The 60948-nt window shown below is 47.6% G+C and overlaps 10 non-coding genes across 10 annotated transcripts; 9 read left to right on the top strand and 1 right to left on the bottom strand.

Moving 5' to 3' along the window:
* The first annotated feature begins 2114 nt into the window (after window positions 1-2114).
* Window positions 2115-2186, top strand: trnaq-uug (transfer RNA glutamine (anticodon UUG)). The gene has a single exon. It is a non-coding gene; the product is annotated as a tRNA-Gln (tRNA).
* A 1961-nt stretch (window positions 2187-4147) lies between these two features.
* trnaq-cug (transfer RNA glutamine (anticodon CUG)) lies at window positions 4148-4219 on the top strand. The gene has a single exon. It is a non-coding gene; the product is annotated as a tRNA-Gln (tRNA).
* A 606-nt stretch (window positions 4220-4825) lies between these two features.
* Window positions 4826-4897, top strand: trnaq-uug (transfer RNA glutamine (anticodon UUG)). Its single transcript has one exon. It is a non-coding gene; the product is annotated as a tRNA-Gln (tRNA).
* A 6030-nt stretch (window positions 4898-10927) lies between these two features.
* trnaq-cug (transfer RNA glutamine (anticodon CUG)) lies at window positions 10928-10999 on the top strand. Its single transcript has one exon. It is a non-coding gene; the product is annotated as a tRNA-Gln (tRNA).
* A 606-nt stretch (window positions 11000-11605) lies between these two features.
* trnaq-uug (transfer RNA glutamine (anticodon UUG)) lies at window positions 11606-11677 on the top strand. Its single transcript has one exon. It is a non-coding gene; the product is annotated as a tRNA-Gln (tRNA).
* Window positions 11678-12283: 606 nt separating this feature from the next.
* On the top strand, window positions 12284-12355 carry trnaq-cug (transfer RNA glutamine (anticodon CUG)). Its single transcript has one exon. It is a non-coding gene; the product is annotated as a tRNA-Gln (tRNA).
* Window positions 12356-12961: 606 nt separating this feature from the next.
* On the top strand, window positions 12962-13033 carry trnaq-uug (transfer RNA glutamine (anticodon UUG)). The gene has a single exon. It is a non-coding gene; the product is annotated as a tRNA-Gln (tRNA).
* A 606-nt stretch (window positions 13034-13639) lies between these two features.
* trnaq-uug (transfer RNA glutamine (anticodon UUG)) lies at window positions 13640-13711 on the top strand. Its single transcript has one exon. It is a non-coding gene; the product is annotated as a tRNA-Gln (tRNA).
* Window positions 13712-15625: 1914 nt separating this feature from the next.
* Window positions 15626-15697, top strand: trnaq-cug (transfer RNA glutamine (anticodon CUG)). The gene has a single exon. It is a non-coding gene; the product is annotated as a tRNA-Gln (tRNA).
* A 39945-nt stretch (window positions 15698-55642) lies between these two features.
* On the bottom strand, window positions 55643-55716 carry trnan-guu (transfer RNA asparagine (anticodon GUU)). The gene has a single exon. It is a non-coding gene; the product is annotated as a tRNA-Asn (tRNA).
* Window positions 55717-60948: the final 5232 nt, after the last annotated feature.

Raw genomic sequence — 60948 nt, 5'->3', positions numbered from 1 at the left:
CAGACCGAGACAAAGTATAATGGTGGAGATGGTAATGTTGTTGATTTTGCGAAAAGAATCGAGGGAATTGCTCAGCAATGGTTCCATGGTGTAATGGTAAGCACTCTGGGCTCTGTAATCCAGTGATCCGAGTTCAAATCTCGGTGGAGCCAGAATTCTTGTTGTCCCAGCTGCTGGAAATTTGGGACATACAAGCTTGGCATCTGCATACCAACCACGGTTCCGGGACCGTTTCCTGCCTGGATCGATGACGGTTGATTTATTGTTCTCGACATCAGATGATTGGCTCAACCTCTCATTCCCAGTTCCAAACAAGCGGGGGAGAAAGATGTGTATTGTCCAGTGCTTCGTTTCACTGCACAGCAGATTTCTCAGCATTTTCTTTGCAATCTGCATTCGGCTGGCATATTTGTTGAAATTGAAAGCAGTGCTTCTTGAAACGTAGTCATTGCACTTCATATTCTCGAAAAAAGTTAACAATTGCTCATCTTTCGTGCAGCAGTGCCTTGCAAAGATTATACTCATTTTACCTGGCAGGACTGTAATACAAGCTGCTATGAGCAGTGTGAAAAAGAAGCTGAGATTTGTGAATCGATAGCCATCAAGGCAGCTATGTGATTTGCTCAGAACCGAAGCTTAGCAGAGGGGCAAGTGGGCAAGCTGAAGTTAAGGATGAGACCAGGCCGAGACAAAGTATAATGGTGGAGATGGTAATGTTGTTGATTTTGAGAAAAGAATCGAGGGAACTGCTCAGCAAAGGTTCCATGATGTAATGGTAAGCACTCTGGGCTCTGAATCCAGCGAGCCGAGTTCAAATCTCGGTGGAACCTGAATTCTTTTTGTCCCAGCTGCTGGAAATTTGGGACATACAAACTTGGCATCTGCATACCAACCACAGTTACGGGACCGTTTGCTGCCTGAATCAATGACGGTTGATTTATTGTTTTCGACATCAGATGATAGGCTCAACCTCTTCTTCCCAGTTCCAAATAAGAGGGGGAGAAAGATGTGTGTTGTCCAGTGCTTCGTTTGACTGCACAGCAGAATGCTCAACATTTTCTTTGCAAGCTGCATTCGGCTGGCCTACTTGCTGAAATTGAAAGCAGTGCTCCTTGAAACGTAGGCATTGCACTTCATATTCTCGAAAAAAGTTAACAATTGCTCATCTTTCGTGCAGCAGCGCCTTGCAAAGATTATACTCATTTTACCTGGCAGGACTGCAATACAAGCTGCTATGAGCAGTGTGAAAAAGAAGCTGAGATTTGTGAACCGATAGCCATCAAGGCAGCTGTGTGATTTGCTCAGAACCGAAGCTTAGCAGAGGGGCAAGTGGGCAAGCTGAAGTTAAGGATGAGACCAGGCCGAGACAAAGTATAATGGTGGAGATGGTAATGTTGTTGATTTTGAGAAAAGAATCGAGGGAACTGCTCAGCAAAGGTTCCACGGTGTAATGGTAAGCATTCTGGGCTCTGAATCCAGCGATCTGAGTTCAAATTTCAGTGGAACCTGAATTCTTGTTGTCCCAGCTGCTGGAAATTTGGGACATACAAACTTGGCATCTGCATACCAACCACGGTTCCGGGACCATTTGCTGCCTGGATCGATGACGGTTGATTTATTGTTCTCGACATCAGATGATAGGCTCAACCTCTCATTTCCAGTTCCAAATAAGAGGGGGAGAAAGATGTGCATTGTCCAGTGCTTCGTTTCACTGCACAGCAGATTGCTCAACATTTTCTTTGCAAGCTGCATTCGGCTGGCATATTTGTTGAAATTGAAAGCAGTGCTTCTTGAAACGTAGACATTGCACTTCGTATTCTCGAAAAAAGTTGACAATTGCTTATCTATCGTGCAGCAGTGCCTTGCAAAGATTATTCACATTTTACCTGGCAGGACTGCAATACAAGCTGTTATGAGCAGTATGAAAAAGAAACAGAGATTTGTGAACCGATAGCCATCAAGGCAGCTGCGTGATTTACTCAGAACCGAGGCTTAGCAGAGGGGCAAGTGGGCAAGCTGAAGTTAAGGATGAGACCTGGCCGAGACAAAGTATAATGGTGGAGACGGTAATGTTGTTGATTTTAAGAAAAGATCCAAATGAATTTACCAGCAAATGTTCCATGGTGTAATGGTGAGCACTCTGGACTTTGAATCCAGCGATCCGAGTTTAAATCTCGGTGGAACCTGAATTCTTGTTGTCCCAGCTGCTGGAAATTTGGGACATACAAACTTGGCATCTGCATACCATCCACGGTTACGGGACCGTTTGCTGCCTGGATCGATGACGGTTGATTTATTGTCTCGACATCAGATGATTGGCTCAACCTCTCATTCCCAGTTCCAAATAAGCGGGGGAGAAAGATATGTATTGTCCAGTGCTTCGTTTCACTGCACAGCAGATTTCTCAACATTTTCTTTGCAAGCTGCATTCGGCTGGCATATTTGTTGAAATTGAAATCAGTGCTTCTTGAAACGTAGTCATTGCACTTCATATTCTCGAAAAAAGTTAACAATTGCTCATCTTTCGTGCAGCAGTGCCTTGCAAAGATTATACTCATTTTACCTGGCATGACTGTAATACAAGCTGCTATGAGCAGTGTGAAATAGAAGCTGAGATTTGTGAACCGATAGCCATCAAGGCAGCTATGTGATTTGCTCAGAACCGAAGCTTAGCAGAGGGGCAATTGGGCAAGCTGAAGTTAAGGATGAGACCAGGCCGAGACAAAGTATAATGGTGGAGATGGTAATGTTGTTGATTTTGAGAAAAGAATCGAGGGAACTGCTCAGCAAAGGTTCCATGGTGTAATGGTAAGCACTCTGGGCTCTGAATCCAGCGATCCGAGTTTAAATCTCGGTGGAACCTGAATTCTTGTTGTCCCAGCTGCTGGAAATTTGGGACATACAAACTTGGCATCTGCATACCAACCACGGTTACGGGACCGTTTGCTGCCTGGATCGATGACGGTTGATATATTGTTCTCGACATCAGATGATAGGCTCCACCTCTCATTCCCAGTTCCAAATAAGCGGGGGAGAAAGATGTGTATTGTCCAGTGCTTCGTTTCACTGCACAGCAGATTGCTCAACATTTTCTTTGCAAGCTGCATTCGGCTGGCATATTTGTTGAAATTGAAAGCAGTGCTTCTTGAAACGTAGACATTGCACTTCGTATTCTCGAAAAAAGTTGACAATTGCTTATCTATCGTGCAGCAGTGCCTTGCAAAGATTATTCACATTTTACCTGGCAGGACTGCAATACAAGCTGTTATGAGCAGTATGAAAAAGAAACAGAGATTTGTGAACCGATAGCCATCAAGGCAGCTGTGTGATTTACTCAGAACCGAGGCTTAACAGAGGGGCAAGTGGGCAAGCTGAAGTTAAGGATGAGACCTGGCCAAGACAAAGTATAATGGTGGAGACGGTAATGTTGTTGATTTTAAGAAAAGATACAAATGAATTTACCAGCAAAGGTTCCATGGTGTAATGGTGAGCACTCTGGACTTTGAATCCACCGATCCGAGTTTAAATCTCGGTGGAACCTGAATTCTTGTTGTCCCAGCTGCTGGAAATTTGGGACATACAAACTTGGCATCTGCATACCAACCACGGTTACGGGACCGTTTGCTGCCTGGATCGATGACGGTTGATTTATTGTTCTCGACATCAGCTGATTGGCTCAACCTCTCATTCCCAGTTCCAAATAAGCGGGGGAGAAAGATGTGTATTGTCCAGTGCTTCGTTTCACTGCACAGCAGATTTCTCAACATTTTCTTTGCAAGCTGCATTCGGCTGGCATATTTGTTGAAATTGAAAGCAGTGCTTCTTGAAACGTAGTCATTGCACTTCATATTCTCGAAAAAAGTTAACAATTGCTCATCTTTCGTGCAGCAGTGCCTTGCAAAGATTATACTCATTTTACCTGGCAGGACTGTAATACAAGCTGCTATGAGCAGTGTGAAAAAGAAGCTGAGATTTGTGAACCGATAGCCATCAAGGCAGCGATGTGATTTGCTCAGAACCGAAGCTTAGCAGAGGGGCAAGTGGGCAAGCTGAAGTTAAGGATGAGACCAGGCCGAGACAAAGTATAATGGTGGAGATGGTAATGTTGTTGATTTTGAGAAAAGAATCGAGGGAACTGCTCAGCAAAGGTTCCATGGTGTAATGGTAAGCACTCTGGGCTCTGAATCCAGCGATCCGAGTTCAAATCTCGGTGGAACCTGAATTCTTGTTGTCCCAGCTGCTGGAAATTTGGGACATACAAACTTGGCATCTGCATACCAACCACGGTTACGGGACCATTTGCTGCCTGGATCGATGACGGTTGATTTATTGTGCTCGACATCAGATGATAGGCTCAACCTCTCATTCCCAGTTCCAAATAAGCGGGGGAGAAAGATGTGTATTGTCCAGTGCTTCGTTTCACTGCACAGCAGATTGCTCAACATTTTCTTTGCAAGCTGCATTCGGCTGGCATATTTGTTGAAATTGAAAGCAGTGCTTCTTGAAACGTAGACATTGCACTTCGTATTCTCGAAAAAAGTTGACAATTGCTTATCTATCGTGCAGCAGTGCCTTGCAAAGATTATTCACATTTTACCTGGCAGGACTGCAATACAAGCTGTTATGAGCAGTATGAAAAAGAAACAGAGATTTGTGAACCGATAGCCATCAAGGCAGCTGTGTGATTTACACAGAACCGAGGCTTAGCAGAGGGGCAAGTGGGCAAGCTGAAGTTAAGGATGAGAACTGGCCGAGACAAAGTATAATGGTGGAGACGGTAATGTTGTTGATTTTAAGAAAAGATTCAAATGAATTTATCAGCAAAGGTTCCATGGTGTAATGGTGAGCACTCTGGGCTTTGAATCCAGCGATCCGAGTTTAAACCTCGGTGGAACCAGAATTCTTGTTGTCCCAGCTGCTGGAAATTTGGGACATACAAGCTTGGCATCTGCAAACCAACCACGGTTACGGGACCGTTTGCTGCCTGAATCAATGACGGTTGATTTATTGTTCTCGACATCAGATGATAGGCTCAACCTCTTCTTCCCAGTTCCAAATAAGAGGGGGAGAAAGATGTGTATTTTCCAGTGCTTCGTTTCACTGCACAGCAGATTGCTCAACATTTTCTTTGCAAGCTGCATTCGGCTGGCATATTTGTTGAATATTGAAAGCAGTGCTTCTTGAAACGTAGTCATTGCACTTCATATTCTCGAAAAAATTTAACAATTGCTCATCTTTCGTGCAGCAGTGCCTTGCAAAGATTATACTCATTTTACCTGGCAGGACTGCAATACAAGCTGCTATGAGCAGTGTGAAAAAGAAGCTGAGATTTGTGAACCGATAGCCATCAAGGCAGCTGTGTGATTTGATCAGAACCGAAGCTTAGCAGAGGGGCAAGTGGGCAAGCTGAAGTTAAGGATGAGACCAGGCCGAGACAAAGTATAATGGTGGAGATGGTAATGTTGTTGATTTTGAGAAAAGAATCGAGGGAACTGCTCAGCAAAGGTTCCATGGTGTAATGGTAAGCATTCTGGGCTCTGAATCCACCGATCCGAATTCAAATCTCGGTAGAACCTGAATTCTTGTTGTCCCAGCTGCTGGAAATTTGGGACATACAAACTTGGCATCCGCATACCAACCACGGTTACGGGACCGTTTGCTGCCTGGATCGATGACGGTTGATTTATTGTTCTCGACATCAGATGATAGGCTCAACCTCTCATTCCCAGTTCCAAATAAGCGGGGGAGAGAGATGTGTATTGACCAGTGCTTCGTTTCACTGCACAGCAGACTGCTCAACATTTTCTTTGCAAGCTGCATTCGGCTGGCATATTTGTTGAAATTGAAAGCAGTGCTTCTTGAAACGTAGACATTGCACTTCGTATTCTCGAAAAAAGTTGACAATTGCTTATCTATCGTGCAGCAGTGCCTTGCAAAGATTATTCACATTTTACCTGGCAGGACTGCAATACAAGCTGTTATGAGCAGTATGAAAAAGAAACAGAGATTTGTGAACCGATAGCCATCAAGGCAGCTGTGTGATTTACTCAGAACCGAGGCTTAGCAGAGGGGCAAGTGGGCAAGCTGAAGTTAAGGATGAGACCTGGCCGAGACAAATTATAATGGTGGAGATGGTAATGTTGTTGATTTTAAGAAAAGATACAAATGAATTTACCAGCAAAGGTTCCATTGTGTAATGGTGAGCACTCTGGACTTTGAATCCACCGATCCGAGTTTAAATCTCGGTGGAACCTGAATTCTTGTTGTCCCAGCTGCTGGAAATTTGGGACATACAAACTTGGCATCTGCATACCAACTACGGTAACGGGACCGTTTGCTGCCTGGATCGATGACGGTTGATTTATTGTTCTCGACATCAGATGATAGGCTCAACCTCTCATTCCCAGTTCCAAATAAGCGGGGGAGAGAGATGTGTATTGTCCAGTGCTTCGTTTCACTGCACAGCAGATTGCTCAACATTTTCTTTGCAAGCTGCATTCGGCTGGCATATTTGTTGAAATTGAAAGCAGTGCTTCTTGAAACGTAGTCATTGCACTTCATATTCTCGAAAAAAGTTAACAATTGCTCATCTTTCGTGCAGCAGTGCCTTGCAAAGATTATACTCATTTTACCTGGCAGGACTGTAATACAAGCTGCTATGAGCTGTGTGAAAAAGAAGCTGAGATTTGTGAACCGATAGCCATCAAGGCAGCTATGTGATTTGCTCAGAACCGAAGCTGAGCAGAGGGGCAAGTGGGCAAGCTGAAGTTAAGGATGAGACCAGGCCGAGACAAAGTATAATGGTGGAGATGGTAATGTTGTTGATTTTGAGAAAAGAATCGAGGGAATTGCTCAGCAAAGGTTCCATGGTGTAATGGTAAGCACTCTGGGCTCTGAATCCTGCGATCCGAGTTCAAATCTCGGTGGAACCTGGATTCTTGTTGTCCCAACTGCTGGAAATTTGGGACATACAAACTTGGCATCTGCATACCAACCACGGTTACGGGACCGTTTGCTGCCTGGATCGATGACGGTTGATTTATTGTTCTCGACATCAGATGATAGGCTCAACCTCTCATTCCCAGTTCCAAATAAGCGGGGGAGAAAGATGTGTATTGTCCAGTGCTTCGTTTCACTGCACAGCAGATTGCTCAACATTTTCTTTGCAAGCTGCATTCGGCTGGCATATTTGTTGAAATTGAAAGCAGTGCTTCTTGAAACGTAGACATTGCACTTCGTATTCACGAAAAAAGTTGACAATTGCTTATCTATCGTGCAGCAGTGCCTTGCAAAGATTATTCACATTTTACCTGGCAGGACTGCAATACAAGCTGTTATGAGCAGTATGAAAAAGAAACAGAGATTTGTGAACCGATAACCATCAAGGCAGCTGTGTGATTTACTCAGAACCGAGGCTTTGCAGAGGGGCAAGTGGGCAAGCTGAAGTTAAGGATGAGACCTGGCCGAGACAAAGTATAATGGTGGAGACGGTAATGTTGTTGATTTTAAGAAAAGATACAAATGAATTTACCAGCAAAGGTTCCATTGTGTAATGGTGAGCACTCTGGACTTTGAATCCACCGATCCGAGTTTAAATCTCGGTGGAACCTGAATTCTTGTTGTCCCAGCTGCTGGAAATTTGGGACATACAAACTTGGCATCTGCATACCAACCACGGTTACGGGACCGTTTCCTGCCTGGATCGATGACGGTTGATTTATTGTTCTCGACATCAGATGATTGGCTCAACCTCTCATTCCCAGTTCCAAACAAGCGGGGGAGAAAGATGTGTATTGCCCAGTGCTTCGTTTCACTGCACAGCAGATTTCTCAGCATTTTCTTTGCAATCTGCATTCGGCTGGCATATTTGTTGAAATTGAAAGCAGTGCTTCTTGAAACGTAGTCATTGCACTTCATATTCTCGAAAAAAGTTAACAATTGCTCATCTTTCGTGCAGCAGTGCCTTGCAAAGATTATACTCATTTTACCTGGCAGGACTGTAATACAAGCTGCTATGAGCAGTGTGAAAAAGAAGCTGAGATTTGTGAATCGATAGCCATCAAGGCAGCTATGTGATTTGCTCAGAACCGAAGCTTAGCAGAGGGGCAAGTGGGCAAGCTGAAGTTAAGGATGAGACCAGGCCGAGACAAAGTATAATGGTGGAGATGGTAATGTTGTTGATTTTGAGAAAAGAATCGAGGGAACTGCTCAGCAAAGGTTCCATGATGTAATGGTAAGCACTCTGGGCTCTGAATCCAGCGAGCCGAGTTCAAATCTCGGTGGAACCTGAATTCTTGTTGTCCCAGCTGCTGGAAATTTGGGACATACAAACTTGGCATCTGCATACCAACCACGGTTACGGGACCGTTTCCTGCCTGGATCGATGACGGTTGATTTATTGTTCTCGACATCAGATGATTGGCTCAACCTCTCATTCCCAGTTCCAAACAAGCGGGGGAGAAAGATGTGTATTGTCCAGTGCTTCGTTTCACTGCACAGCAGATTTCTCAGCATTTTCTTTGCAATCTGCATTCGGCTGGCATATTTGTTGAAATTGAAAGCAGTGCTTCTTGAAACGTAGTCATTGCACTTCATATTCTCGAAAAAAGTTAACAATTGCTCATCTTTCGTGCAGCAGTGCCTTGCAAAGATTATACTCATTTTACCTGGCAGGACTGTAATACAAGCTGCTATGAGCAGTGTGAAAAAGAAGCTGAGATTTGTGAATCGATAGCCATCAAGGCAGCTATGTGATTTGCTCAGAACCGAAGCTTAGCAGAGGGGCAAGTGGGCAAGCTGAAGTTAAGGATGAGACCAGGCCGAGACAAAGTATAATGGTGGAGATGGTAATGTTGTTGATTTTGAGAAAAGAATCGAGGGAACTGCTCAGCAAAGGTTCCATGATGTAATGGTAAGCACTCTGGGCTCTGAATCCAGCGAGCCGAGTTCAAATCTCGGTGGAACCTGAATTCTTTTTGTCCCAGCTGCTGGAAATTTGGGACATACAAACTTGGCATCTGCATACCAACCACGGTTCCGGGACCGTTTGCTGCCTGGATCGATGACGGTTGATTTATTGTCTCGACATCAGATGATTGGCTCAACCTCTCATTCCCAGTTCCAAATAAGCGGGGGAGAAAGATGTGTATTGTCCAGTGCTTCGTTTCACTGCACAGCAGATTTCTCAACATTTTCTTTGCAAGCTGCATTCGGCTGGCATATTTGTTGAAATTGAAATCAGTGCTTCTTGAAACGTAGTCATTGCACTTCATATTCTCGAAAAAAGTTAACAATTGCTCATCTTTCGTGCAGCAGTGCCTTGCAAAGATTATACTCATTTTACCTGGCATGACTGTAATACAAGCTGCTATGAGCAGTGTGAAATAGAAGCTGAGATTTGTGAACCGATAGCCATCAAGGCAGCTATGTGATTTGCTCAGAACCGAAGCTTAGCAGAGGGGCAATTGGGCAAGCTGAAGTTAAGGATGAGACCAGGCCGAGACAAAGTATAATGGTGGAGATGGTAATGTTGTTGATTTTGAGAAAAGAATCGAGGGAACTGCTCAGCAAAGGTTCCATGGTGTAATGGTAAGCACTCTGGGCTCTGAATCCAGCGATCCGAGTTTAAATCTCGGTGGAACCTGAATTCTTGTTGTCCCAGCTGCTGGAAATTTGGGACATACAAACTTGGCATCTGCATACCAACCACGGTTACGGGACCGTTTGCTGCCTGGATCGATGACGGTTGATTTATTGTTCTCGACATCAGATGATAGGCTCCACCTCTCATTCCCAGTTCCAAATAAGCGGGGGAGAAAGATGTGTATTGTCCAGTGCTTCGTTTCACTGCACAGCAGATTGCTCAACATTTTCTTTGCAAGCTGCATTCGGCTGGCATATTTGTTGAAATTGAAAGCAGTGCTTCTTGAAACGTAGACATTGCACTTCGTATTCTCGAAAAAAGTTGACAATTGCTTATCTATCGTGCAGCAGTGCCTTGCAAAGATTATTCACATTTTACCTGGCAGGACTGCAATACAAGCTGTTATGAGCAGTATGAAAAAGAAACAGAGATTTGTGAACCGATAGCCATCAAGGCAGCTGTGTGATTTACTCAGAACCGAGGCTTAACAGAGGGGCAAGTGGGCAAGCTGAAGTTAAGGATGAGACCTGGCCAAGACAAAGTATAATGGTGGAGACGGTAATGTTGTTGATTTTAAGAAAAGATACAAATGAATTTACCAGCAAAGGTTCCATGGTGTAATGGTGAGCACTCTGGACTTTGAATCCACCGATCCGAGTTTAAATCTCGGTGGAACCTGAATTCTTGTTGTCCCAGCTGCTGGAAATTTGGGACATACAAACTTGGCATCTGCATACCAACCACGGTTACGGGACCGTTTGCTGCCTGGATCGATGACGGTTGATTTATTGTTCTCGACATCAGCTGATTGGCTCAACCTCTCATTCCCAGTTCCAAATAAGCGGGGGAGAAAGATGTGTATTGTCCAGTGCTTCGTTTCACTGCACAGCAGATTTCTCAACATTTTCTTTGCAAGCTGCATTCGGCTGGCATATTTGTTGAAATTGAAAGCAGTGCTTCTTGAAACGTAGTCATTGCACTTCATATTCTCGAAAAAAGTTAACATTTGCTCATCTTTCGTGCAGCAGTGCCTTGCAAAGATTATGCTCATTTTACCTGGCAGGACTGCAATACAAGCTGCTATGAGCAGTGTGAAAAAGAAGCTGAGATTTGTGAACCGATAGCCATCAAGGCAGCTGTGTGATTTGATCAGAACCGAAGCTTAGCAGAGGGGCAAGTGGGCAAGCTGAAGTTAAGGATGAGACCAGGCCGAGACAAAGTATAATGGTGGAGATGGTAATGTTGTTGATTTTGAGAAAAGAATCGAGGGAACTGCTCAGCAAAGGTTCCATGGTGTAATGGTAAGCACTCTGGGCTCTGAATCCAGCGATCCGAGTTCAAATCTCGGTGGAACCTGAATTCTTGTTGTCCCAGCTGCTGGAAATTTGGGACATACAAACTTGGCATCTGCATACCAACCACGGTTACAGGACCGTTTGCTGCCTGGATCGATGACGGTTGATTTATTGTGCTCGACATCAGATGATAGGCTCAACCTCTCATTCCCAGTTCCAAATAAGCGGGGGATAAAGATGTGTATTGTCCAGTGCTTCGTTTCACTGCACAGCAGATTGCTCAACATTTTCTTTGCAAGCTGCATTCGGCTGGCATATTTGTTGAAATTGAAAGCAGTGCTTCTTGAAACGTAGACATTGCACTTCGTATTCTCGATAAAAGTTGACAATTGCTTATCTATCGTGCAGCAGTGCCTTGCAAAGATTATTCACATTTTACCTGGCAGGACTGCAATACAAGCTGTTATGAGCAGTATGAAAAAGAAACAGAGAGTTGTGAACCGATAGCCATCAAGGCAGCTGTGTGATTTACTCAGAACCGAGGCTTAGCAGAGGGGCAAGTGGGCAAGCTGAAGTTAAGGATGAGACCTGGCCGAGACAAAGTATAATGGTGGAGATGGTAATGTTGTTGATTTTAAGAAAAGATTCAAATGAATTTATCAGCAAAGGTTCCATGGTGTAATGGTGAGCACTCTGGGCTTTGAATCCAGCGATCCGAGTTTAAATCTCGGTGGAACCTGAATTCTTGTTGTCCCAGCTGCTGGAAATTTGGGACATACAAGCTTGGCATCTGCAAACCAACCACGGTTACGGGACCGTTTCCTGCCTGAATCAATGACGGTTGATTTATTGTTCTCGACATCAGATGATAGGCTCAACCTCTCATTCCCAGTTCCAAATAAGCGGGGGAGAAAGATGTGTATTGTCCAGTGCTTCGTTTCACTGCACAGCAGATTGCTCAACATTTTCTTTGCAAGCTGCATTCGGCTGGCAAATTTGTTGAAATTGAAAGCAGTGCTTCTTGAAACGTAGTCATTGCACTTCATATTCTCGAAAAAAGTTAACAATTGCTCATCTTTCGTGCAGCAGTGCCTTGCAAAGATTATACTCATTTTACCTGGCAGGACTGTAATACAAGCTGCTATGAGCAGTGTGAAAAAGAAGCTGAGATTTGTGAACCGATAGCCATCAAGGCAGCTATGTGATTTGCTCAGAACCGAAGCTTAGCAGAGGGGCAAGTGGGCAAGCTGAAGTTAAGGATGAGACCAGGCCGAGACAAAGTATAATGGTGGAGATGGTAATGTTGTTGATTTTGAGAAAAGAATCGAGGGAACTGCTCAGCAAAGGTTCCATGGTGTAATGGTAAGCACTCTGGGCTCTGAATCCAGCGATCCGAGTTCAAATCTCGGTGGAACCTGAATTCTTGTTGTCCCAGCTGCTGGAAATTTGGGACATACAAACTTGGCATCTGCATACCAACCACGGTTACGGGACCATTTGCTGCCTGGATCGATGACGGTTGATTTATTGTGCTCGACATCAGATGATAGGCTCAACCTCTCATTCCCAGTTCCAAATAAGCGGGGGAGAAAGATGTGTATTGTCCAGTGCTTCGTTTCACTGCACAGCAGATTGCTCAACATTTTCTTTGCAAGCTGCATTCGGCTGGCATATTTGTTGAAATTGAAAGCAGTGCTTCTTGAAACGTAGACATTGCACTTCGTATTCTCGAAAAAAGTTGACAATTGCTTATCTATCGTGCAGCAGTGCCTTGCAAAGATTATTCACATTTTACCTGGCAGGACTGCAATACAAGCTGTTATGAGCAGTATGAAAAAGAAACAGAGATTTGTGAACCGATAGCCATCAAGGCAGCTGTGTGATTTACACAGAACCGAGGCTTAGCAGAGGGGCAAGTGGGCAAGCTGAAGTTAAGGATGAGAACTGGCCGAGACAAAGTATAATGGTGGAGACGGTAATGTTGTTGATTTTAAGAAAAGATTCAAATGAATTTATCAGCAAAGGTTCCATGGTGTAATGGTGAGCACTCTGGGCTTTGAATCCAGCGATCCGAGTTTAAACCTCGGTGGAACCAGAATTCTTGTTGTCCCAGCTGCTGGAAATTTGGGACATACAAGCTTGGCATCTGCAAACCAACCACGGTTACGGGACCGTTTGCTGCCTGAATCAATGACGGTTGATTTATTGTTCTCGACATCAGATGATAGGCTCAACCTCTTCTTCCCAGTTCCAAATAAGAGGGGGAGAAAGATGTGTGTTGTCCAGTGCTTCGTTTGACTGCACAGCAGAATGCTCAACATTTCCTTTGCAAGCTGCATTCGGCTGGCCTACTTGCTGAAATTGAAAGCAGTGCTCCTTGAAACGTAGGCATTGCACTTCATATTCTCGAAAAAAGTTAACAATTGCTCATCTTTCGTGCAGCAGCGCCTTGCAAAGATTATACTCATTTTACCTGGCAGGACTGCAATACAAGCTGCTATGAGCAGTGTGAAAAAGATGCTGAGATTTGTGAACCGATAGCCATCAAGGCAGCTGTGTGATTTACTCAGAACCGAGGCTTCGCAGAGGGGCAAGTGGGCAAGCTGAAGTTAAGGATGAGACCTGGCCGAGACAAAGTATCATGGTGGAGACGGTAATGTTGTTGATTTTAAGAAACGATTCAAATGAATTTATCAGCAAAGGTTCCATGGTGTAATGGTGAGCACTCTGGACTTTGAATCCAGCGATCTGAGTTTAAATCTCGGTGGAACCTGAATTCTTGTTGTCCCAGCTGCTGGAAATTTGGGACATACAAGCTTGGCATCTTCATACCAACCACAGTTACGGGACCTTTTGCTGCCTGAATCAATGACGGTTGATTTATTGTTCTCGACATCAGATGATAGGCTCAACCTCTCATTCCCAGTTCCAAATAAGCGGGGGAGAAAGATGTGTATTGTCCAGTGCTTCGTTTCACTGCACAGCAGATTGCTCAACATTTTCTTTGCAAGCTGCATTCGGCTGGCATACTTGTTGAAATTGAAAGCAGTGCTTCTTGAAACGTAGACATTGCACTTCGTATTCTCGAAAAAAGTTAACAATTGCTTATCTATCGTGCAGCAGTGCCTTGCAAAGATTATACACATTTTACCTGGCAGGACTGCAATGCAAGCTGCCATGAGCAGTGTGAAAAAGAAGGTCAGATTTGTGAACCGATAGCCATCAAGGCAGCTGTGTGATTTGCTCAGAACCGAAGCTTAGCAGAGGGGCAAGTGGGCAAGCTGAAGTTAAGGATGAGACCAGGCCGAGACAAAGTATAATGGTGGAGATGGTAATGTTGTTGATTTTGAGAAAAGAATCGAGGGAATTGCTCAGCAAAGGTTCCATGGTGTAATGGTAAGCACTCTGGGCTCTGAATCCAGCAATCCGAGTTCAAATCTCGGTGGAACCTGAATTCTTGTTGTCCCAGCTGCTGGAAATTTGGGACATACAAACTTGGCATCTGCATACCAACCACGGTAACGGGACCATTTGCTACCTGGATCGATGACGGTTGATTTATTGTTCTCGACATCAGATGATAGGCTCAACCTCTCATTCCCAGTTCCAAATAAGCTGGGGAGAAAGATGTGTATTGTCCAGTGCTTCGTTTCACTGCACAGAAATTGCTCAACATTTTCTTTGCAAGCTGCATTCGGCTGGCATATTTGTTGAAATTGAAAGCAGTGCTTCTTGAAACGTAGACATTGCACTTCGTATTCTCGAAAAAAGTTGACAATTGCTTATCTATCGTGCAGCAGTGCCTTGCAAAGATTATTCACATTTTACCTGGCAGGACTGCAATACAAGCTGTTATGAGCAGTATGAAAAAGAAACAGAGATTTGTGAACCGATAGCCATCAAGGCAGCTGTGTGATTTACACAGAACCGAAGCTTAGCAGAGGGGCAAGTGGGCAAGCTGAAGTTAAGGATGAGACCAGGCCAAGACAAAGTATAATGGTGGAGATGGTAATGTTAAATAACAACAGAAAATGCTGGAAAAACTTAGCAGGTCAGGCAACATCCGTGGAGAGAAATTTGAGTTGACGTTTCGGGTTTGACCCTTCTTCAAAACTGGAGAGAAAAGGAACTAGATCGAAGGCAGGGCTGCGATCGGACAAAAGAATAAAAGAACCAAAAGAACCAAAAGGAGGAACAGCACCTCTTCTTCCGATTAGGCACTCTGCAGCCTTCCGGTCTCAATATCGAGTTCAACAATTTCAGATCATAACCTCGGCCCCTATTTCATTTTTACTTATATTTTTCCACTCCTTTCCTCCCCCCCCCTTTCCTTTTGTTTCTCTCTCACACCTGGCAGCTATCTTTTGCCCTGCCAGTACACTTTACACCTAATCCCAGCCTATTACCATCTCGTCTAGCTTCTAATCTCTTTTACTTCTTTTGGTTCTTTTATTCTTTTGTCCGATCGCAGCCCTGCCTTCGATCTAGTTCCTTTTCTCTCCAGTTTTGAAGAAGGGTCAAACCCGAAACGTCAACTCAAATTTCTCTCCACGGATGTTGCCTGACCTGCTGAGTTTTTCCAGCATTTTCTGTTGCTATTTCGGATTTCCAACATCTGCAGTATTTTGCTATCGAGATGGTAATGTTGTTGATTTTGAGAAAAGAATCGAGGGAACTACTCAGCAAAGGTTCCATGGTGTAATGGTAAGCACTCTGGGCTCTGAATCCAGCGATCCGAGTTCAAATCTCGGTGGAACCTGAATTCTTGTTGTCCCAGCTGCTGGAAATTTGTGACATACAAACTTGGCATCTGCATACCAACCACGGTTACGGGACCGTTTGCTGCCTGAATCAATGACGGTTGATTTATTGTTCTCGACATCAGATGATAGGCTCAACCTCTTATTCCCAGTTCCAAATAAGAGGGGGAGAAAGATGTGTGCTGTCCAGTGCTTCGTTTGACTGCACAGCAGAATGCTCAACATTTTCTTTGCAAGCTGCATTCGGCTGGCATACTTGCTGAAATTGAAAGCAGTGCTTCTTGAAACGTAGGCATTGCACTTCATATTCTCGAAAAAAGTTAACAATTGCTCATCTTTCGTGCAGCAGTGCCTTGCAAAGATTATACTCATTTTACCTGGCAGGACTGCAATACAAGATGCTATGAGCAGTGTGAAAAAGAAACAGAGATTTGTGAACCGATAGCCATCAAGGCAGCTGTGTGATTTACTCAGAACCGAAGCTTAGCAGAGGGGCAAGTGGGCAAGCTGAAGTTAAGGATGAGACCAGGCGGAGACAAAGTATAATGGTGGAGATGGTAATGTTGTTGATTTCGAGCAAAGAATCTAATGAACATTTCAGCAACGGTTACATGGTGTAATGGTGAGCACTCTGGACTTTAAATCCAGTGATCCGTGTTCAAATCTCGGTGGGATCTGAATTCTTGTTGTCCCAGCTGCTGGAAATTTAGGGCATACATGCTTGGCATCTGCATACCAACCACGGTTACTGGGCTTTTGCTGCCTTAATCAATGACGGTTGATTTATTGTTCTCGACATCAGATGATAGGCTGAACCTCTCATTCCCAGTTCCAAATGATTGGAGCAGAAAGATGTGTGTTTTTCAGTGCTTCATTTGATTCCACAGCAGATTGCTCAACATTTTCTTTGCAAGCTGCATTCGGCTGGCATACTTGTTGTAATTGAAAGCAGTGCTTCTTGAAACGTAGACATTGCACTTCGTATTCTCGAAAAAAGTTAACAATTGCTTTTCTTTAGTGCAGCAGTGCCTTGCAAGGTTTATACACATTTTATCAGGCAGGACTGTAATACAAGCTGCTCTGAGCAGTGTGAGAAAGAAGCAGCGTTTTGAGAACCAAGATCCATCAAGGCGGCTGTGTGATTTGCTCAGAACCGAGGCTTAGCAGAGGGGCAAGTGGGCAAGCTGAAGTTAAGGATGAGACCAGGCCGAGACAAAGTTGAATGGTGGAGACGTTAATGTTGTTGATTTTGAGAAAAGAGCTAAGGAAATCTTCAGCAACGGTTCCATGGTGTAATGGTTAGCACTCTGGACTCTGAATCCAGCAATCAGAGTTCAAATCTCGGTGGAACCTGAATTCTTGTTGTCCCAGTTGCTGGAAATTTCGGACATACAGGGTGAAGGCATCTGTGTACCAACCACGGTTGCTGGACCGTTTGCTGCCTGAATCAATGACAGTTGATTTATTGTTCTCTGTTGTGTATGTACCTTTAAGGGAATAACTGGTCTTAGACTGCAGTACTGGCAGTGACCACCCCTGTATAAAAGGCCCTAGCAGGCTTCTGTAGTTTCAGTTTCAAGCTGCCTCTTGTTCAGTAAAGTACCTGTTAAACTGTTCTCCCGAAGTGCGTGTATTATTGAGGTGCAGACTTTACAGTGGCGACGAGTAAGTTCGAACTCACCTGCAGTGTGGCATCATCTCACGGGGATCTCACCTGAAAGGAAGGTCCTGAAAGGTCGTAGTCTGAGCAACGGGCGCCGACCGAGGGCAACCGCCCAAAGAATCCATCGGTGTTTGGAGAATTGCGGGAGAGACTGTGGTTCCAGCGAATCGTGCTGGAAGCAGGTAGCGCGCTGACCCTTCCGGCCTGTGGTGGGCTCAAGCTCGATTGAGAGGCTCGACAAATCGGGCAATTCAAACAGCCCCAAAACGCACTGTTCCCTGACTGGGATTCGAACCCGGGCTGCGGCGATGAGAGCGCCGAATCCTAACCAGTAGAACACCAGGGAAGCTCCAGCAAGCACAGCAATGCAGTTGTTCCTGCCTGCTCCTTTGCAATTCAGATCCTTTCGCGACAGGCAAACTGTTCGGACAAAATGACATTTTTTAGACGAGCACACAAAAGACGTGTTTGCGAAAGCACGGCACCAAGTGCGGGTAGGCATCCACTTGAAATCGATTTCCTCCTGTGTTTTTCTCTGGATGTTGTCTCTCTCGGTGCTGGGCGAACAATTCATTGATGCATTTCTCCTGAACTGAAGCCTTTTGCCCATCTCGCGGGGTCAGAGCCGCTCTGTCTGTCTCTTACCTGCTTGTGACCATTATCGGGAACAGGCCTCCTGTTCAACTTTCATCAGCAAACCCAGAAAGACAAATAAACAGAAAGATGTGTCTCTCAGCCCCGGTGGCAAAGGTGCAGTGGATGTTAATCCAAATAAATCCCCCGTGAGATTCTGTCTGCATTAGCTTCCTTCTGAAGTTTGTATTTTATATTTTCGGAAAGACCATAAAATTAGGCTGTTGGCCCGTACGGGGATCGGACCCGCGCCCTTGGCGTTATTCACCCCCCCGTGCTCAGTGCTCAGCAGAGTCGGCAGCACGAAGTTGGCAAACTGCCTGCAGTCCTCCGAACGGGCCTGTGTTGCGAGCCCATTCCGATCCCCGCACCCATTCTCGGGGAAAGGAATTTCTCGGCCTATCTCCTATTGATAAACTCACGGTCTGCTCGAGCACAGAGCTCTCAGCCTTTACTCACTGATCTTCACAAGAGTTGATTGTGTTTTGTAAATCTCTCACTTGCGCTCCTCGCGGTCAAACACAAAGTTTACCTGCTGTGTTTTCCAGCAGCCAGTAAGTTGATTTGAAAAGGCCATTGTGACAGGGTTTGGGCTCTGAATCCAGTCATAGATCGGGTTGTGATGCCTTGTGGCTCAAGCGGTCACCTGACCTGTCAGCTGATGACCTCACTGCTGATGATGACTGATGTGCCTGAATAATCCCGAGACTCGATGTTATCGAAACAAAACAAGGCTTTTATTAACTTAGAAGATAACACGCAGTGGAGAGAGGTATCTTCCCTGGAGGTCTGCAGTACTGGCTGTGAGGCCAGACTGAGCTGGCTTACATAGAGGCCAGGTATGGGCGGAGCCCTACACACAACACATTCCATACATTCCAATACACAATACAATGGTGAGGAGAAACCTGAAACCAACCACAGTCACAGGCAATACAATGGTAAGGGGGAACCTGAAACCAACCACAGTCACAGGCAGTGATGAATGGAATATTTAATCACATTCACCCCTTCTATAGATTTAGTCTGTTCGGGGGTTTGGTAATCCTCTGCGACCGACGTGGCTGTTGTGGTGTCGCGGGTGTCGGCTGGGTGTCCCCGGTGGCCTCCTGGGTCTCTGCCGGGGGTGCCACCAGGGTTGTTGAAGGGGTAGTTGGTGGGGGTGCCGTTGGTCGATGTTCTTCCGGGGGTGATGAAAGAGTAGTGGGTGGGTAAGAGTTGCTGTGGTCGTTGTTGCTGCTATTGCCGTGGTTGTTGTCGTTACCGGCTGGGGCGACATCTTTTATTGACACGGTGTCCTCCCTTCCGTCGGCGTGCCGGACATACGCGTATTGGGGGTTGGTGTGGAGTAGGTGCACTGGCTCCACGAGAGGGTCCGTCTTATGGCCCCTCACATGCCTTCGCACGAATGCCGGACCCGGGGTGGAGAGCCATGACGGCATGGATACGCCTGAGGTGGATTTCCGGGGGAAGCTAAACATTCGTTCATGAGGCGTGGCATTAGTGGCAGTACACAATAGCGACCGTATCGAATGGAGCACATCTGAGAGGACTTCCTGCCAGCGGGAGATAGGGAGGCCCTTGGTCCTTAGAGCTAGAGTGACTGCTTTCCATACTGTCCCGTTCTCTCGCTCCACTTGACCATTACCCCGGGGGTTGTAGCTGGTGGTACGGCTCGTGGCGATACCCCTGGACAGCATGTACTGGCGTAGCTCTTCACTCATGAAGGACGCCCCCCTATCCGTGTGGATGTAGCTCGGCATACCGAACAGGCAGAACAGGCTGTTGAGGCATTTAATGACCGTGGCGCTGGTCATGTCTGGGCAGGGGAAGGCGAATGGGAACCGGGAGTATTCGTCCACAATGTTCAGGAAGTAAACATTGCGGTCGACGGACGGGAGGGGGCCCTTGAAATCTAAGCTGAGCCGCTCAAAGGGCCGTGTAGCTTTGATTAAGTGGGCTCTATCAGGGTGGTAGAACCGAGGCTTGCACTCAGCGCAAGTGCGGCAGTTCCTGGTCAGAGACCGAACTTCCTCAATCGAGTAGGGTAAGTTGCGGGACTTTATGAAGTGGAACAGCCGCGTGACCCCTGGGTGGCAGAGGTCGTTGTGGAGGGTCTGTAGCCGATCCCCGGTGGCGCTGGCACAATCCCTCGTGAGAGGGCATCTGGGGATTCGTTAAGGGCCCCTGGCCGGTTAATGATGTCATACTCGAAGGTGGAGAGCTCGATCCTCCACCTAAGAATCTTATCATTTTTGATCTGCCCCCTCTGTTTGTTATTGAACATAAACGCTACCGACCGCTGGTCGGTAAGTAGGGTGAAGCGTTTGCCGGCTAGGTAGTGGCGCCAGTGGCGCACTGCCTCCACGATGGCTTGGGCCTCCTTTTCCACGGAGGAGTGTCTGATCTCGGGCCCTTGGAGGGTCCTCGAGAAGAAAGCTACGGGCCGCCCCGCCTGGTTGAGGGTGGCCGCCAAGGCAAAGTCAGACGCATCACTTTCCACTTGAAATGTAGTGTTCTCGTCCACTGCCTGTAGCGTGGCCCGCTCAATATCCTGCTTAATGCTTTTGAAGGCGGCGTGGGCCTCAGCAGAGAGCGGAAAAGAGGATGCTTTCAAGAGGGGGCGGGCTTTGTCGGAGTAGTTGGGGACCCATTGGGAATAATAAGAAAATAACCCCAGCCACCTTTTCAGGGCTTTGGGAGTGTTGGGCAGGGGCAGCTCCCGTAGGGGGCGCAATCGGTCGGGGTCTGGTCCGATTTCCCCATTCTCCACCACGCTGCCTAGTATGCAGAGGCGCGTGGTGTTGAAAACGCACTTGTCCTCGTTGTAGGTGAAGTTGAGTTTTTGTGCGGTTTTCAGGAACCTCTCGAGGTTCGAGTCGTGATCCTGCTGGTTGTGACCGCAGATGGTGACGTTGTCGAGGTAGGGGAAGGTTGCCTGCAAGTGGTGGTCATCGACCATGCGATCCATCTCCCTCTGGTAGACCGAGACCCCATTCGTCACCCCAAAGGGGACTCTGAGGAATTGGTAGAGGCGTCCGTTCGCCTCGAAGGCGGTGTACGGGCGGTCATCTGGTCTGATAGGGAGCTGCTGGTACGCTGACTTGAGGTCGATGGTGGAGAACACCCGGTATTGGGCGATTTGGTTCACCATTTCTGATATGCGGGGTAGCGGGTAGGCGTCTAGTTGGGTGTACCTGTTGATCGTTTGGCTATAGTCGATCACCATCCATTTCTTCTCGCTACCCCTTACCACCACCATTTGGGCGCGCCACGGGCTATTGCTGCATTCAATAATGCGCTCTTTCAGGAGCCTGTCTAGCTCGGTTGCGATAAACCGCCTGTCCTCCCAGCTGTACCTCCTGCTTTTGGTCGCTATTGGCCGGCAGTTAGGGGTGAGGTTCGCGAATAGCGAAGGCGGCTTTACCTTCAGGGTAGCCAGGCCGCACACTGTGAGGGGCGGCTGGGACCCACCGTACTTGAGCGTGATGCTTTGGTGGTTGCACTGGAAATCCAGGCCCAAGATCACGCTCGCGCATAGATTCTTCATGATTAATACTTTAAAATTATCGTATACAGTCCCGTTAACGGACAATTGTACTGTGCAGTAACCCAGAATGGTCGATGTCTGGGTTTTATCAGCCATAGAGATGGTACCCCGAGTAGGGACCACCTTTAGGGAGAGTTGTCGTGCCAGTTCCGGGTGGATAAAACTCTCCGTGCTTCCACTGTCAATTAAACATTTAACCCCGCACCTGTTTACCTCGATGTCCACCATTGATTTGGATAGCGGGTGAGGCCTGGTCTGGTCCACTGTGACCGATGCCACTGTAGGGCCCTGATCGAGACAAGATGGCGTCCGCGCTGTCTGCTCACAAGATGGCGACCCCACGAGGTCGGGCAAGATGGCGTCCAAGATGGCCGCTCCCACGGCGCACACGCGGCGGTGGCGGGTTTTGGTTTTCCAGCGGGGTTCCCTCTGCACACCTTCCCAAAGTGCCCCTTCTTACCGCACTAAAAGCAGGTGGTGCCTTTCGCCGGGCACAGGTTTCTGGTGTGCTTTGGCTGCCCGCAGAAGTAGCAGTTGGGTCCCCGACGCGTCGCGGCTGTCGTAGGGCTTCTGCGGGGGAGAGCGGGGCCCTGACGGTGTCGGGCTGCCGGGCGGGGAAGATGCCTTCCAAGATGGCGGCGCCCTTGGTGCACACGTGGCGGCGTGGACGGCACGGGCTGAAGAGTAGGCGTCCGAGTTTCTCTGGGCCACATCCAGTGATCGCGCGGTGTCCGCAGCCTGTTTCAGGTCCAATCCCGTTTTTTCCAGCAGTCTTTGCCGGATGTAAGTGGAGCGGAGGCCTGTGATAAAGGCATCGCGAACAAGCTCGTCAGTGTACACTGCGGCTTTTACATCTCGGCACTTGCAGTCTTTGCCAAGCATTTTCAGGGTACCGAGGAACTCCTCCACCGATTCCCCAGGTCGCTGTGCGCGAGTGGCGAGCAGATGCCCAGCATACACCTCATTCGTAGGCTGCTGGTAATGCGCCTTTAAGATGTCGCAGGCGGCCAGGTACGTGTCGGCGTCTTGGATGAGGGGGTAAACCCGGTGGCTTACCCAATTCCGCAGAATTCCGAGTTTCATACTCGCAGCGTCCGTAGCGTCTTTGACGGCTGCGGAATTGTCCAGGAAGAATTCCATACACATAAACCAGTGTCCGAAGCGTGCTGATGCGTCCGGAGCATGCTGATCCAAATCCAAACGTTCGGGTTTCAGGAGTTGATCCATTGTGTTGAAAAATAAGTTAATAAAATTGATGTGCCTCAATAATCCCGAGACTCGATGTTAGCGAAACAAAACAAGGCTTTTATTAACTTAGAAGATAACACGCAGTGGAGAGAGGTATCTTCCCTGGAGGTCTGCAGTACTGGCTGTGAGGCCAGACTGAGCTGGCTTACATAGAGGCCAGGTATGGGCGGAGCCCTACACACAACACATTCAATACATTCCAATACACAATACAATGGTGAGGAGAAACCTGAAACCAACCACAGTCACAGGCAATACAATGGTAAGGGGGAACCTGAAACCAACCACAGTCACAGGCAGTGATGAATGGAATATTTCATCACAATGACCTCATAATTAACCCCATCGTACAGCTGTGGGTTGATGTTTAAATTGATGCAAAAATATTTCCCTGAAAGCCAATCAAATCTAATCGACATAAACTAGTTGATGTTATGAATTTGTGCTCCCAGTGGGAATTCCTGCAGAGTCTGCTGGTGTTCCTCTCCCCAATTACCCACAGGAAGCTTTGTGTTCAGAGTCTGTACTCATTACATCGACATTACACAGTATTATTACACGGCCACATCTAAAACTGGACACATTAATAGGGAGACAACAGTGTGAATCGTAGGGTGGGAGAGGGGGGGAGCGAGGGAGAGAGAGAAAGAGAGGGCGGGGGGAGGGAGAGAAAGAGAGGGAGTGGGGAGGGAGAGAGAGGGGGAGGGAGAGAGTGCGGGGAGGGAGAGAGAGAGAGGATGAGCGAGAGAACGGAGGTAGGGAGAGAGAGGGGGCGGGAGAGAGAGGGGGCGGGAGAGAGAGGGGGAGGGAGAGAGAGGGGAGGGAGAGAGAGAGGGCGAAGAGAGAGTGAGAGGGGGTGAGATGGTGATAAACGTGGTGGTAAACGCTTCAGCCGTGTTTTTGCACTCACGTGCTGGGCTCCGCCATCATTGAGGATGGGGATATTCATGGTGCCTCCTCCTCCCGTTAGTTGTTTAATTGTCCACCACCATTCACGACTGAATGTGGCAGGACTGCAGAGCTTTGGTCTGATCCATTGATTGTGGGATCACTTCACCCTGTCTATAGCATGCTGCTTCCGCTTTTTAGCACTTCATTTTTGGTATGCCTGCTGCTACTCCTGGCATGGTTTTCTGCACTCCTTATTGAACCAGGCCAGGCCTTGGTGGTACAGATTGTGGTTGAATACTATTCTGCTGTTGCTGATGGCCCACAGCGCCGCATGGATGCTCAGTTTTGAGCTGCTAGATCTGTTCTGAATCTGTCCCATTTAGCACGGTGGTAGTGCCACACAACATGATGGAGGGTGTTCTTGGTGTGAAGATGGGCCTTCGTCTCCTCAGTGACTGTGCGGTGGTCGCTGCTGCCAATGCTTTCATGGAAAGATCCATCTGCGACAGGTAGATTGGTGAGGACGAGGTCAAGTAGGTTTTTCCCTCATTTTGGTTCTCTCACCACCTGCCGGAGGCCCAGACTGGCAGATATGTCTTTCCGGACTCAGCCAGCTCGGTCAGTAGTGGTGCTACCGAACCACTCATGGTGATGGACATTGAAGTCCCCCACCCAGAGTACATTCTGTGCCCTTGTTACTCTCAGTGCTTCTTCCAAGTGGTGTTCAACATGGAGGAGCACTGATTCATCAGCTGAGGGTGGGAGGGAGGTGGTAATCAGCAGGAGGTTTCCTTGCCCATGCTTGACCTGAAGCAACGAGACTTTTATGGGGTCCGGAGTCAATGTTGAGGACTCCCAGGGCCACTCCCTCCCGACTGTATACCACAGTGCCGCCACCCCTGGTGGGTCTGTCCTGCCGGTGGGACAGGACATACCCAGGGATAGTGATGGAGGAGTTTGGGGCATTGGCTGAAAGGTAAGATTCTGTGACTATGACTATGTCAGGCTGTTGCTTGACTAGTCTGTGTCACAGCGCTCCCAATTCTGGCACAATTGCCCAGATGTTGGTGAGGAGGACTTTGCAGGGTCGACGGGGCTGGGTGTTCCGTTGCCGTGTTCTTAGCTGGTGCCGAGTTCGATGCCGGGTGGTCCCTCCGGATTGAGCAAGTTTAAAACACACGAGAGAAAGACACACACTGAAAGAGACAGACTTTTATCACAGCAGGGGGGAGTGTGAAGCAGGAATTTCGACTGCTCGTGTGGAGAAGAGACAAACGTTGTCTTTGCAATAAAGGTTGGAAGCGATCAAACATCCAAGGCGTCCCGAACAAATGAGAACCACTGTATCATCAGGATACACACAGGGAGGGAGTGATGGTTTATGATTCACACACGTGTCCCAATATGAAAAATATAAGAATACAGCAATCGGAAGCTCAGAGTAATAAAAAAAGGGGAACTCTTCAAATCGACTCTTTGAGGAGCAAAGCCGGTATCTCTGGGGTGTGTGTGTTTTATTGGTACCGATGTCTCATATACACTGCATGGAAGGGGTTATATGTCAGTATCTGATTGATTATAACTTTATTGAACGAAGTCAAAGGTTTTTTCACTGTTTCCCTTCACCTCGAACTTGTATTGGAGATAAAGGATGTTTGACAATATCCTGTAATACATCCACACGGGAGATAGGAATATATGACAATCTCCTACAGCCAAGGACAAAGTGACTGAGCACAGAGAGAAATGCGAGTTGATTAGAGAGAGGCAATATGGATGTGTAGAGGGCAGGTCATGTCTAACGAACCTCATTGAACTTTGAGGAATTAGCTGAAGTAGTAGACAGAGGAATGTCTGTGGATATGTTGTATATGGACTTCCAGAATGGATTCAATGAGGTTCCGTATAAGAGACTGTTAGCTAAAATTAAAGGTCATGGAATTGAAGGCAAATTATTGGGCTCGTTAGGAGATTGGTTAGGCGGTGGGAGACAGAGAGTAGGGACAGTGGAAATGTACTCGAATTGGAAGGAAGTGACTTGTGGTGTCCACAAGAATCTGTGCTGGGGGGTCAACTATTCACTATATTTATTAATGACAGGGATAACATAATAGAGAGCCATATATCCAGGTTTGCCGATGACACAAAGATAGGTGGCACAGTAAGTAGTGTAGAGGGGAGCATAAAATTACAAAGAGACATTGATAGATTAACTGAGTGGGCAAAACTGTGGCAGCTGGATTTCAACACAGTTAAATGTGAGCTCATCCATTCTGGACCAAAGAAAGACAGATGTGAGTATTGTTTAAATGGTGGAAAGCTGGGAGCAGTGAAGGTCCAAAGACATTTAGGGGTTTGTGTAAAGAGATCACTAAAATATAGTGATCAGGTACAAAAAATAATCAACAAAGCCAATGGAATGTGAGCCTTTGCCTAGAAATTGGGTTGTGGCGCCAAAGTGGCGCAAAAGTCGCCTGAGCGCAGGATTTAGCGCAGCGATCGTAGTAATACCGATCGCCAGAAATTCAGTTTCAGTGCCCCTCGAGGGACACGGGGCGAGACTCGAGGCACTCCGCGTCCCTCTTAGGGCGCTGAAACTGATTATCGCAGTGCAACGTGCCGAAGCGACACACACTGCGGCACGGCACGCTGCGGTACTGCAGGCCTTCCTCCCACTGTTAAGGGGGAGGTGCCTGCAACAGCGCGAACACCAATCGCGAGTGCTGGGAAATGAGCCCGGCACCAAGGAGAAGTGCCGGGCTCTCGGGAAACAGCTGGCAATGCCGCGGGGGGTGGGGTTAGGAGGCCGGGGACGGAGGTGCTGACAGGCGGCCGCCCCGCACCTCCACCTTAACTTGCGCCACTGCCGGCACAGTAAGGCCCCGTGAACCGGGTGCGGGTAGCCAACGGCGCAACTGCGCCGTTCGCTACCAAATATCGCGAACGGGGCACTGCGCACATCGATGATGTCATCGGTGGCGGCGCAGCGCAACAGGCTAACGCCACCACTAGCGCCCCTCCTGAATATCGCGGGAGGTGCAGCCAGTGGCGCTACAGCCACTGCCTGCCTCTTTAGGTGCTAACAGGTGGCGCTACTCACCCAATTTATATCGAGAGGGCCAGAATACAAGGGGGATTGCTAGAGCTTTACAAAGCCCTGGTTAGATCTCATCTGGAGCACTGTGTACAGTTCTGGGCACCGCACCTGGTAAAGGATATCCTGGACTTGGAGCATGTTAACTGGGACCAAGGGTTAAAGTATGAGGCGAGATTACATAAACCTGGCTTCTGTTCCTGGAATATAGAAGGTTAAGGGGTGAGTTGATTGAGGTTTCCAGGATTTTGAAAGGAATTGATAGGATAGATAGAGAAAAACTATTTCCACTGGTGGAGGAGTCTCGAACAATGGGTAATAACCTTAAAATCAGAGCCAGGCCATTCAGGAGAGAATTTAGGAAACACTTCTTCACACAAAGGGTGGTAGAAGTGTGGAACCCTCTCCCACAAAAAGCAGTAGAAGTCAGCGCAAATAATAATTTCATATCTGAGTTCGATAGATTTATCATCGCTAAGGGTATTAAGGGATCTGGAGCTAAGTCGGGTGGATGGAGTTAGGACACAGATCAGCCACGATCTCATTGAATGAAGGAACAGGCTCGATGGGCTGAAGGGCCTCTTCCTGTTTCTATGTCCAGTGCTTCTCATATTCCACATCAGGGCAATAGGGATATATGACAATATCCTCCAATACCTCAATAAGGGCAATAGGGATATATGACAATATCCTCCAATACCTCAATAAGGGCAATAGGGATATATGACAATATCCTCCAATACCTCAATAACGGTAATAGGGATATATGACAATATCCTCCAATACCTCAATAACGGCAATAGGGATATATGACAATATCCTCCAAGACCTCAATAAGGACAATAGGGATATATGACAATATCCTACAATACCTCAATATGGGCAACAGGGATATATGACAATATCCTCCAATACCTCAATAACGGCAATAGGGATATATGACAATATCCTCCAAGACCTCAATAAGGGCAATAGGGATATATGACAATATCCTACAATACATCAATAAGGGCAATAGGGATATATGACAATATCCTACAATACCTCAATAATGGCAATAGGGATATATGACAATATCCTCCAAGACCTCAATAAGGGCAGTAGGGATATATGACACTATACTCCAATACCTCAATAAGGGCAATAAGAATATATGACAATATCCTACAATACCTCAATAAGGGCAATAGTGATATATGACAATATCCTACAATATCTCAATAAGGGCAATAGGAATATATGACAATATCCTCCAATACCTCAATAAGAGCAATAGGGATATATGACAATATCCTCCAATACCTCAATAAGAGCAATAGGGATATATGACAATATCCTACAATATCTCTAAGGGCAATGGGGATATATGACAATATCCTCCAATACCTCAATAAGGGCAATAGGAATATATGACAATATCCTACAATACTTCAATAAGGGCAATAGGGATATATGACAATATCCTACAATACCTCAGTAAGGGCAATAGGAATATATGACAATATCCTCCAATATCTCAAAAAGGGCAATAGAGATTTATATGACAATATCCTACAGTACCTCAATAAGGGCAATAGGGATATGTGACATTGTCCTACAAAGCTTCGACATGAGGGTAATACAACAACAACTTGTATTTATATAGCGTCTTTAACGTACTAAAAATGGTAGTAAGTCCCAGGATGATTCACCGGAGCATTTCAGACAAAATTTGACAACGAGGCACATTAGGGCAGATTGCCAAAATGTTGTTCAAAGGTTTAAAGGAGGAAAGAGAGGTAGAAAGGATTAGAGAGGAAATTCAGAGCTTAGGGCCTAGGCAGCTGAAGGCACGGCCACTAATGGAGGAGTGATTAAAATCAGGGATGCTCAAGAGGCCGGAATTAGAGGAGCACAGATACCTCGGAGGGAGTTTTGTGGGGCTGCAAGAGATTACAAAGATAGGGAGAGAAGAGGCCCTGGAGCGATTTGAAAACAAGGATGAGAATTTTAAATTGAGCCATTGCCTAACCGGGAGGCAATGTAGGTCAGCGAGCACAGGGGTGATGGGTGAACGGGACTTGGTGCGAGTTGGACACGGACAGCAGAGTTTTGGATGACCTGCAGTTTACGGAATGGAGAAGGTGGGACGCTGGCCAGGAGAGCGTTGGAATCGTCAATTGTAGCGGTAATAAAGGCAATGGATGTTTGAGGTATATCCCATATCATACAATATTGATATGCCTATCAATTAGTCCAATAAAAGGCGACGAGTTAAGAACGTAACTGAAGGTTTTTATTGGCTAAATAACAGAGCCCACCCTCGTGGGTGATCCGATCCAACAGGGAGGAATACTAGCCAGTCAGCTACCTTTATACCTGGGCAGGTAATGGGCGGAGTCGGAGGTGGTCAGCCCAGGTATAACAGTGCGACAAGAGGCGACCTCGTGTAGTGATGTGACAGTGAGAACAGGGAGAACAATATACAGTGATAACTATAACAGTGGTTTACCACATTCACCCCTTGTTTAGATTAGAGTCCGGCGGGGTGAAGTGTATTACCAGCTCTGGTATGTCAGTCTGTCCGGAGGCTTCGTTAGCCTCTCCGATCGTCGCAGCGGCGGTGTTACATTATCCGGTGTTAAAGCTGGTGTCTGCGTAGTCGGCAAAGGCTCGTGGGGTTCCGGCATGCCGTCTACCTCGGCTGGACTCGGGGGGTTGGGAGGGGGGGGTGAGGGTGCGAGGTCTCGTAAGGAGACAGTGTCCTCCCGTCCGTCTGGGTAAGCCACATAGGCGTACTGGGGGTTGGCGTGCAGGAGGTTCACCTTCTCGACCAGGGGGTCCGTTTTATGGGCCCTCACGTGCTTTCGCAGCAAGACGGGTCCCGGAGAGGTCAGCCAGGTTGGTAGGGTGGTTCCCGTAGTCGACTTCCTGGGGAAGACAAACATTCGGGCATGGGGGGTGGTGTTAATGGCAGTGCAAAGTAGTGACCGGATGGAGTGCAGCGCAATCGGGAGGACCTCTTGCCAGCGGGAGGTTGGGAGGCCCTTAGACTTTAAGGCTAAGAGGGTGGCCTTCCATACCGTCGCGTTCTCTCTTTCCACCTGGCCGTTCCCTCGGGGGTTGTAGCTGGTGGTCCTGCTTGCTGCAATACCCCTCTCCAATAGGAACTGACGGAGTTCCTCGCTCATGAAGGAGGCGCCCCGGTCACTATGTATATAGTTCGGGAACCCGAACAAGGCGAAGAGTTTGTTCAGGCATTTAATGACCGTGTTACTGGTCATGTCTGGGCAGGGGAAGGCAAAGGGGAAACGGGAGTACTCATCAACGATGTTGAGGAAGTACACATTACGGTCGGATGACGGTAGGGGCCCCTTGAAGTCGATGCTCAGACGCTCGAAGGGGCGGGTGGCCTTGATCAGGCATGCTCTGTCCGGCTTATAGAAGTGCGGTTTGCACTCAGCACAGATCTGGCAGTTCCTGGTCATGGTCCTGACCTCCTCGATGGAGTATGGCAGGTTGCGGGCCTTAATGAAATGGTAGAGTCTGGTGACTCCGGGGTGGCAGAGGTCATTGTGGAGGGTCTGAAGTCTATCACTTTGCGCGCTGGCGCATGTAATGCGTGAAAGAGCATCAGGGGGGTCGTTCAGTTTACCGGGCCGGTACAAGATCTCATAATCATAGGTGGAAAGCTCGATTCTCCACCTCAAGATTTTGTCGTTCTTGATCTTGCCCCTCAGCTTGTTATTAAACATGAAGGCAACCGAGCGTTGGTCGGTGAGGAGGGTAAATCGTTTGCCTGCCAAGTAGTGCCTCCAGCGCCGTACTGCCTCCACAATTGCCTGGGCTTCCTTCTCGACCGACGAGTGTCGGGTCTCGGGGCCCTGTAGGGTCCTTGAGAAGAAGGCTACCGGCCTACCCTCCTGGTTAAGGGTAGCGGCTAGGGCGAAGTCGGATGCATCGCTCTCCACTTGGAAGGGGATTGACTCATCCACTGCGTGCATTGTGGCCTTGGCTATGTCTCCCTTAATGAGGGAGAAGGCCGCGCACGCCTCTTCCGTGAGGGGGAAGGATGTGGTTTTCAGGAGGGGTCTGGCTTTGTCCGCATAATTGGGTACCCATTGGGCATAGTAGGCGAAAAGCCCCAGGGTTCTCCTAAGTGCTTTTGGACAGTGGGGGAGGGGTAGCTCCATGAGGGGGCGCATTCTTTCGGGGTCGGGGCCGATGACTCCGTTCTCTACTACACAGCCAAGGATGGCAAGGCGCGCTGTGTTAAACACGCATTTCTCCTTATTGTAGGTGAGGTTCAGCCGTTGGGCCGTACGGAGGAATTTCTCCAGATTCACGTCATGGTCCTGCCGGTTGCGGCCGCAGATGGTGACGTTATCGAGATAGGGGAAAGTGGCCTGTAGTCCGTTCTGGTCAACCATCTGGTCCATCTCCCGTTGGAAAACCGAGACCCCGTTGGTGACACCAAAGGGGACCCTAAGGAATTGGTAGAGGCGGCCATTCGCCTCGAAGGCGGTGTACTGGCTGTCCTCCGGGCTGATGGGGAGTTGGTGGTAGGCCGACTTGAGGTCGATGGTCGAGAATACGCGGTATTGTGCAATCTCATTGACCATGTCCGATATGCGGGGGAGGGGGTATGCGTCCAGCTGGGTGTATCTGTTTATGGTCTGGCTGTAGTCGATAACCAGGCGATTTTTGTCGCCGGTCTTGACTACCACCACCTGGGCACGCCAGGGGCTGCTGCTCCCCTCAATAATGCCCTCTTTCAGGAGTCGCTGCACCTCAGAGCTAATGAAGGCTCTGTCCCCAGCGCTGTACCGCCTGCTCTTAGTAGCGACAGGTTTGCAGTCGGGGGTGAGGTTAGCGAACAGGGAAGGTGGCGGTACCTTGAGGGTGGATAGGCTGCAGGTGTTACGCGGTGGGCGGTTTAACTTTCGCTGGTTGTCGACTGTGAGTGGGGGGAGGGATCCACCGTATGCTAGGGTTACACTTTGGAGGTGAGATTGGAAGTCCAGCCCTAGTATGATGGCAGCGCACAGCTGGGGGAGTACGAGGAGTTTAAAATTTTTATACTCTGTCCCTTTAACCGACAATGTCACGACACAGTAGCCGCTGATGTCTGTGGCGTGCGACCTCGATGCCATCGAGATGCGGCTGCGCGTTGGCAGGACGGGGAGGGAGTAGTGGCTCACCGTGTCTGGGTGGATGAAGCTCTCCGTGCTTCCGCTGTCGAACAGGCAGGTCGTGGCGTGGCCGTTGACTTTGATGTCCATCATTGAGCTGGCCAGGTGGTGCGGGCGGGCTTGATCCAGAGTCACGGAAGCTAGGGTGTAGATGAGCGCGTCGTTGTCATGACAAGATGGCGGCGAAGATGGCGGCCCCCGTAGTTCACATGAGGCTCTGTTTAAATCGTTTGCCCCGCACAAAGATGGCCGCCCCTGCTGTTCCCATGAGGCTCTGCAGGCTTCGGCTGCCCCGCACAAAGATGGCCGCCCCTGGTTTTCCCATGAGGCTCTGCAGGCTTCGGCTGCCCCGCACAAAGATGGCCGCCCCTGGTTTTCCCATGAGGCTCTGCAGGCTTCGGCTGCCCCGCACAAAGATGGCCGCCCCCAGGGTTCGCATGAGGCACTGCTGGCTTCTGAGGATTTGCTTCTGCAGGCCTTGGAGAAGTGGCCTTTCTTGAGGCAGGTTTTGCAGGTCGAGTTTTTGGCTGGGCAGCGCGACCTCGGATGCTTCTCCTGGCCGCAAAAGAAGCAGCCAGCGGCCGATCGGGGTTGCCTGATGTCGGGGCCGGTACCGGGGCTAGCGGGCCCGGTCGGATCCGTGATGCAGACGCTGAGGTAGGTCCCGGGGGCAGCGCTGTGAAGGGTGGTGGGGTGGGGGTCGGGCCCGAGTCCCAGGGTCGCGAATAGTACCTGGCAAACGCTTCCTGGTCTTGCTGGGTGGCCTCTAGGGTGAGGGCGAGGGCTTCGGCCTTGTCCAGGTCTATGTCCTTAGCTTCAAGCAGTCTTGGCCGTGTGTAGTCGGAACGTAGGCCTCTCACCAAGGCGTCGCGGACATTGTCTTCCATGTTCGCAGTAGCCGTCACCGCTTTAAAGTCACAGTTCCTGCCGAGTTGTCTCAGCGCTCGTGAAAATTCAGCTATCGATTCTCCTGGCTGTTGCTGGCGAGATCTTAAGAGATGCCTAGTGTACATGTAGTTTACCGGGCTCCGGTACTGCTGTTTCAGTAGGTTGATGGCGTCGTCGTACGTAGTCATGTCCTGGATGAGTGTATATACTCTCGGGCTCGCTTGGGCTTTCAGGACTCTTAGTTTGGATCTCTGAGGGACGACGGCTTCCTCCAGGTACGATTCGAAGCAGTCCAGCCAGTGTTTGAAGTCGTTGGCTGAGTTTGGTGCCTGTGGGTTTAGATCCAGGTATGGTGGTTTCAAGGCTTGCAGCCAAGCCGGCTGGTGTGGCCCGTTGTCTGGAGGCTGCTGTTGCTGTGCTGCTGGGTGAGCTCCTTGCTGTTGCTGTTCATTATCAGACATCTTTAAAATTTAGTCAATAAAATTGATATGCCTATCAATTAGTCCAATAAAAGGCGACGAGTTAAGAACGTAACTGAAGGTTTTTATTGGCTAAATAACAGAGCCCACCCTCGTGGGTGATCCGATCCAACAGGGAGGAATACTAACCAGTCAGCTACCTTTATAACTGGGCAGGTAATGGGCGGAGTCGGAGGTGGTCAGCCCAGGTATAACAGTGCGACAAGAGGCGACCTCGTGTAGTGATGTGACAGTGAGAACAGTGAGAACAATATACAGTGATAACTATAACAGTGGTTTACCACAAATACCTCCACAGAACAGGGAAAGACGTAAGAAAACTACTGGGCACTTGGTCTAAGCATTAAACAAAGCTTTAATCAAATGTTTTACAAGATGGAGGTCCAGTTGTGTCCTTCATTAGTTCCTGTTAAGTATGCCCTGCGCAAGTTGGGCCCGTGCCCGAGTTTTCATACTCTCCCTGGACAGCGCCAACCGCAGGCCGCTCAGTTGATTCATGTCAACAATATCTATGATACCCCCACATGCGGCCACTAAGCATGTATGACAATATCCTGCAATGTACCCACAGTAGAAAAACATGTGGAAACAGAAAACGTAATATAGAAGTGAGGACAGATTTCAAAAGGGAAGGTCATGCATGACCAACCTTATTCAATTCTGTGAAGTAGTAACAAAGAGAAGACAAGGATAATACAGTAGATGTAATAGATTAGGATTTTCCAAAGGCCTTCGATAAGGTACCGCATCGTAGACTCATGACTATGGTCAGAGCATGTGGAGTCAGGGGACCAGTAGCAGAATGGATAGCAAGCTGGATGCAGAATGGAAAACAGAGAGTCAGGGTTAAGGGGAGCTACCCTGACTGGAAAATGTTGGGAAGTGGTGTTCCACAAGGATCGGTGCTGGGAGCACTGTTCACAATTTACACAAACGGTTTGGACTTGAGAATCGGAAATACAATTTCAAAATTTGCAGATGACACCAAATTGGGGGAGTACAGTTAATACTGGGAAAGACTGTGACAAAATACAAGAGAACATTAATAAACTTGCAGAATGGGCGTGTAATTGGCAAATGAATTTCTACAGAGATGAGAGATTTTACATTTTCATAGGAAGAATAAGGAGGCCACAGACTGCTTGGAAATTAATAGTCCAACTGGGGCAGATGATCAAAGTGATCTGGGGGACAGATACTCAAATCACTAAAAGTAGCGACCCAGGTTAATAAGGCCAAAAAAAGCAAACCAACCCCTTGAGTTTGTTTCGAAAGGGATCGAATTGAAAAGCAGACAAGGTTTGTTAAACTTGTATTGAACCTTGGTTAGACCACATTTAACTTTAATTTCACAGTTCTGGTCTCCATATTATAAAAAGGATGGAGAGACACTGAAGAAGATGCAAAAAAGATTTACAAGGTTGATACCAAAACTAAGAGGTTATAATTTTCAGGAAAGGTAGAACAGGCCTGTAGAAAAGAGAGGGCTGAGGGGTGAGCTCAGAGTTCTATAAGATTATGAAAGGGTTTGATAGGGTAGACGTGGAGAGATTCTTCCACTTGTGGGGGGAGACCAGAACTAGGCTCCGTAAATACAAGCCGGCCATTAATAAATCCCACCGGGAATTCAGGAGAAACTTCTTTGCCCAGAGAGTGGTTAGAATGTGGAACTCGCTCCCACAAGGAGTAGTTGAGGCGAACAGCACAGGTCCATTTGAGGGGCAGCTTGATCAGCAGCTGAGGGTGAAAGGAATAGAAGGAGATGCTGAAAGGTGAGGTGAAGAGGGCTGGGAGGAGGCTTGTGTCAATCACAAACACTGCGATACACCAGTTGGGCCCAATGGCCTGTTTCTGTGCTGCAAATTCAATGTAATTCAGGGCAAAAGTGCGATAGGAATATATGACACTAGCTATAATAACAAAGAAAGTACTTTTGAAGTGGAGTTGCTGTTGTAATGTGGGAAACGCAGCCGCCAATTAGTGCACAGCAAGCTCCCACAAACAGCAATGTGATAATGACGAGATAATCTGTTTCTGTTATGTTGGTTGAGGGATAAATATTGGCCAGGACCGCTGGTCATCCTCGAAACAGTGCCATGGGATCATTTACATCCACCTGAGAGAGTAGACGGTATCTCGGTTTAACGTCTCATCTGAAAGACTGCACCCCCGACAGTGCAGAACTCCCTCAGCACTGCACTGGAGTGTCAGCATAGCTTTATGTGCTCAAGTCTTTGGAATGGGACTTGAACTCACAACCTTCTGAGAGAGACTGTGAGAGAGAGTGAGTCTGAGAGAGACAGTGTGTGAGAGAGTGAGTCTAAAAGAGACAGTGTGTGAGAGAGTGACTCTGAGAGACGGTGTGTGAGAGAGTGAGTCTGAGAGACGGTGTGTGAGAGAGTGAGTCTGAGAGACGGTGTGTGAGAGAGTGAGACTCAGAGGCAGTGATGAAGTCCAACTCCACTTTCAGTTTGCCGGTGCAGTTTTCGGTCGCCTGAGGAAGAGCATGTTTGAAGACCAGGGCGTCGAACCCGGCACCAAGCTCATGGTCTACAGAGCAGTCGTGATTCCCGCCCTCCTGTATGCTTCAGAGATATGGACCATGTCCAACAGGCAACTCAAAGCCCTGGAGAGGTACGTCCAACGCTGCCTCCGCAAGATCCTGCAAATCCATTGGCAGGATAGGCGCATGAATGTATGTGCTCTCGCTCAGGCAACATCCCCAGTATTGAAGCTTTGACCACGCTCGATCAGCTCCGATGGATGGGCCACATCGTCCGCATGCTCGATACGAGACTCCCAAAACAAGCGCTCTACTCGGAGCTCCGACACGGCATGAGAGCCCCAGGTGGGCAGAGGAAACGCTTCAAGGGCACCCTAAAAACCTCCTTGAAAAAGTGCAACATCCCCACCAACACCTGGGAATCCCTGGCCCAAAACCACACAAAGTGGAGGAGAAGCATCCGGGAAGGCGCCGAACACCTCGAGTCTCTTCGACGGGAGAAAGCGGAAGCCAAGAGCAAACAGTGGAAGGAGCGCACGTCAACCCAGGCACCACACCCACCCACCCCTTCAAGCACTGTCTGCCCCACCTGTGACAGAGACTGTAGGTCCTGCATTGGACTCATCAGTCACTTGAGAACTAATTATCAGTAATGAAGCAAGTCATCCTCTGTTCCAAGGGACTGCCTAAGAAGAAGTGAGAGTCTGACAGAGACCGTGTGTGAGAGAGAGACCCAGAGGCTGTGTGTGAGGGAGTAAGTCTGACAGAGACAGTGTGTGAGAGAGAGAGTCTGAGAGAGACAGTGTGAGAGAGAGAGTCTGAGAGAGACAGTGTGAGAGAGAGAGTCTGAGAGAGACTGTGTGTGAGAGAGAGAGTCTGAGAGAGACAGTGTGTGAGAGAGAGAGTCTGAGAGAGACAGTGTGTGAGAGAGTGAGTCTGAGAGAGGCAATGTGTGAGAGAGAGTCTGAGAGAGACAGTGTGTGAGAGAGTGAGTCTGAGAGAGACATTGTGTGTGAGATTGAGTCTCAGAGAGACAGTGTGTGAGATTGAGTCTGAGAGAGACAGTGTGTGTGTGTGAGTCTGAGAGAGACAGTGTGTGTGAGAGTGAGTCTGAGAGAGAGTCTGAGAGAGACAGTGTGTGTGAGAGTGAGTCTGTCAGAGAGTCTGAGAGACAGTGTGTGTGAGAGTGAGTCTGAGAGAGAGTCTGAGAGAGACAGTGTGTGTGAGAGTGAGTCTGAGAGAGAGTCTGAGAGACAGTGTGTGAGAGAGAGAGTCTGAGAGAGACAGTGTGTGTGAGATTGAGTCTGAGAGAGACAGTGTGTGAGATTGAGTCTGAGAGAGACAGTGTGTGTGTGTGAGTCTGAGAGAGACAGTGTGTGTGAGAGTGAGTCTGAGAGAGAGTCTGAGAGAGACAGTGTGTGTGAGAGTGAGTCTGAGAGAGACAGTGCGTGAGAGAGTGAGTCTGAGAGAGACATTGTGTGTGAGATTGAGTCTGAGAGAGACAGTGTGTGTGTGTGAGTCTGAGAGAGACAGTGTGTGTGAGAGTGAGTCTGAGAGAGAGTCTGAGAGAGACAGTGTGTGTGAGAGTGAGTCTGAGAGAGACAGTGTGTGTGAGATTGAGTCTGAGAGAGACAGTGTGTGAGAGTGTGAGTCTGAGAGAGACAGTGTGCAAGAGAGAGTCTGAGAGACAGTGTGTGAGAGAGTGAGTCTGAGGGAGACAGTGTGTGAGAGAGAGAGTCGGAGAGAGACAGTGTGTGAGAGAGTGAGTCTGAGAGAGACAGTGTGTGAGAGAGTGAGTCGGAGAGAGACAGTGTGTGAGAGAGTGAGTCTGAGAGAGACAGTGTGCAAGAGAGAGTCTGAGAGACAGTGTGTGAGAGAGTGAGTCTGAGGGAGACAGTGTGTGAGAGAGAGAGTCGGAGAGAGACAGTGTGTGAGAGAGTGAGTCTGAGAGAGACAGTGTGCGAGAGAGTGAGTCTGAGAGAGACAGTGTGTGAGTGAGAGTCTGAGAGACACAGTGTGTGAGAGAGTGAGTCTGAGAGAGACAGTGTGTGAGAGAGTGAGTCTGAGAGACAGTGTGTGAGAGAGTGAGTCTGAGAGACAGTGTGTGAGAGAGTGAGTCTGAGAGAGACAGTGTGTGTGAGAGTGAGTCTGAGAGAGAGTCTGAGAGAGACAGTGTGTGTGAGAGTGAGTCTGAGAGTCTGAGAGACAGTGTGTGAGAGAGAGAGTCTGAGAGAGACAGTGTGTGTGAGATTGAGTCTGAGAGAGACAGTGTGTGAGAGTGTGAGTCTGAGAGAGACAGTGTGCAAGAGAGAGTCTGAGAGACAGTGTGTGAGAGAGTGAGTCTGAGGGAGACAGTGTGTGAGAGAGAGAGTCTGAGAGAGACAGTGTGTGAGAGAGTGAGTCTGAGAGAGACAGTGTGTGAGAGAGTGAGTCTGAGAGAGACAGTGTGTGAGAGAGTGAGTCGGAGAGAGACAGTGTGTGAGAGAGTGAGTCTGAGAGACAGTGTGCGAGAGAGTGAGTCTGAGAGAGACAGTGTGTGAGTGAGAGTCTGAGAGACACAGTGTGTGAGAGAGTGAGTCTGAGAGAGACAGTGTGTGAGAGAGTGAGTCTGAGAGACAGTGTGTGAGAGAGTGAGTCTGAGAGACAGTGTGTGAGAGAGTGAGTCTGAGAGAGACAGAGTGAGAGAGAGTGAGTCTGAGAGCGGCATTGTATGAGAGAGTGAGTCTGAGAGACAGTGTGTGAGAGAGTGAGTCTGAGAGAGACAGTGTGTGAGAGAGTGAGTCTGAGAGATACAGTGTGTGAGAGAGTGAGTCTGAGAGAGACCGTGTGTGAGAGAGTGAGTTCAAACCAGTGGCAGTGAGTCAGGAGCAGCCCGACTGGAGCGGGCCTGTGTGGGAACACAGCATCGGCGGCAGTTCAAACCGGTGGCAGTGAGTCAGGAGCAGCCCGACTGGAGCGGGCCTGTGTGGGAACGCAGCATCAGCGGCAGTTCAAACCGGTGGCAGTGAGTCAGGAGCAGGGGAGAGAGGTAAAAAGTAATCAAAGTGTGACGTCACCAGGAAGCAGGTAAGTGATTGGTTGGTGAGTGTATCTCTTTTTTTTTTAAAGTTTAACTCTGGTTTATAGTTTCTAAGGTCTCTCTGGTGTAGTAGCGACTGTTGGTAAAATAGATAAGGGAGAACCAGTGGATGTGCTGTATTTGGACTTTCAGAAGGCTTTCGATAAGGTCACACACAAGAGATTAGCGTGCAAATTTAAGGCACATGGGATTGGGGGCAAGGTATTGACTTGGATAGAGAACTGGTTGGCGGACAGAAAGCAAAGAGTTGGAATAAACGGGTCGTTTTCCGAGTGGCAGGCAGTGACTAGTGGGGTACCGCAAGGATCGGTCCTAGGACCCCAGTTGTTCACAATATATATTAATGATCTGGACAAGGGAATTGGATGTAATATCTCCAAATTTGCAGACGACACAAAGCTGGGCGGGAGGGTAAGCTGCGAGGAGGATGTCGGGAAACTCCAGTACGATTTGGACAGGTTGGGTGATTGGGCAGAAACATGGCAAATGCACTATAATGTGGATAAATGTGAGGTTATCCACTTTGGTGGCAAAAACAGGAAGGCAGATTATTATTTGAATGGCAATAGATTGGGAGAAGGGGAAGTGCAAAGAGACCTGGGGGTCCTTGTGCACCAGTCACTGAAGGTAAGCATGCAGGTGCAGCAGGCGGTTAAGAAGGCAAATGGTATGTTGGCCTTCGTAGCAAGAGGGTTCGAGTACAGGAACAAGGATGTCTTGCTACAGTTGTACAGGGCCTTGGTGAGACCGCACCTTGAGTATTGTGTGCAGTTTTGGTCACCTTACCTGAGGAAGGACGTTCTTGCCATGGAGGGAGTGCAGCGAAGATTCACCAGGCTGATACCTGGGATGGCAGGAATGACGTATGAGGAGAGATTGTGTCGACTGGGCTTATACTCACTGGAGTTTAGAAGATTGAGAGGGGATCTCATCGAAACCTATAAAATTCTGTCAGGTCTGGACAGACTAGATGCAGGAAGGATGTTTCTGATGGCCGGGGAGTCCAGAACCAGGGGTCATAGTCTAAGGATAAGGGGTAAGCCATTTAGGACTGAAATGAGGAGGAATTTCTTCACCCAGAGAGTGGTGAACCTGTGGAATTCTCTGCCACACAGGGCGGTGGAGGCCAGTTCATTAAATATATTCAAGAAAGAGTTGGATATATTTCTTGAGGCTAAAGGGATCAAGGGATATGGGGAAAAGGCAGGGACAGGGTACTGAATTGGATGATCAGCCATGATCACATTGAATGGCGGAGCAGGCTCGAAGGGCCGAATGGCCTACTCCTGCTCCTATCTTCTATGTTTCTATGTAAACCAGTTAACTGTAGTGTAATTAGTGGGATTGATTGATTTAATTTAAATTCAATTAATTAAAGGGTAAGTCATGGCAGGACAGCCGGGCCCCGTGATCTGCTCCTCCTGCGATATGTGGGAACTCAGGGACACTTCCTGTGTCCCTGACAACTACATGTGCAGGAAGTGCATCCAGCTGCAGCTACTGACAGACCGCATTGCGGCGCTGGAGCTGCGATTGGACACATACTGGAGCGTTCACGATGCTCAGGACAATGTGAATAGCACATTTACGGAGTTGGACACACCGCTGGTAGAGGTTGGACAGGAAGAAAGGGAACGGGTGACCAACAGGCAGAGTACTAGGCGCAGGCAGGTAGTGCAGGGGTCCCCTGTGGCTATCCCCCTCTCCAACAGATACACCACTTTGAGTACTGTTGCGGGGGGGGGATGGCTTATCAGAGGAAGGCAGCAGCAGCCAACTTCCTGGCACCAGGGGTGGCTCTGCTGCACAGAATGGGAGGAAAAAGAGGGGTAGAGCTATAGTAATAGGGGATTCTATTGTAAGGGGAATAGATAGGCATTTCTGCAGCCGCAAACGAGACTCCAGGATGGTGTGTTGCCTCCCTGGTGCAAGGGTCAAGGAGGTCTCCGAGCGACTCCAGAACATCTTGGAAGGGGAGGGTGAACAGCCAGTTGTCGTGGTGCATATAGGCACCAACGATATAGGTAAAAAGCAGGATGAGGTCCTAAAAGCGGAGTATAGGGAGTTAGGAGATAAATTAAAAAACAGGACCTCAAAGGTAGTAATCTCAGGATTGCTACCAGTGCCACATGCTAGTCAGAGTAGAAATAGAAGGATACTTCAGATGAATACGTGGCTGGAGGAATGGTGCCAGGGGGAGGGATTCAAGTTCCTGGGACATTGGAACCGGTTCTGGGGGAGGTGGGACCAGTTCAAACCAGACGGTTTGCACCTGGGCAGGGCTGGAACCGACGTCCTAGGGGGAGTGTTTGCTAGTGCTGTGGGGGAGGGTTTAAACTAAAATGGCAGGGGGTTGGGAACCTGAGCAGGGAGACAGAGGAAAGGGAAACAAGGATAAAAGCAAAAGATAGGAAGGAGAAAAACAAAAGTGGCAGTCAGAGAAATCAACGTTTAAATCAAACATGGCCACAGTACATAATAATTCTAATAGGTCTAAGAGCGTTAAAAAAACAAGCCTGAAGGCTTTGTGTCTTAATGCGAGGAGCATTTGTAATAAGGTGGATGAATTGGCTGCGCAAATAGAAGTAAACAAATACGATTTGGTTGGAATTACGGAAACGTGGCTCAAGGAAGGCGGTATAAGAGGAGGGGGTGTCGCAATATTAATTAAGGAGTCAATTACTGCAGTAAGGAGGGATGATATATTAGCAGGGTCCTCTAATGAGGCCATATGGGTGGAGCTTAAAAACAAAAAGGGGGCAAGCACTTTGCTGGGAGTGTACTATAGGCCTCCAAACAGTCAGGGGGAGATAGAGGAACAGATATGTAGGCAAATCTCAGAGAAATGTGCAAATAATAGGGTAATAATAATGGGGGATTTCAACTTCCCCAATATTAACTGGGATAGTCAGAGTGTGAAAGGCTCAGAGGGTGTAGAATTCTTAAAGTGCATCCAGGAGAGCTTTTTGAGCCAGCATGTAGAAAGTCCTACAAGAGAGGGGGCGGTACTGGACCTAATTCTAGGGAATGTGGCCGGCCAAGTGGAAAAAGTGCTAGTAGGTGAGCACTTTGGTGATAGTGACCATAATATGGTAAGATTTAAGGTGGCCATGGAAAAGGACAGGGATGGGCCGGAAATAAAGGTTCTAAATTGGGGGAAGGCCGATTTTAATAGGATAAGGCAGGATCTGGCCAAAATGGACTGGGATCAGCTACTTGTAGGAAAATCCGCATCGGAGCAATGGGAGGCTTTCAGAAGGGAGATTGAGATCATACAATGGCAACATGTTCCCGTAAAGGTCAAGGGTGGTTCCAAAAACCACAGGGAACCTTGGATGACAGGGGATATACGAGAATGGATTAGGAAAAAAAGGAGGGCTTTTGGTAGATACAAAAGGCTAAAGACGGAGGAAGCCCTAGAGGAGTACAAAAAGTGCAGGGGGATACTTAAAGAAATTAGGAGATCAAGGAGGGGCCATGAAATAACACTGGCAAGCAAAATAAAGGAAAATCAGAAGATGTTTTATAAGTATATTAAGGGTAAGAGGATAACTAGGGAAAAAATAGGGCCCATTAGGGACAAAAGTGGCAATCTGTGTGTGGAGCCGGAAGATGTAGGAGGGGTTCTAAATGAATTTTTTGCATCTGTTTTCACTATGGAGATGGACGATGTAGACATAGAAATAGGGCGGGGGGACTGTGATATGCTCGAACATATTAACATCGAGCGGGAGGAGGTATTGGCGGTTTTAGCTGGCCTAAAAATGGATAAATCCCCAGGCCCGGATGAAATGTATCCCAGGCTGCTGTGTGAGGCAAAGGAGGAGATTGCGGGGGCTCTAACACATATATTCAGGACCTCTCTGGCCACAGGGGATGTGCCAGAGGACTGGAGAACCGCTAATGTAGTACCATTATTCAAGAAGGGTAGTAGGGAAAAACCGGGGAACTACAGGCCAGTGAGCCTAACATCAGTGGTAGGAAAATTATTGGAAAAAATCCTGAGGGACAAAATTTGTCTCCACTTGGAGAGGCAAGGATTAATCAGGGATAGTCAACATGGCTTTGTCAAGGGAAGATCATGTCTGACTAATTTGATTGAATTTTTTGAGGGGGTGACTAGGTGTGTGGATGAGGGTAACGCAGTGGATGTGGTATACATGGATTTCAGTAAGGCCTTCGATAAAGTCCCGCACAGGAGACTGGTCAAGAAGGTAAGAGCCCATGGAATCCAGAGTGCCTTGGCACATTGGATACAAAACTGGCTTAGTGGCAGAAGGCAGAGGGTGATGGTCGAAGGTTGTTTTTGTGACTGGAAGCCTGTGGCCAGTGGGGTACCACAGGGATCGGTGCTGGGTCCCTTGCTGTTTGTGGTCTACATTAATGACTTGGATATGAATGTAAAGGGTATGATCAGTAAGTTCGCGGATGATACAAAATTTGGTAGGGTGGTAAATAGCGAGGAGGGTAGCCTCAGTCTGCAGGACGATATAGATGGGTCGGTCAGATGGGCGGAACAGTGGCAAATGGAATTTAACCCGGAAAAGTGCGAGGTGATGCACTTTGGGGGGACTAACAAGGCAAAGGAATACACAATGAATGGAAAGACCCTAGGCAAGACGGAGGGTCAGAGGGATCTGGGTGTGCAAGTACACAGATCCCTGAAGGCGGCGGAACAGGTGGATAAGGTGGTAAAAAAGGCATATGGGATACTTGCCTTCATTAGCCGAGGCATTGAATATAAGAGCAAGGAGGTTATGATGGAGCTGTATAAAACACTGGTTAGGCCACAGCTGGAATATTGTGTGCAGTTCTGGTCGCCACACTACAGGAAGGATGTGATCGCGTTAGAGAGGGTGCAGAGGAGGTTCACCAGGATGTTACCAGGGCTGGAGCACTTCAGCTATGAAGAGAGACTGGGCAGGTTGGGTTTGTTTTCCTTGGAGCTGAGGAGGCTGAGGGGGGACATGATTGAGGTGTACAAAATTATGAGGGGCATAGATAGGATGGATGCTGAGGAGCTTTTTCCCTTAGTAGAGGGGTCAATAACTAGGGGGCATAGATTCAAGGTAAAGGGCGGGAGGTTTAGAGGGGATTTGAGAAAGAACTTTTTCACCCAGAGGGTGGTTGGAGTCTGGAACTCACTGCCTGAAAGGGTTGTGGAGGCAGAAACCCTCACAACATTTAAGAAGCATTTGGATGTGCACTTGAAATGCCATAGCATACAAGGCTACGGGCCAAATGCTGGAATATGGGATTAGATTAGACAGGGCTTGATGGCCGGCGCGGACACGATGGGCCGAAGGGCCTCTATCCGTGCTGTATTACTCTATGACTCTATGACTCTATGACTGGGAACTCAACATCCAGGGGTATTCGATATTCAGGAAAGATAGGCAAAAAGGAAAGGGAGGTGGGGTAGCATTACTGGTTAAAGAAGGGATTAACACAATTTTAATGAAGGATATTAGCTCTGAAGAGGTGGAATCTGTATGGGTAGAATTGAGATATACTAAGGGGAAAAAAACGTTAGTGGGAGTGGTTTATAGACCTCCAAATAGTAAGACGGAGGTTGGGGATGGCATTAAAAGAGAAATTAAAGAAGCGTGCAATAAGGGAACAGCAGTCATCATGGGTGACTTTAATCTACATATAGATTGGGCCAACCAAATGAGTAACAATACTGTGGAGGAGGAATTCCTGGAGTGTTTACGGGATGGTTTCCTGGACCAATATGTCGAGGAACCAACCAGAGATCAGGCCATCTTAGACTGGGTATTATGTAACGAGAAAGGATTAATTAGCAATCTTGTTGTAAGAGGCCCCTTGGGTCGGAGCGATTATAATATGATCGAATTCTTCATTAAGATGGAGAATGAAGTAGTTGACTCGGAGACTAGGGTCCTCAATTTAAATAAAGGAAACTATGATGGTCTGAGGAGCGAGTTGGGTAGGATTGATTGGGGAATGGCACTCAAAGGGTTGACGGTGGATAGGCAATGGCAAACATTCAAAGACCGAATGGATGAACTACAGAATTTGTTCATCCCACTTTGGCATAAAAATAAAATAAAAAAGGTGACCCAACCGTGGCTAACAAGGGAAATTAGGGATAACATAAGGTCCAAGGAGAGGGCATATAAATTGGCCATAAAAAGCAATAATCCTGAGGATTGGGAGCAGTTTAGGATTCAACAAAGGAGGACAAAGGGATTAATTAAGAAAGGGAAAATAGAATATGAGAGTAAGCTTGCTGAGAACATAAAAACTGACTGTAAAACCTTTTATAGATATGTGAAGAGAAAAAGATTGGTGAAGTCAAGCATAGGTCCCTTGCAGTCAGAATCGGGGGAATTTATAATGGGGAACAAAGAAATGGCAGACCAACTAAATACATATTTTGGTTCTGTCTTCACAAAGGAGGACACAAATAACCTCCCAGAGATGCCGGGGAACATAGGGTCTGATGAAAGGGTGGAACTGAAAGAAATCAGTATTTGTAGGGAAATGGTGTTAGGAAAATTGATGGGACTGAAGGCCGATAAATCCCCAGGGCCTGATAATCTACATCCCAGGGTACTTAAGGAAGTGGCCCTAGAAATAGTAGATGCATTCCTGGTCATCTTCCAAAACTCGATAGACTCTGGAACGGTACCCATCGATTGGCGGGTAGCTAATGTTACCCCACTATTCAAAAAAGGTGGTAGAGAAAAGGCGGGGAATTATAGACTGGTAAGCTTGACATCGGTAGTGGGGAAAATGCTAGAGTCCATTATAAAAGATGTAATAGCAGAGCACTTGGAAAGCAGTGACTGGATCGGACAAAGTCAACATGGATTTACAAAAGGTAAATCATGCTTGACTAATTTACTGGAATTTTTTGAGGATGTTACTGGCAAAATAGATAAGGGGGAACCAGTGGATGTGGTGTATTTGGACTTTCAGAAGGCTTTTGATAAGGTCCCGCATAAGAGATTAGCGTGCAAAATAAAGGCAAATGGGATTGGGGGCAAGGTATTGACTTGGATAGAGAACTGGTTGGCGGACAGAAAGCAAAGAGTTGGAATAAACGGGTTGTTTTCCGAGTGGCAGGCAGTGACTAGTGGGGTACCGCAAGGATCGGTCCTAGGACCCCAGTTGTTCACAATATATATTAATGATCTGGACAAGGGAATTGGATGTAATATCTCCAAATTTGCAGACGACACAAAGCTGGGCGGGAGGGTAAGCTGCGAGGAGGATGTCGTGAAACTCCAGCACGATTTGGACAGGTTGGGTGATTGGGCAAAAACATGGCAAATGCACTATAATGTGGATAAATGTGATGTTATCCACTTTGGTGGCAAAAACAGGAAGGCAGATTATTATTTGAATGGTAATAGATTGGGAGAAGGGGAATGCAGAGTGACCTGGGTGTTCCTGTGTACCAGTCGCTGAAGGTAAGCATGCAGGTGCAGCAGGCGGTAAAGAAGGCAAATGGTATGTTGGCCTTCGTAGCAAGAGGGTTCGAGTACAAGAACAAGGATGTCTTGCTGCAGTTGTACAGGGCCTTGGTGAGACCACACCTTGAGTATTGTGTGCAGTTTTGGTCGCCTTACCTGAGGAAGGATGTTCTTGCCATGGAAGGAGTGCAGCGAAGATTCACCAGGCTGATACCTGGGATGGCAGGAATGACGTATGAGGAGAGATTGTGTTGACTGGGCTTATACTCACTGGAGTTTAGAAGATTGAGAGGGGATCTCATCGAAACCTATAAAATTCTGTCAGGCCTGGACAGACTAGATGCAGGAAGGATGTTTCTGATGGCCGGGGAGTCCAGAACCAGGGGTCATAGTCTAAGGATAAGGGGTAAGCCATTTAGGACTGAAATGAGGAGGAATTTCTTCACCCAGAGAGTGGTGAACCTGTGGAATTCTCTGCCACAGAGGGCGGTGGAGGCCAGTTCATTAAGTATATTCAAGAAAGAGTTGGATATATTTCTTAAGGCTAAAGGGATCAAGGGATATGGGGAGAAGGCAGGGACCGGGTGCTGAATTTGGATGATCAGCCATGATCTCATTGAATGGCAGAGCAGGCTCGAAGGGCCGAATGGCCTACTCCTGCTCCTATCTTCTATGTAACTATGTATCTATGAGTCTGAGTGAGACAGTGTGTGAGAGAGTGTGAGAGACTGAGTCTGAGAGAGACCGTGTGTGAGAGATTGTGTCTGAGAGAGTCGGAGAGAGTCTGAGAGTGTGAGTCTGAGAGAGAGTGTGTGTGAGAGAGTGAGTCAGAGAGAGTGTGTGAGAGAGAGTGAGTCAGACAGACAATGTGTGAGAGTGAGTCTGAGAGAGGCAGTGTGTGACAGAGTGAGTCTGAGAGACAGTGTGTGAGAGAGTGAGAGTCTGAGAGAGACAGTGTGTGAGAGAGTGAATCTGAGAGACAGTGTGTGAGAGAGTGAGTCTGAGAGAGACAGTGTGTGAGAGAGTGAGTCTGAGAGAGACAGTGTGTGAGAGAGTGAGTCTGAGAGAGACAGTGTGTGAGAGTGAGTCTGAGAGAGATAGTGTGTGAGAGAGTCTGAGTGAGACAGTGTGTGAGAGTAAGCGTCTGAATGAGGGAGGATCGGAAAGGGAGGGAGTGCGAGAGATGGTGTGGATACAAGAATCGATTGACACCTACAGAATGTTGGAAAACTGTACCTTTTTGCTATGTAAGCTTTGGCAATATGGTTCTCTGTAAACTTTCATGCCAATAAAGCATTTGAACTGAACTGAACTGAACGGAGAGGAAAAGTATGAGAGAGACAGTGTGTGAGAGAACGAGTCTGAGAGAAACTGTGTGTGAGAGAGTGTGTCTGAGAGAGTCTGAGAGATTGAGTCGGAGAGAGAGAGTCTGAGCATGAGTCTGAGAGAATGTGTGTGAGAGAGTGAGTCTGAGAGAGACAGTGTGTGAGAGAGTGAGTCTGAGAGACAGTGTGTGAGCGAGTGAGTCTGAGAGAGACAGTGTGTGTGAGAGTGAGTCTGAGAGAGACAGTGTGTGAGAGAGTGAGTCTGAGAGAGACAGTGTGTGAGAGAGTGAGTCTGAGAGAGACAGTGTGTGAGAGAGTGAGTCTGAGAGAGACAGTGTGTGAGAGAGTGAGTCTGAGAGAGACAGTGTGTGAGAGAGTGAGTCTGAGAGAGACAGTGTGTGTGAGAGTGAGTCTGAGAGAGAGTGTGAGAGAGTGAGTCTGAGAGAGTGTGTGAGAGAGAGTCTGAGAGACAGTGTGTGAGAGAGTGAGTCTGAGAGTGACATTGTATGAGAGAATGAGTTGGCGAGAGACAGTGTTTCAGAGTGAGTCTGAGAGAGACAGTGTGTGAGAGGGTGAGTCGGAGAGAGACAGAGTGTGAGAGACAGAGTCTGAGAGAGAGACTCAGAGAGGCATTGTATCAGAGAGTGAGTCTGAGAGAGGCAATGTGTGAGAGAGAGTCTGAGCGATAGTTTGTGAGAGAGTGAGTCTGAGAGACAGTGTGTGAGAGAGTGAGACTGAGAGAGAGAGTCTGAGAGAGAGTCTGAGACAGACCGTGTGTGAGAGAGTGAGTGTGAGTGAGATAGTGAGTGAGAGTGAGTCTGAGAGAGACAGTGTGTGAGAGTGAGTCTGAGAGAGACAGTGTGTGAGAGTGAGTCTGAGAGAGATAGTGTGTGAGAGAGTCTGAGTGAGACAGTGTGTGAGAGTAAGCGTCTGAATGAGGGAGGATCGGAAAGGGAGGGAGTGCGAGAGATGGTGTGGATACAAGAGTGAGAAGGAGCGAGACTAGGGGCGACAAAGGGGAGAAACAGTTTTAATTGAGAAGGACAGAGAAAAGGGGAAATGTGTCTGTTTGTGTCCGAGAACTAAGTGATAAAGAACGTGAGAGGTTGGATAGGAGGGAGAGAGAGAGAGAGACAGAATGGGTAAATAACAAAAAACAGAGTTGTGGTTAACAGCTGTTTTTTGCACTGGAAGGATTTAAACAGTGGTGATCCCCAGGGGTCAGTGTGGGCACCATTGCTTTTCTCAGTATATGTGGATATGATTGACCTGAATTTGGGTGTTTGGAGCACAATATCAAACATTGCAGCTTCCACAAAGATAAGGAGTGAGGTTAACCATGAAGAGGACTGTGGACAACTTCAGGAGGAGAAAGACATGTGAGCAGATTGGACAGGTCGATGTCAGATGGAAATTAATGCAGAGATGTGAGGTGAGAAGAATGAGAGGAAATAGACACTATACGGTAAAACTGTAAAAGGAGTGGAGGAGCAGAGAGATTCAGGGATTCAGATACACAAATCTTTAAAAGTGGGAGGCAAGTTGATAAAGCTGTTTTACAAAATTCCACACGGTATCCGAGGATTTATAAATAAGGGCACAGAGTATAAATGGAGAGTTAATGCTACACCTGGACACATCATGGGTTGGTCCACAGTCAGAATATTGTCCCCCGATTTTGGTGCATTACTTTAGTAAGAATGTCGGGGCCATGGAGAGGTGCAGAAGAGATTCACTGAGATGATCCCAAGGACGGGAGACTTCACAGAACTTTTCTTATGAGAAGAGAAGTTGAAAAAGGGGTCAGATAATGGGGTTCAAAATTTTGAGGGGTGTTTTGATCAAGTAACTGATAAAAAATTGTCACCACTGGTTAGTGAGTCGGTAACCAGAGGATATCAATTTAAGACCAAAATAATTAAGTGCCAGGTTGATTTTTCCTTTTCTACACAATGTCTTCCTGAACACATTTACAGTCTCATTACTGTTTGTCAAACCTCCTACTTTTGTTCAATCAGCAAATGTTGAGATTGTGAAAATCCAAACAGTCTCTGTATAGGGAGAAGAAAAGTGGGCCCAGCACTGAGCCCTGGGGTAACCACTTCCAACCCTTCACCAATCTGAGCAACTCCCATTAACACTGAGCCTGTGTTTCCGATCCTCAGCCAACTGTTTCACTTCCTTTTAAACTGCCCACCTGAACAGAGTGGCCATTACCCCGGGGATCCCCAGTTACCTGAACAGAGTGGCCATTACCCCGGGGATCCCCAGTTACCTGAACCGAGTGGCCATTATCCCGGGGATCCCAGTTACCTGAACACCGTTGTTCGCCATGTGCCTGATTTCACTTTACGTCCTTCACAGTCTCATCAAATTGTCTCGGTGCCTCCTGGCCATGTGATCATCCAAAGCAGTTTCCAGTTGGAATGAAGTAATTTCCAGAACATTTATTCAACACCGGTGAAAATTCCTTCTCAAAATTCCTGGAAGTTTCAGCACGACTTCTCCTGTGGAAAAAAAGAGACATTGGGTTAGGGGACGGAACAATTAAGGACCGTTCTGAAGTACTCGGTGTCGGCCTTGGCTTATTGGTAACACTCTCTCGCTTCTAGAATCATAAAGGTTGTGTGTTCAAGCCCCCCTCCAGAGAGTTCAGCACAAAATCCAGGCTGACACTGCAGTGCAGTGCTGAGGGAGTGCCGCACTGTCGCAGTTGCCATCTTTTGGATGGGACATTAACACGAGGCCCTGTCTGCCCTCTCGGGTGGATGTAAAAAATCTAACGAGAGCATATCGAAGAAGAGTGGCCGAGTCCACCCCGGGGTCTGGGGCAAATATTTCTCCCTTGATGAACATCACTAAAGTGGATTATTTGGCCATTGGCAACAGTGCTGTGTGTGGGATCTTGCTGTGCCCACAGTGCTGTGTGTGGGATCTTGCTGTGCCCACAGTGCTGTGTGTGGGATCTTGCTGTGCCCACAGTGCAGTGTATGGGATCCTGCTGTGCTCACAGTGCTGTGTGTGGGATCTTGCTGTGCCTGCCGCTTTTCCTCGAGTGAGCTCCCTTCACAAGCCAAGCCCCCCATTGTGTGTGAGGCTCTGGGCCGGGCTGAGGCTGTGAAAGGCGATGGTGAAATGCAAGTTACCCCTGGCTTCCTCTAATCTCAGCGCCCGCCCGCTCTCTGGCCGGACACAAGAACCGCCCCCTCACCCCTGACCCTCGGCCCCGGAGCAAACCGCCAATCAGCGGCCTTCTGACGTCAGCCAGCATTGTGGCGTCACTCGCCGCCCGGTCGCCATCTTGCTGTGACCCAGCTCACTGCGCATGCGCGCTGTTTACGGCCATAAAACCGCGCGATTAAAAGGGAAAGTGTCGTCAGTTTCCAGCAAAATCACCGCTCACTGTTAACGGAGAGACTGAAAGTTTGTCCCGCGCCGCAGAGAGAAAGCGGCGGCTCATCGGGTGCCTCAGGTGCGCATGTGCGAGCTCTGCCCCCAGAGTGCAGTGCGGCCTGTGTCACAGAGATAGGGACCTTTCGCTGTCGCTCGGCATTGTGGGAGCTGCAGTCCGCCATTGCGGCCCGGCTACAATTCATTTCGAAAGCGTCAGAATGAAGATCTGAAGGTCCCTGGTTCAATCCAGTGTCTCCCCAATTTTGTTTAACTTGTTTCTCCTTCACCTTAAGGGGAGAGGATCAGGAGAGATTTTCCGATCTTGAACTCGCGCCTCCCAGACCAATAGGATGAGGGGACCAAATGTTGTATACAAAGCTGGATGGGAATGTAAGTTGTATGTAAGCTGATGATACAAAGTTGTTAGGAGGATGCAAGTAGGCTTCAGGGTTATATAAACAGGCTACGTGAGTGGGCAAGAACATGGAAAATGAATATAATCTAGAGAAATGTGAAGTTATCCACTTTGGTAGGAAAAACAGAAAAGCAGAGTATTTTTGAAATGGTGAGAGATTGGGAAATGTTGTTGTTCAGAGGGACCTGGGTGTCCTTGTAAACGAATCATGGAAAGTTAAGCAAGCAATTAGGAAAGCAAATGGTATGTTGGCCTTTATTACAAGAGGATTTGAGTATAACAGTAAAGACTTCTTACTGCAATTATATAGGACCCTGGTGAGACCATTCCTGAAGTATGTGTACAGTTTTGATCTCCTTACCTCAAGAAGGATATACTTACCATAGAGGGAGTGCAACGAAGGTTCACCACCCTGGTTCCTGGGCTGGGTTGATTGTCCTATGAGGAGAGATTGAGTAGACTAGGCCTATATGCTCTAGAATTTATAAGAATGAGAGGTGACCTCATTGAAACATACACAATTCTTACAGGGCATGACTGGTTGGATGCAGGGAGGATGTTTCCCCTGGCTGGGGGAGTCTAGATCCAGGGGTAACAGTCTCAGAGTAAGGTGTTGGCCATTTAGGGCTGAGATGAGGACACATTTCTTCACTCAGAGGGTGGTGCATCTTTGGAATTCTCTACCCCAGGGGGCTATGGAAGCTCAGTCATTGACTATATTCAAGACAGAGATCGATAGATTTTTGAATATTAAAGGAATCAATTATGTTCTTATGATATGGGGATAGTGCAGGAAAGTGGAGATGAGATAGAAGATCAGCCATGATCTTATTGAATGGCGGAACAGGTTTGAAGGGCCAAATGGACTACTCCTGCTCCTATTTCTTATGTTCTTATATGTAAACCACATCTGACCCTCTGGATCTGGCTCCAGACGCCCGCTGCGTGTTCGAGTCCGGTTGTGGTGACAGCGGCTCAGGGTCGCGCCGGCTGGTTTTATATCAGGGCAGTGTTTGAGGGAGGGGCTGTTCAGCGGTGGTGTGATAATAACTTTCAGAATTAAGTTTAATAGATTAAAGAGCTCTTTTTCTGTTACTTTCGATTTACACTCTGCCCAGTTTTATATACGAACAGTTAACAATGTTTAAGCGATGTGGTGTGTTGATTGTTTGTGCAGTAACTCTGTCACCCAGTGTGAGCCTGAAATACAACCACCCAGCCTGGGCTCGAACCTATCCAAGGGGTACTTTGTTGCCAGTTACCTCAATTGCTGAGAGTGTGGTGCTAATAACACCAAGGTCGCGGGTTCAATCCCCGTCCGGGTCATCAGAATATTTTCAGCAATTTACGGTTTTTCATGAAATTTAAAATACAAACTTTATAAGGAAACAAATCCACACCGAATCTCAATGGGGAATTATTTGGATGAACATCCATTACACCTTCGACCCCGGGGCAGAGAGACTCATAGACCATGGAATTATAGATTGATACGACACAGAAGGAGGTCATTCGGCCAATCAAGTCAGCGCTGGCACATTGAAAGAGCTCTCCAATCAGTCCTGCTCCCCTGCTCTTTCCCCACAGCCCTGGAAATTTCTCCTTTTCAATAGTAAACCAAATCTCTTTTGAAAGTTACTATTGAATCTGCTTCCACTGACCTTTCAGGCAGCACATTCCCAATCACAATAACTCGCAGCGTAAAAAAATTCTCCTCATATCCCCTGTTCTGCCCTCGCAACGCGCTTCTATGCAGAGCTAGACAGATAGTGAACAACTCGATATCTTCCAATAAAATCACAAGGCTTGACTTTTCTTGTAACGCTTTACTGAACGATTCTAATTGTAAAACTGAAATACAACACAGAAATGGAAGCACAAATTAGTATACAGGCGCATAACTGATATGTATACACAGATTTAGGTACGCCTGAGCAACACAGTACATTTAGTAAACTGGGAGGCATTCTCTTTAAATTAGCCCTGTACATAGTGTATGAAAATACAGCTACTAGTTAATCAGCTAGACAGAGAAAAGTTACAACTAAACATTTTCTACAACATACAGTGCACATTAATCATCCATAGCATTCTAAAATACTTACAGACAAACAATTTCCAAGACTCAAGCATGGGGACAATACAACTGCCCGGAGCCTGTGCTGCTGTAGGAGCACCGTGGTGTAGGTCTGTGTCCCAGCGAGGACTCCACGAGGACTACGTAGCAGTCCTGTGGGGAGCGTGATGACCTCATCGCGCTCGGTAGCGTTGTCCGCGCTTGGGGCGTCACGTGATGCGCGTGGTCGCGTTTCTGGCCGTGGAGGCCGAAGTCGGGAGCGGGAGCTGGAGGCCAGGCTGAGCCGATGCTTGCCGCGGGAGCGGAAGATCGCGTCGCTCCCGGCGGCTGGTAGATGCGGCAGAAGACGCTAGGCCGAGCTGTGCCGGCAGCCTTTCTGGAAGGCCGAGTCGGGCCGGCAGCCGCCTCACGCACGTCACGTCGTACGTGCCGTGACGTCAGCACGCTACGTTGTACGTGACGTCAGCACGCTAAGGCGCGTCTTAAAGGGGCAATGGCCCTAAAAGGTAAGTTAAAGGGGCAACGGCCCCAACAGGTAGGTTATACATATATAAGTAAGTTAAATACATACAGTGAGGTTAATTTAGAGAGAGAGGCAGCACATCCCCTCTGGTTCATTTGCTGGTTATCTTCAATTAGTTTCCTCTGGTTACCGACCCTCCTGCCACTGGATTCTCCTTATTTTGAAAACCTCCATTAAATTTCCTCTTAACCTTCTGAGGAAAAGAATCCCAGCTTCTCCAGTCTCTGCATATAACTGAAGTCCCTCATCCCTGGGCCCACTCTGTGAGACGTCAAACTGAGGATCTCGCTCTGCGTGTCCATCTCTCTCTCTCTTTGTCTCTGTCTCTCTCTTTGTCTCTTTCTCTCTCTATGTCCGTCTCTTCTGTCTCCTTCTCACTCTGTTCACAGCTCGACTGTTGCTCTGACAGATTTTGTATTTGTATTTGTTAGTTCTCCTTAGTAGAGTTGTGTGTATCTTTGCCTGTCACGAGAGAGACCGGGCTTCATATTCCCTGATGGAAAGGATGCATTTTAACATGCACAATTTTAAACCTTTGGGATGTTCCTTGGAATAGTTAACAGAGAAAATGAATAGGGGACACAGATTTAAGATATTGGGCAAGAGATATAGGGGGGATGTGAGGGAAAACTTTTTTACGCAGCGAGTGGTGAGGACCTGGAATTGACTGCCGACGGAAGTAGTGGAAGCGGAGACACTCAGTTTTCAAGGGAAGGCTGGATAGGCACTTGAGGGAAATAAACTTGCAGGGATACTGGGATAGAGCGGGGGAATGGGGCTGATTGGATTGCTCTACAGAGAGCCAGCACAGACTCGATGGGCCGAATGTCCTCCTTCTGTGCCGTGTGACTCTGTGACTCTGTGATTCTATTACCTGCATTTTTAGACTGCGGTTCTCTTCTGTGATGCTCTAACGACAGCTCACGGAGCAGACTTTCCGCAGTGTAGTGGTTATCACATTCACCTAACACACGAAAGGTCCCATTAGAAACCGGGCGGAAACATTTTGTAAAATATTCCCCATTAAAATTGAATCAATATGAAAAAGTTGAAATAATTTTGTGATTAAATATTAATAAAATAAAATATCTCATAAAACACGTGTATTTTCTCTGTACAATTCTGGGCCATCAGCAGCAGTAGAATTGTATTCAACCACAATCTGTAGCCTCCTAGCCCGGCAGATCCCTCACTCTAGCATTACCGTCAAACCAGGGGACCAAACCTGGTTCAGTGAAATGTGTGGAAGAGCAGGCCAGGAGCGGCACCAGGCGCACCTAAAAATGAGACCATTCCAAACTAGTGAAGCTGGATATGGAACCAAGGCGGGCCAATGCAGCTGAGATACAGATTATCCAGGATCTAATTGAATGAAGGAACAGGGCTGAGGGGCTGAAGGGCCTCCTCATGTTGCTATTAGTCTGTCACCATTAAGAAAATGTTACGAAACGGTTTTTTCGGATCCCAGTGGATGATCTCATACTCACCGACATTGTTGCCAGTGCTACAGTTTATCCCATGATCTTGCAGCCAAAATGCACATTTTGAAAACCTGGAAAACTTAAAACACCGTCCCTGGGTGGGCTTGAATCACCAACCTTTCGGTTAACAGCCGAACGCGCTAACCGATTGCGCCACAGAGACCTGTTTCAAGATTATTTACAACATATACTAAAGCCGGAGATTACCGAGATAAAACCTCAGGTCACGGAGAGCAAGATAGTAACTGTCCAAACTCTGTTTACTTGTGCAAATTAAAGAAATGTAACATTTATTGTCGGAACATGGAAATAGTCGCTGAAAGAAAATCCGTTAAACAAACTGATGTGAAAACCCGCTTTGAGCCATTAGATCGGTTCATCGACCAATGGTGACGGTGAGATATTAACATGGTGTCTGGGTTTCTCACAACTGTTGGAATCTTCCCACAGAGTTCTTTTGCTGTTGTATTTGTTCATCAATGTGGAGATCAGATATACACGTGGTCGCTTCACTGTGAGCCCTGGGAACCAGATACACCAGAGCACAGGCCAATGATGGGACTCTGCCCTGTCTGCTCTATGTGGGGGTCAGTAGAAACTGAATGAGAACAACGAACCTACCACAGCCCGTAAAGCCGAAACAGCTTAGTTGGGCAAGCGTTAGATTGACCATCCCAGGTTTCGGCAGGTTTTAGTTACTTTTTGTCTCCTTCACTATAAGAGGAGCGAATCAGGAGAGATTTTTCGTACCCGAACCCGCGTTTCCTAAAGGAATGAGCGTGAAACCACATCTAGAGCCGGGGATTCGGCTCCAGCCGCCGGCTGGGGGTTGGAATCCAGTCGGGGTCCCACCGGCTGTTTTTATACCGGGACTGAGGGAGGGGCTGTTTAGCGGTGGTGCAAAAATAATTTTTAGAATGAGGTTTGTTAAACTAAAGAGCTCTTTCTCTGTTACTTTTGATTTACACTCTGCCCAGTTGTATATACGAACAGTTAACAATGTTTAAGCGATGTGGTCTGTTCAATGTTTGTGCAGTAACTCGGTCACCCAGTGTGAGCCTGAACGATAATTCTCCAGCCTGGGTTCAAGACTGGCCAATGGGAGCTTTGTGGCCGGTTAGCTCAGTTGGTGTGAGAGCGTGGTGCTAATAGCGCCAAACTCGCGGGTTCGATCCCCGTATAAACCATCAGGATGTTTTCATTATTTTACGCAATTTCTAAATATTTAAAATACAAACTTTATAAGTAAACCAATCCACACAGAATCTCACGGGGGCTTTATTTGGATTAACATCCATTGCACCTTTACCACCGGGGCTGAGAGACACATCTTTCTGTTTATTTGTGTTTCTGGGTTTGCTGATGAAAGTTGAACAGGCGGCATGTTCCCGATAATGGTCACAAGCAGGTAAGAGACAGACAGAGCGGCTCTGACCCCGCGAGATGGGCAACAGGCTTCAGTTTAGGACAAATGCATCAATGAAATGTTCGCCGGCACCGAGAGAGACAACATCCAGAGGAAAACACAGGAGGAAATCGATCAATCTAAAACGTTATAAATATTTGCCGTGCTTGATGTCTCTCTATTCAATCGCCAAACTTTCAGTGCCGGAGAAATAATTCCAGTTTAAATCGTTCAGTTCGAGAATGGCAGCGGAAAGAAACTCAAATGAACTGAAAACTGCCGAATCCCGGGATTGAATCCGGGACCATTATTAAATCTGTGGAGAGAAAAACAGAGTTAACGTTTCAGGTCGATGACCGTTCGTCTGACGTTAACTCTGTTTCTCTCTCTACAGATGCTGCCTGTCCTGCTGAGTATTTCCAGCAGTCTCTGTTTTTATTTCAAATTTCCAGCATCCGCAGTATTTTACTTTTGTACTTTTATAAATCTTCAAGTCGCTCCTCTCCACTGAGCTATTGCGGTTACGGAGCAACCTACAGTGCGTCATCCTCTCGGAGGGAAAGGGAAGGGTTTGTGTCATGAACCCGCTGCGTTTACATCAGGCATCTAATTCACCTGCAGGCTGCAGGAACAGAGGCAGCTGGAGGGAAAGAAGTGATAGGAGCAGAAGGAGAAGACATTGGAAACTGGCAGAATCTTGTGTCTGACTGTTGTTTCAAATGATGCAGGACAGCCCTGCGTGGATTTGCAGTTTTCCCAGGAGCTGCATTGTTCGGTGCGTGCATTTTAGACATGGAAACATATCCATCAGGAGCTTGTGGTAATATTTCACCTCACTGTACATTTCAAGTGGATGCCTACCCGCACTTGGTGCTGTGGTTGCGCGAACATGTATTTTGTTATTGTTAGTGCAGAAGTGCAGTACAATGAAATGTAGGCTTGCGGCTCGAGAGTGTATGTCTTAATCTAAATGTACACTCTCGGGAGCCGCAAGCCTACATTTCGTTGTACTGCACTTGTGCACTTACAATGACAATAAAAGTTGATTTGATTTGTTTTTTGATTTTGATTCGTGTTTTCACCTAAAATGTAATTTTGTACAAACAGTTTGCCTGGCGCGAAAGAGTTAAAAAGGGGACTTAGACTGAAATGGACGGGGTTGCTGCGGTATGTGAAATATGGTGACGATCTATGGTTATTATCCGAGGCGACGCTGCAGGATCCTTTAAAGATCACCCGCGGATCCACTGAAACTAGCCGAATGTGCAGCTTTGGGAGGGGCTTTCGGCACCGTCAGGGCAGGAAGCGGGAGTGAGGGAGGGACACTGTCATCTGTGCTGTGTTTGAGTCTGTGCAGAAATATACAGAGAAAATATACGGGTTCGTTGAGATTTTTACTTGTATTGATAATTAACCACAAAATCAGTTCTTCCATATTTTTATATTAATTCAATTTTAATGGGGAAGGTTTTCATAATGTTTCCGCCCGGTATCGAACCGAGGACTATTTCGTGCGCGAGGGGAATATGACAGCCACTACACTGCAGAAACTCTACCGCCGTTGATTATAGCAAGAGCATCACAGAAAAGAAATGTGGTTTACAAATGCAGGTCCGGGATTAACTTTTGTTTTCATACACTTTATTATCTGAATTTCATTAAACTCTGTAAAAAGATGAACAATTGTTCGAATTGATGAATCGACTTTCTGTTTCAAACTGAAGGAAATCCTAACATGGTCACCGAGTGACAGACAAAACTTTTTTAAGTGTTTTGTCTTTTGCTTGTGATGAATTTTCACCAGTTCTCATTTTACAGCCGGTATTTGAGGAGTTGGTTAAAAATGTTCAGTGTTTGTCACACCGGGAATCTGGTGCAGCCGTTGTTCAGTTTAACAGGAGCCGACAATTGTCGCCGCTTTTACACAGGGGAGAAACTCGCCCCTGGAGGTTCACCTGGAGCAAGTTCCAAAATAATTCATCCCGCCCTGGAGCGGAACCGGGGGCATTTCGCGTGTAAGGCGAGCGTGATAATTGCTGCAGTCCCGAAAGCTCTGCTCAGTTTGTCAGCCGCGAGTCAGAAGGATGTGTTAAGGGAGAAGGTGACCCGCTGACTCACCTCTCTCTGCACTGATTGAGATTGTGTCGCTTCTCCGTCAAACAACATCACTTCTGTCCCACACTAAAAGCTCTCAATCCTTCTCCTCCGCTCGCTTTCTATTCAAGTAATTGGACAATGAATCAGTAATAAGGTTCCCTCGGGCTTTTGCTGGTGGATTTACTGATAAACCGGGGAATTGAGAGGAAACTGGAGCACAGGCAGGGTCCTTGCGACAGACCAGTCCGGCTAGCCCAGTCGGTGGAGTGTCGGATACTTCATCCCCACGGCGGGGAGTTTGCGTTTTAAATTTTGGGCTGATTTTAAAGCCGATTCCCAGCTCGGTCAATGAGTGTTTCATATAAATGTTGTTCAACAAAATAAGAAAATCTCTCCTTGATTCCGGAATCTTGTCTCTCTCCAGCCGCCCGCTGCTAAAGATTGAACTGACTTTAATTTCACCTTGGCTCGGGGTCAGTGCGGCTCAGTGGGACTTCGGCCCGTCTCTCCCTTCACAACCCATCAGGGCCGAGAAAACAACGGGGAATTTCACACACGTGTTGTGTTCTGTAACTTTTTATAAACACTTCAGTGTATTTCACTCTGTGTCCAACACTGTGAGGTCTTCCCTGGTGTGTCAGCTTCCGGTGTTTATAAACACTTCAGATTTCCTGTTAATGTTGTTGAATCACATTTTTTGAAAGAGTCATTGACCGAGAGGTGCCGGGGGATTTAGAGCTGGGGATCGCCGGTGAAACCAGCCCAATAATTTGAAACACAAACCGCCCCTGAGATTAAGAGTCTCAGGCTCTACCGACTGAGCTAGCCGGGCCGGTCTGACCCCGCGCACTGCTTGTGTTACAAACCATGAACCAGTTTCCCCTCAATTCCCAGCTTTACCAGTAAATCGGCCAACAAAAGCCCGAGAGAACCTTATTACTGATACTTTATCCAATCACTTTAATATCTGTGTTCTGGTTAGCAACACTTCTGCCGCTGAAAAATGTTCTCCTTGTTTACTTTATTAAAACTCTTCATGATATTGAACACGTCTACAAAATCTCCCCTTATCTTCTCTGCTCTGAGGAGAACAGCCTCTTTCTCTCCACTACTCCACGGAACTGAATCTCGCATCCGTCCTGAAGCGCAGTGCCCGAATTACACACAATACTCTAAAGGTTTGGTATAACTTCCTTCCTTTTGCCTTCTATGCCTCTGTCTGTAAAGACCAGGATCCCGTTTGTTTTTCTAACACAAGACAAAATGCTGCGGATGCCGGAAGTTTGAAAAAAAAACAGAATTCGCTGGAAATACTCAGCAGCTGTGAATGGCAGGTGAGTTGGAAAAAAGCGAATTGGCCTCAAAAATGCTGTTTAAGGGTTTCATGGTGTAATGGTGAGCATTCTGGACTTTGAATCCAGCGACCTGAGTCTCGGTGGAACCAGGTTTCTTCTTGTCCCTGCTGGGGTCAAATAAAATAAACTTTGATAGCAACTGTGTGATTGGCTGCTCAGCAGTGGCAAAGTGTAGACACTGAAGGTATGGATGAGAAAAGGCCGGGCCAAAATGGAATGGTGGAGTTAAAATTGTCCAGCTCTTCCAATATTGCTGCTGGACGGGGTTTGCAAGTAGCCTTGAGAGGGAAGTGATGTATCGCCATTGCGGGGCTGGTCCCCGCCACAAACTCCGTTCCCGAGCCACCGACTTCATCCCAATCCCTGGCCACTGAGACTGAACCAGACAGCTTGCAACCTTGGTATTTGACCCCGAGATGAGCTTCTGCCCAAGACGGTCTACTTCCACCTCTGTAGCATCGCCCAACTCCGCCTCTGCCTCAGCTGATCTGCTGCTGAAACCCTCATCCTTGCCTTTGTCACCTCCAGACTTGACGAT

Source organism: Somniosus microcephalus, unplaced genomic scaffold (assembly GCF_052327205.1).
Source record: "Somniosus microcephalus isolate GS21.2 unplaced genomic scaffold, FLI_Smic_1.0 unresolved_chr4, whole genome shotgun sequence".
Lineage (NCBI taxonomy): Eukaryota > Metazoa > Chordata > Chondrichthyes > Squaliformes > Somniosidae > Somniosus > Somniosus microcephalus.
Note: the sequence above shows the minus strand (reverse complement) of the source record. Positions and strands in the feature narration are given on the sequence as shown.